Raw genomic sequence first — 72,089 nt, 5'->3', positions numbered from 1 at the left:
TAGCCCATTATTCTGTTTGTTTGTTTGTTTTGTTCTTTTGACACCAGGTCTCTCACTAGTCTTTTATCATTAAGAAGGTTAATTTGGCTGGTCAACAAGCCCCAGAGATCCAATTATCTTTTCCTCTTTAGTACTGAGATTAAAAGTAGTGAGCCTTTGCTACTGGCTTTAAGAAAAAAATGTAGCATGGTCCCGGTGACTGCTCTCAGGTCCTCGTGCTTTGCAAAACAAGCAGTTGACCGACTACACTGTCTCTCCAGTGAGTCATCAGTTTTATATATTTGTAGATGAGTTATTTCACATTTTCAGCATTATTGTGCATAACTTCTTATCACATTGTAACAGCAAACAAAATGATATAGAAGCTCAGTGGAGGTGGCTGTAACATTAGATTCAGGATTGAAATTTGTAACTGTTGCTTCAGAACAATTTTACATAGGATTTACCCAGCACCATGCTTCCAGTCTTGGCTCTCTCTTGTCTTCCTGCTGTGGAAATCACCACCAGGAAGACGTCAAGTCATGGACACTTGTTTTATTCCGTTTACACTTGTTTTATTCCAGTATTCCATTGTTCAGGTGCTTTCAGGGAATTTGTATGAGTCTAGAGTCTCATATGGATTAGCTGTGCTGATGGTTTCAAGCTCCCAAGTTTGCTGTGAGCATTTCAGGGGCTCCTTTCAGCACTTTTTCGGCTCCATGAACTAGCCTATTCATGAAATCAGTTTTATTCTGGAATTGCACACACGCCTCATCGTCTTCTGCACCAAATGCCACAGCAGCTTCCTGCTACCATCAAGAGGATTCTCAAAATTTTATTTTCTGTTTTTCTTTTGTGTTTTTCTTCTGCCTTTTTCTCAGAGAGAAGGCAGTACTTTGCTATAGCTACTGTGTCTTAGCCAGAAGTGGAAATCACATATGTTTTTGAGATTTATGTATATAGATTTGGTTCATTCTTCTTAACAGCTGCATAGAATTTATATATATATATATATATATATATATATATATATATCAGTGTATTTATTTATAGATGGACATTTGGATGTTTCCCAGCTCCTTAGCTGTTAACAACAATGCTGCAATGAATATTCCTGCACATGTTTGCTTGTGCACATCTTTCAGAATTGCTCTAGAGTATACATCTGGAAGTGGAATGACAGACCCATGGAGAATGCTCATTTTAAATTTTGCTACGTGTTGCCAAAATGCTTGGCAGAGTAGATGAACAGCTTTACATTTTTATCAGCACTGTATGGGTGTGTGTTTACCACTAGCTATAACAATGGCTGATTGTAAGACTATTCAATTTTGCTTCTCACATGGAAATGGATGCCTATCTTGGATTTTAATGATGTTGAGGTCCTTAGCTCATTGGATTTTAGGTATTCTCTTCTGGAGACACAGTTTTCATCTCTGACACATTTCTCCATTGGGTTTCTGTCCCTCGTGAATTTAGTCTTCTTTAATTCAAATGCCACTGAATTGCTATCATGCTGTTTGTGAGGCAAATAATGCACAGGTGTTATTAAATGCCTTCCACATACAGTGATGGGGATGTCAGGGTAAGTCAGGCACAGTGACTGCCCATTATCATAAAGCAATTGTACTAGTTTGCCTTTATAATGATGCCACAAAATACCTGACACAAACACCTTCAGGGGGAAGAACTGATTTGGGCTCATATTTCAGAGGTTTCAGTCCATGGTCTGTCTCTGGTGGTTCTGGCCCTGTGACAAAGCAGACTGTCATGATTGGAGTAGTGTACATGCAGCAGATGCCGTTCATGTCTTGGTGAAGAGGAAAAGGAAAGAGGTAGCTGTGATGCAGGGACTAAGGAGCAAGTGGAACCTTCAAAGACATTGTTTTCAGTCATCTATTTCCTTTTGCCTGGTCCTTTTCCACTCCCTCACAACACATCATTACCAAGGAGAGATCTAGCCTTCAACACAGGAAGCTGTGGAGCACACATCACATTTGAACTAAAATGCACGCATTCTACCTGTGTAAACTCAAATTAAGTAAAATGATATCAATTATGAAGATGCACTTTAAACATTATATAGGAAGATGGCTAGAAAGATGGATACAGAAGCAGCTACTTTAGATTAGAGAGGTCACACAAAACCTCAAGCAGAGGATAGAATGAAAAATAAAAGAAAGATGAGAAGATAATACTTCTCTGACGAGATAATAAATAGTACAGAACACAAAGGACAGGCAGTTGATATTTAGAGTTGTCTATTGTTTTTTTGTGGTTGCATGTTTGCCGCAATCCCATTTTTACAGGTTTCTTTGATGAGTGTATCACACTGTACATCCTCCTAGAAAGTTCTTGCTTGCCTGAATTTGAGTTGTGGCAGGTAAAGTGCACAGCCTCACCAGTAAATATAGGGTGGCCAATTTACTCAGGCACCGAAGCAGTGGTAACAGCTGAAGGAAAAGGAAGCCTGTCTTCCATAGCACACAGCTCATGCTATCTGGAAAACATCAAGATGAAAGGCTTGAGTATCCTGGATTCAGATCCCCGCCTTTCATATCTGTCTCCCATTCTATCAGCCATAATATCCCAGAACAAGTTCTTCAAACTCCCTCTGTGCTTCATTTCCGTCTTTTGCAGAATGGAATTAGCCTGGAGTGCATGACCTCTGTAAAGCCACATGGCTACTCTAGGTTCATTTCTTCATCCATGAAGTGTAGAAAGCAATGCCAACTTCCTAGAGATATCATGAAGATTAAATGAGAGGATACATTCGCACCTGTGCTGGGCAAAGTGTTTGAGCCACATGGGATGCAGAATGTTTAACCTTATCTGAACTAATTTAAACAGAACTAAAAACACTAACTCTGTTTAAACCTGGTGTGGTGGAAGATACCTATAATCCTAGCACTCTGGAGGCCGAGGCAGGAGGATGAAGAGTTCATGGCCAGCTTGTATTATGGAGTGGGACACTGTCTAAGAAAAAACAAAGTCAAGGTTGAGAAGATGGCTCAGTGGATAAAGTATTTCCCGTGCAATCATGAGGACCTGAGTTTGAAAACACATAAAGGATGGGTACTGTAAAATGTGCCTGTAACTCCAGAGCTTCTGCAGGGAGATGAAAAGATCAGACAAGAGAAGTTTCAGAAGCTACCAGACCAGATAACCTGGTGGATGCAACAGGCAACAACAAAGAAAACAAACTGACTCTAATAAGGTAGAAGGCCAGTACTGACACCTGAGGCTGCCCTTTAACTTACACACACACACACACACACACACACACACACGTATACACACTGGCATATGTGTACCCACACTCACATACATTCCTACATGTGTGCATTTGCAAATATACAAAATATGAAATAGCTCAAAGGCTAAAACAATGCAAAACGTTAGTTGTTTTTGTCATTAATGTGCCTGTATTTCCTTCCATCCTTGTAATTGACAGAAATACCACATATATTTAGCTGGCTTTGACTCCTGGAAGTCCTCCCTGCTGTTTGGCTTCTCTCATGACCTTTGTTTTCTGCTAAATAATGACTCCTCCTAACTGACAGTGCAGAGCCAGTAAAAGGGAATGTGTTTCACATGGTAGGTATGAATAGGTCTCAGGTACCACCTGAAACCCATGTAACTGGTACAAAAAAGCAAGGGGTCCTATGTGAGGCTTTCTGTTTGGAATCCTTTGTGTCTTCAGGCCCTGGTCTCTGAATGTCTCAGTTGGCTGCTGCTCCACTCTGCCAAATCTGTGAAATATATTTTTCCTCTGTCAGTTTATCCAGAAACTGGATAGGGCCTCCCTGAGATAATTTGCTTTGTACCAATGAGAATCTCATGTATCTGTAGAGCAATTTACAATGCATGGACACTAACACATCTGTGATGTCATACAGTCTCCAAACAATGCTGGAAAATAGTCAAGGGTGACTATATCCCTTTTGGAGATGTCTCAGAGATGCCCAGCCTCATAAAGCTGAGAAGGCACAGAGTTGGGCTTGAATTCAGATCTTCTGCATCTAGAGGTCCAATGTTCAGAGTTTTACACTGTGCCAAGCTTGACTGTGGGATTTTACACATTACCCCATACATATATTTTTTGGTATGCTGTTGAGATAAGCTTAGGGAGATTAAGTAACCTGATCCATGGTTCATCTCTATGGAAAACCAAGCTGAGATTAGAACCTGGGCCATACAGCTCCTGTATCCAATGACACAGTTAGTCCTCACAGAGTGCTGGTGAGAAGTAGACAGCTCTTCCTTTGCCTGAGCTGCCTGTCCACATTCTTCATGTCTTCATCTAATGCATCCCTATAAGTAAAACTCTCCCTCTGCCTGTCTCTCCATCTCTACCAACACTACGGTATGGTACCTAGTTACCAAATTTCCCTCTCTCTAATCACCTCAGCTGTATTTGAGTGATTAATTTCATTCTTCAGTCATGCCCTCTTTTGTCGGAACCCAAGCTCTATGAATGAAGGAAATTGTTTCACTCAGTGATAGATCATTAAATGGTTGGTTAATCCTGTCAACCTGACAGGAACCAACTTCACCCAGGAGACAAGCTCCTGGGCATTCCTGTGAGGGATTATCCAGACTGGGTTAGTTGGGGTGGCAGGATCTACCTTGATCCTACATGGCATCATTCCATGATCTTGGGTCCTGGATCAAACATAAATGAGAGAGCAAATAAGTCATCCCCCTCTGATTCCTGACTGTGGACATAATGTGACCAGCTGCCTTAGTTTATTGCGGTGATGGACTGGATCCTGGAACTATGAGCAAGAATAAAACTTCCTTCCTTAAATTGCTATAGCTAGTTATTTTCACTACAGCTACAGGGAAAACTTTCTAACACAGAGTCCAAAGACCTAGCATAGCACTTAATGTATGAAGCAATCTTTTGCTGCAGAATCTGAGTTCTTAATGGTTGGTTCAACAGACTGGTGCTCCAATGGTAAGTCTGTGAAGTGTGATTTCCTCTCTTGCTTTATCTAAAAAATTGTAAAATTGCACACAGTAGATACACAAGGTAAATTAAGGTGGGTGTTCAGTAAATTATGGTTAAATGGATGAATTTGTGAGTTTATGATGGTTGTAAGTCATTTATTTGTGAAGTCTCACTTTCCTCCTCTAGATAGGGAAAATACATGGAAATGGTAGCTACTACTTTGGGCTCATTTATTACTTCCTCTTGCTCTTAATAATAGAAACCTCCTAAACCCATCCTAAACTCATCACACTTGATTCCGACTGCCATGGGATGGAGTTGCCTTACCACCCACCTGGACAGTCAGGAAATGACACTATATGGAAATGGTAGTGTATAGATAGATGGAGCTGACAGGGCATAGATGGGCATGTACTCCAGGCTTATGGGGTCAGATAAGGTTGCTGTGGATGAGTGACCACTTAGAGGGACATATTGGCAAAATCATGGGTTGTACCTGTCATCTGCCACCACACAAACATAGAAAGACATTTTCTGAGGAAAATAACCCAGTGAGGCAGGAAGAGAAAAATCCTCAAGAAAGGATAGCCTGTGCTCCTTCTTTAAATAGGGCCTGGCCAAGAGAAAGAAAGCAAGCCAGTTCCTGGGGAAAGACTAAGGTGTCAATAAGAAGAAAACTACTGAGGATCTTAAAAAGGAATTCCTTCATCCAGCATGTGCATCTTCCATCTTTATTCTAAAAGTTCACGTCCATCTTTCTGAGTCTTGCTGGAGGAACTCTTTCCTGTTCTGGATCTCCCAGGCTGAGTTAATCATGATTCCTTTCCTCCATGAGTTCTGTGATCTCTAACTATGGCAAATTCTTATAACCATAAATGAGTTATTTGTTGTACTCCTTTGCCATGGTTAGCACATGAAATACTCCAGAGTGATGGCTTAAATGAGAGAGCCTCATGTTCTCACAGTTTTGGAGGCTGGAAGTCATGACCAAGATGGTGGCAAGCTTGTTTCCTCTGAGTCTTTATCCCTTGGTTTGCATACTTACCATTTACTGGGTCCTCACTTGTTGATGTCCTCTATCATACACATCCTTGGTGTCAGGCACTAAAACACACATGAATGGGACCCAGAGACAGGCAACACAGCCATGACTACCAGCATTCTCTCAAGGATGGACTTTAGAGGTGATGGTGTCTTGTGGTCAGGGAGGGTGGTCTTTAGAATATCCACTTAGCTGAAGTTTAGGGCATTTGAACCACTATGAGGAAACAAAGCAGGGAAAATAAATTAAGCCAAATCCAGGAGAATATTTCCTGTTTGAGGGTGACCATCTGTGGCCCAAAACTTGTCACATGGGCAGTAGTTTCATAAAGAAAGGTGATTAACAATGTCAAATCAACTGAATTTGTAATCAACTAAGACGAAAGCCTATTGGCTTTTCTTGATGATGTCACATGACATGGGTAGATCCAACCTTACAGCAGCCACCACATATAAGGGGTCTGAGGGAAATCCTTTGCTTTTTGACTGCTTGTCTTATGGTGGGCTCATTTGTCTTGTTCCCATGTTTCTGGAGAGTTCTACTCAGTTGCTGCTACCTCTGCCTCAGCTGTTCTTCACCAACATCAGAACCCAGCTTCTGCCCCCTCCTAATGTGATCTGAAGACCAGTGACCCTCCAGAAATCCCTGAGTGCCAGACTGCATCTGTTGAGACATTTAGCCTCATAGATTAAGCAGACACTGGACTCTTTTTTTTTTTTTTTTTTTTTTTGGTTTTTCGAGACAGGGTTTCTCTGTGGCTTTGGAGGCTGTCCTGGAACTAGCTCTTGTAGACCAGGCTGGTCTTGAACTCACAGAGATCCACCTGCCTCTGCCTCCCAAGTGCTGGGATTAAAGGCATGCGCCACCACCGCTAGACACTGGACTCTTAACTGGACTCCACTAGAAGGTATCCATGGTTGGACTACCCAGGCCATAGTACATAAACAAACCTAATAAATCCTCCTTTAATATATATCCATATAGCAGGTCCTGTTCCTGTAAAGAATCCTAATACAGGAGTAAAATTGCTTTTCTTTCTCAGCCCATGCCATGCAAGGAGAAGGGAAAGTACTTCCCAAGGAAGGAAGCGCTCCATATGGAGAAAGCCCTAGTGACTGAGGAGAAAAACCGGCGGGAACACCAAGTGGCTAATGTTAATCTGAGAAGCACTGTGAACTCAAGTCAGAGACTTTGGCTTGCCACATAGGTCACCTGTTTTCATGAACCTCCAGATAGCAGAATCAAAAGCAAGGGCTCACATATGGGATGACTTAAATTGGTGCGAGGGAATGTGTGTGTCACACTGATGGGGTGGTACGTGCTGCATTATTAGGCCCAGCCTGAGGCCACAGTGCAGTCATAAATCAAGGAGCGGGTGTTTAAAAAACAGTGGAAGTGTTAAGGAAACATGAAGTGGATGACCTGTGGGGCTGGGCTGTTCCTCCTTATAAGAATTTCAATGACTAATGATGTGGATAAAAAAAGTGCTCAGCTTTCTTACAGCCACACATGCAATTTATTTAATTCTGAAGGTATTATTCAATTCTGGAAGTCTCTTAAGATGATGTGATCACTTGCAAAAGCCTTTCCACTTCTCAGGATGGACCATGACCTCATTTTCCTAAACAGAATCCACCTTCTCATCATGTACAGAGAGATGGGCTCGGGAGTGGCCACCCACCTTTCTAACCAGAAGATGATCTCTCGGCTGTTTCTTTAAAATGAGAATAACCTGGAAGGTTCTGGCTCTTCCATCAGGCTGTATTGGACCACATTCACCGAGATTCATCTCCACAGGGTGAGGGAAAGATCTAAAAGCTCGAGTGATTGGAGAATGATAACTAACAGAGCACACACTTGGGGCTGATCCTCTGCACAAATATTAATTAGCGGCCCCTTATCCCTAAGTACCCCACTACTTCTTACTGTTAATAGAGGATGCTGTGACTGGCAGACAGGAGTGTGTCTGGCCAAAATTAACGTATTATCAAATGAGCTAGATTGGAAGAGGTTGAGGAATGATGATATGGGAATGAGTCAAGGAGACGAGCTGCTCCCCAGTCACAAGACACAAGCACTAGCCAGGAACTTTCATTTCTGGTCTTTGAATGCTCCTCTGGCCAGGGCACTGAAAAGAGAAATACTATAGTCAGGAAGGGTGGAGGATTGGAGGATACTCAGAATCCCAGATCACCCATCATGAAACTAAGTGATGCTGAAAATCCATCTTAGTATCTGAATGTTTCATTGTGCTAACTTTTTAAATTTTTGATATTAACAACATTTCTTCTTTCCTCTTTCTAAAACCTCTTTCAAGTTCATGGCCTCTTGTTTTCTATTAACTGCTACGATATGCATATGTGTATGTGCATATATATTTCTACATGTAACCTGTTCAATTTAAATAATGTAACTTGTATGTATATTTTCCAGCCGACTATTTGTCATCAGATAACCTTGGGTGTGCCCTTACCTGGGGAAGACTCTTTCCCCTGACATCTCCAGCCCTCAGTTTCCTGTCATTTTTGGTGTAGGTTTGAGGGCTCATGAGATTTTTCCTATCTACTTTGGCATGTCTAGTGGTGTTGCTCTTGTTCAGCTCCTGTCTGATCAATCATGTACATCAGATTTTATGAGTGTAGCTTCTGATCTGACCTTACTAAGCAACACAATCTTATAGAAAATTTTCTGGATTTCTCACTACCTTTTGATAATGTACCAGGCCAGCCATGACTAATTTTTAATAATTTTTTTCAGGCCAGCTAGGGCTACAAAATAAGTAAATATATAAATAAAATATAGAATAAGGTCACATATCTTTGAAATAGAAATACCATGACTCCAGACTAGTCTTCACTTTAAATAAATAATACAGAGACACGTCAGATATCCTTGAGAAAGTTGAGTTACACAATATTTCTGTTACACAGAGCCCTCACATTTCCCCTTTTATAACCATGCCCCCTTTTAAGGGACACTTTGATCACTTTGAAAATAAGTATAGGGAGAGTGAGATGATTCACTGGGTAAGATGATTGTTGTCAAGCCTGACAATCTACGTTCAATTCCCAGAACCCCACATACTGGAAGAAGAGAACTGCCTCCTGTAAATTGTCCTCTAACCTCTGTGTGCATATTCCCCCCCCCCCGAAATAAATGAAAATGTAACTACAAATGGCATACTATAAATGCATGTTACAGACAAATTATATAAGTAATACACTACAATTATGTATTAGAAGTAAATATAACACAATAATATTCAACTGTTTTTAGATGCCTTTGGTACTATTTCTATGAAGTTCTTCAGGGGCAACTTTTAGCAGCTTTATGAGCCGCTATTTGAATTGGTTCTCATCGCTGGAAACTCACTAAAATCAAATAAAGTAAAATGAGAAACACAGGGTGGCAGATGCTGTGATATGCTTCCTCTGGTCCTCTTCCTTGGTGCAGCATTTATCCGGTGGTCACCAAATACTCTTTAAAATAGTGCAGATTGCTGTTATTCCCAGATGAGATTGTCACCACCGAATTGCCCATTAGAAAGTATCACTCAGCTCCAGGTGAAATCCCTTTATGAGGCCAACAAGTCTTCCATCACTGGAAGTATTTGAGGCACAGCCAGCCAGCTTTGTGGTGTGCTGCTTCAGAGCATGTGTTAGCAGTTTCACTTTTGGTGAGCTGGGATGGGAAAGTAGGAAGCAAATGTTGTGACAAATGCAATATCTCAGGTGCTCAAGAAGTCCGTGGAAAGTTATTAGAAAGTCTTTAAAATCAGACAGGTTTTGCTGAGTGCTGTGGATATGTTAGAGAGAGAGAGAGAGAGAGAGAGAGAGAGAGAGAGAGAGAGAGAGAGAGTTATTAATCTCTTAATTTTAGGGGAAGCATGAAAACCAGGGATTCTTTAAGAACATATAAATAAACTTGAATATATGGCAACCCAGGCCCAAGGTGATATGGAGTGGGCAGGGCAAATCAACTTGGAACCTAAGTGGGGAAAGGTCTCAGGAGAATGCTCAGGTTTGAGAAGTCTCTAATCCAGGCTCAGGGCCTTGCTCGGATAGGAGAAATTGTGTCTTAAAATAAGGGACAGGGAAATTTTGGTAAAAAACTGCCATCAGTTTTTCCTGAAAACCCTGGCTCCACAGCAAGAAGTCTGTTTGTTAGCTTTGTGTAGAAGGAAAGGTGCCAAGTTAAGACTGTGTGTAACCTGTGAACAGTGACAGACATCTTAGCTCTATGATAAAGGACACGAGGAGAGAAGGTCATACTATGGGGGTAAAACATGGGCAAAAGGGTCCATAGTAACATATGTAAATTATAAAGACTTCTGAATTTCTTGTTATCAATTTTTCTACATCTTTTTGTTCTTTGAAATTTTTATCCATGTATTCAATGTGTTTAAATCTCATCCACTCAGACTGCTCCAACTCTCCCAGACCCTTTCATCATATCTCCTTTCCTATTTATGGCCTTCATTGTAAAAAATTAATCTACTGAGTCCAATTAGTGTTTCCCATGTATACACACACACACACACACAGGTGTGGAACCATTCTTTAGAGATTCTCCAACCTACCAGTGGCCACAAACCCAGTGAAAAATGATTCTGCCTCCCCCAGCAGCTGTTAAGTCCATGCAGCCTTGGGAGCTCCTCCCCATTCATGCTGCTGTAACCCCTCTTGGGCATCTACCCTGGAGGAGGCATGACTAAGCCTTGTGTATGTAGAAGTACAGAGTCAATGTCAACTAATTTGTTCCTGGTCCTTTGGATGTTGAATGCATGGATGGAGCATTCCTGCCTGCAGGTGTGGAGGACAGAACAGGTCTAGTAGCCTATGCTGATTTTTGCTTTGGGTCAAAACCGTTTTTGCTTGGCCAGGTGAAACACTGTTACAGGTTCATTTGCTCACTGTGCTTTGACTTTAGACAGTCTGAGATCACCCATTTCATCTCTAGTCATGCTAGTGTAATTTTTCAATTAAGGCTGTGTGATGAAGCTTCATCCCATGTACAGTTGGATCAGCAGAAAGACAGTCAGTTCTGAGTCATGTATGAGAATATTTATCAATGTCATAGCTTGAGCAGAAGTATATGAAAATCTTAACCTGAATTCAACAGCCTTTCTTTCCACTTTTCAACTTCAAAAATGATATAAATGCCAAAAGAACATAGTAATCATGAAAACGATTTAAGTACTTATGCTTACGTTACTTCAAAATAGTTCTTAGAAATAAGACTACAGGGTGCTAATTCTTAATTTCTCATCTCCTCTTTGTTATAGATTATAGATTTTAAAATATGGAACCTGCAATTTTTAATTAAAAAAAAACAAAAAATAAACGAAAGAAAAAGTGCTTTTACTCCAGAGGTCACATTCCTATAGCTCACAGACTTGCCTGATCCCCACCGCCTCCTTTATCTCTCCTCCTGGCTCACCATGCTGTTTCACCACCCATGTCCCTGTGGAAGATGGTGGATGATCATAAAGCACATGAGACTCTGGGCAAAGGGGGGTCCTCTGGTCCCTCCCCTTGGATCTGATGGACTCTATGTATGATTCTAGCAGTAATGCCTATCAAAAGTGATACTGCAGGTTTCCAGGTCCAGGCCCTAGGAGCTGGCCCATTGCCACAGAAACACTTGCTCTTGAAGCCCAAATGCCAGGCTCTAAGAAGCTCAAGGCAATTGATGCCAATGCTGACATTCAGAGGAACCAGGTCCTGGTTCAGCCAGCTGAGCAGCCAGTGTCAGATATCTAGCTAAGCACTCAAATCATCCTGTAAGCTGGTCCCTCAACCCTGTCATGCTGCCAGTTCAGGAATGGCTACCTAATGTTTGTGAAGCAGTGCAGAGTGAAAACAGACACACATGATCCCAAGCTAGGGAAAACCTTCTTCACTTCCTCCTTCCCTTCTCCCCTCTCCTTCCTCTCTATCCTACAAAGTTTTCTTGGGCATCCAAGGCTAGTCTTGAATGCATTAGGTAGCCTAGGCTGACGACAATGAACTCATTACAAACTGACCACAATCATTCTGCTTGAATTGTTTTTTCCTTGCTCCATAGTCTCTTTTAAATTGACCTGTTGGGCTTTTTGACTTATAACATTGCCTTGTTTAAAGAGGCATACATCTTTTCTGCCGACTGACCCAAGAACGAGGTGAGTGAGCCTCTGCCCTTACCCAAGCCTGTCCAAACCATCATTCACCCTGACCTCCCTGGGCCTGGGCCTGCCTGCTTGGGGTAGACACGCACAGACAAGGAGGAATTCCCTGAATCTAGAAACACCCAACTCTACCATCTCTTTCTGCCAACTGATCCACAACGAGTGAGGAGACTACCAGGAGAGGCAAGACCATCCAGAGTTTCGGACATTGAATTCCTGGCCCTCACACACCACTGAGTCACAAGAGGAGATAGAGAGACCCCACCTGCACCCACTAGAAGAAGATATGGGAAGAAGACAGAATAAGATTTCACTCAACAACAGAAAGACCAATATGACACCACCAGAATCTAGGGACTCCACTCCAGCAAGATCTGAAAAGCCCAACACAGAGCATGAAGATGAGATGGACCTCAAAAATTATCTCAACAAGATGATAGAGACCTTTAAAGAGGAAACAAGAAAATCCCTTAAAGAAATAGAAGAAAAAGCAAGCAAAAAATTACAGGAAATGGAGGAAAAGACAAACCAAAAAATTCAAGAAATAAACAAATCTCTTAAAGAATCTAAAGAAAGCCAAGAAAAAATATCCAAACAAGTGAAGGAAGTTCTTGAAACAGTACAAAGCATGAAAGCTGAATTAGACACAATAAAGAAAACACAGAATGAGGCGATGCTGGAAATGGAAAGGCTGGATAAACAATCAGGAACTAAAGATGTGAGTATAACCAATAGAATTCAAGAGATGGAAGAGAGAATCTCAGCTATTGAAGACTCGCTAGAGGATATACATTCATCAGCCAAAGAAAATCTCAAGTCCAACAAATCCCTAACACAAAATATCCAGGAAATATGGGACATCATGAAAAGACCAAACCTAAGAATAATAGGTATAGAAGAAGGTGAAGAAACAGTGTTCAAAGGTACAGAAAACATATTCAACAAAATCATAGAAGAAAACTTCCCCAACCTACAGAAGGATATGCCTATGAAAGTACAAGAAGCTTACAGGACACCAAACAGACTGGAACACAAAAGGAAGTCCCCCAGAAACATAATAATCAAAACACCAAATCTACAGAATAAAGAGAAAATATTAAGAGCAGCAAAGGAAAAAGTCAAAGTAACATATAAAGGCAAATCAATCAGAATCACACCTGACTTCTCAATGGAAACACTGAAAGCCAGAAGGTCTTGGATAGATACCCTACAAGCACTAAGGGAGCATGGATGTCAACCCAGACTACTGTACCCAGCAAAACTTTCAATCACTATTGATGGAGAAAACAAGATATTCCATGACCAAAACAGATTTAAACAATAAATATCCGCAAATCCAGCACTACAGAAAGTTCTGGAATGAAAACTACAACCCAATGAACATAACTACACTCACAAAAACAGGGGCTATAGATAATCTAATTTTACCAAACACAAAAAGAAACAGGAGGGCGAAATCCACACACAATGACACCACCAACAATAAATCCAAAACAAACAAGAACCAATGAACAATGGACATTAATATCCCTAAATGTCAATGGTTTTAACTTACCCATAAAAAGATATAGGCTAACAGAATGGATACGAAGATAGAATCCATCCTTCTGCTGTCTACAAGAAATACACCTCAACTTCAAAGACAGGCGATACCTCAGAGTAAAAGGATGGGAAAAGATTTTCCAATCAAATGGGCTCAAGAAACATGCTGGTGTAGCAATCTTAATATCTAACAAATTAGACTTTAATCTAAAATCAATCAAAAGAGATGAAAAAGGGCATTTCATACTCATCACAGGAAAAGTCCATGAAGATGAAGTCTCAATCCTGAACATCTATGCTCCAAATACAAAGGCACCCAAATTTGTAAAAGAAACATTACTAAAGCTCAAACCACACATGAAACCACACACACTTATAGTAGGAAACTTCAACACCCCCCTTACACCACTAGACAGGACCACCAGACAGAAACTTAACAAAGAAACAAAGGATCTGAAAGAAGTTATGACCCAACTGGGTTTAACAGATATCTATAGAACATTCCATCCAAACACAAAAGAATATACCTTCTTCTCAGCACCACATAGAACCTTCTCAAAAATTGACCACATAGTTGGCAGCAAAGCAAACCTCCACAGTTACAAAAGAATTGAAATAACCCCCTGTATCTTATCAGATCACCATGCATTAAAACTAGAATTCAACAGCAATGTGAATTGCAGAAAACCTACATACTTGTGGAAAATGAATAACACCCAATTGCACCATTCCTGGGTTGAGGAAGAAATAAAAAAAGAAATTAAGACTTCCTAGAATTTAATGAGAATATAGACACAACATACCCAAACTTATGGGACACTCTGAAAGCAGTGCTAAGAGGGAAGTTCATAGCACTAAGTGCCCACATGAAGAAACTGGAGGAAAGTCACATTAGAGAACTGACAGAACAACTGAAAGCTTTAGAGCAAAAAGAAGCAAACACACCAAGGAGGAGTAGACGTCAGGAAATAATCAACCTGAGAGCCGAAATCAACAAAGTAAAAACTAGGAAAACAGTACGAAGAATCAATGAAACAAAGAGTTGGTTCTTGAGAAGATCAACAAGATAGACAAACCTCTAGCCAAACTAACCAAAAGGCAGAGAGAAAGAGAGCATGCTAATTAACAAAATCAGAAATGAAAAAGGGGATATAACAACAGACACTGAGGTAATCCAGAGAATCTTCAGGTCATACTTTGAAAACCTGTACTCCACAAAATTGGAAAATTTAAAGAAAATGGACAGCTTTCTGGATAAATATCACTTACCAAAATTAAGATCAGATAAACAGTTTAAATAGACCTATAACCCCTAATGAAATAGAAGCAGTCATCAAAAGTCTCCCAACCAAAAAAAGCCCAGGGCCAGACGGCTTCACTGCAGAATTATACCAGAAATTCAAACAAGAGTTAATTCCAGTACTCCTCAAACTGTTCCGCACAATAGAAGCAGATGGGATATTGCCAAACTCTTTCTACGAGGCTACAATCACTTTGATACCCAAGCCACACAAAGATAAAACTAAGAAAGAGAACTACAGACCGATATCCCTCATGAACATTGATGCTAAAATACTCAATGAAATATTGGCTAATCGAATCCAAGAACATATCAGAAAAACCATCCACCACGATCAAGTAGGCTTCATCCCAGGGATGCAAGGATGGTTCAACATACGAAAATCCATCAATGTAATCCACCATATAAACAAACAGAAAAAGAAAAACCACATGATCATCTCACTAGACACTGAAAAAGCCTTTGACAAAATTCAACATCCCTTCCTGATAAAGATCTTGGAGAGAACAGGAATAACAGGAACATATCTAAACATGATAAATGCAATATACACCAAACCAATAGCCAACAACAAACTAAATGGAGAGAAACTCAAAGCGTTTTCTCTAAAATCAGGAACAAGACAAGGCTGTCCACTCTCTCCATATCTCTTCAATATTGTACTTGAAGTTCTAGCTAGAGCAATAAGACAAGAAAAGGGGATCAAAGGGATACAAGTTGGAAAGGAAGAAGTCAAACTTTCACTATTTGCAGATGACATGATAGTCTACATTAGTGACCCGAAAAACTCTACCAGGGAACTCCTACTGCTGATAAACACCTTCAGCAAGATAGCAGGATACAAAATTAACTCAAAAAAATCAGTAGCCCTCCAAATACAGATGATAAATCCAATGAGAAAGAAATCAGGGAAACATCACCTTTCACAATATCCACAAGCAACATAAAATATCTTGGGGTAACACTAACCAAAAAAGTGAAAGACCTGTACAATAAGAACTTTGAGACTTTAAAGAAAGAAATTAAAGAAGATACCAGAAAATGGAAAGATCTCCCATGCTCTTGGATAGGTAGAATTAACATAGTAAAAATGGCAATCCTGCCAAAAGCAATCTACAGATTCAATGCAATCCCCATCAAAATCCCAACACAGTTTTTCACAGACATTGAAAGAACAATACTCAACTTTATATGGAAAAATAAAAAACCCAGGATAGCCAAAACAACTCTTTACAATAAAGGATCTTCTAGAGGCATCACCATCCCTGTCTTCAAGCTCTATTATAGAGCCATAGTTCTGAAAACAGCTTGGTATTGGCACAAAAATAGACAGATAGACCAATGGAATCAAATTGAAAACCCTGATATTAACCCACGCACCTATGAACACCTTATTTTCGACAAAGGTGCTAAATCCATACAATGGAAAGAAGATAGCATCTTCAACAAATGGTGCTGGTACAATTGGATTTGTACATGCAGAAAATTGCAGATAGATCCATACCTGTCACCATGCACAAAATTTAAGTGCAAATGGATCAAAGATCTCACCATAAATGCAGCCACACTGAATCTTCTAGAAGAGAAAGTGGGAATCACCCTTGAACAAATTGCCACAGGAGACTGCTTCCTGAACATTACGTCAGTAGCATAGACATTGAGGTCTGCAATTAATACATGGGACATCCTGAAACTGAGAAGCTTCTGCAAGGCAAAGGAAACAGTCAGTGGGACAAAACGACCACCCACAGAATGGGAAAAGATCTTCACCAGTCCCACATCTGACAGAAGACCGATTTCCAAAATATATAAGGAGCTCAAGAAGCTACCCACCAAACACCAAACAATGAAATTAAAAAGTGGGGTGCAGAACTAAATAGAGAATTCTCAACAGAGGAATCTGAAATGGCTGAAAGACACTTAAGAAAGTGCTCAAAATCCTTGGCCATCAGAGAAATGCAACTCAAAACAACTCTGAGATACCACCTCACACCTGTCAGAATGGCTAAAATAAAAAATACCAATGACAATCTATGCTGGAGAGGATGTAGATAAAAAGGAACACTCCTCCGTTGCTGGTGGGAGTGTGAACTTGTAAGACCACTCTGGAAATCAGTATGGCGGTTGCTCAGAAAAATGGGAATCAGTCTACCTCAAGATCCAGCCATTCCTCTCTTGGGTATATACCCAAATAGTGCATGTTCATACAACAAGGACATATGTTCAACCATGTTCATAGCAGCATTGTTTGTAATAGCCAGAACCTGGAAGCAACCTAGATGCCCCTCAACTGAAGAATGGATTGAGAAAATGTGGTACATTTATACAATGGAGTAATACTCAGCAGAAAAAAAAAGCAATGGAAGCTTGACATTTGCAGGTAAATGGATGGAACTAAAAGAAACCATCCTGAGTGAGGTAACCCAGTCACAAAAAGACAAACATGGTATGTACTCACTCATATATGAATTTTAGACATAGAGCAATGGATTACCAGCCTATAAACCTCTTCACCAAAGAAACTAGGAAACATGAAGGACTCTAAGGGATAAATGGTCCCCAGGAATGGGAAGTGGCATGAAATCCTGAGCTAATTGGGAGCATGAGTGTAGGGGAGAGGGAGCTGCTACAATAAGAGCAAGAGGAGAGGAGTAGAGGAGAGGAAATGGAGGAGCAGAAATATTGAGTTGGGGGAAGAATAGAGGAGAGAGAGCAGGATGATAGATACCATATCAGACGGAGCCACTATAGGTCCGAGAAGAGATCTGGAACTAGGGAGATTTCCAGAGACCTACAAGGATGACACAATCTGACAATCCAGGCAATGGCAGAGTGGATAACCTAAAAGCCCTTCCCCTACAATGAGATTGATGACTTCTCTTTATGCCATCCTAGAGCCCTCATCCAGTGGCTGATGGAAGCAGAGACAGACATCCACAGATATACACTGAGCTGAAATCTGGAATTTACTTGAAGAGAGGGAGGAATGAAGAGCGAAGGGGTTTGTACCAGTTTGGAGAAACCCACAGGAACAGTTGGCCTGAACAAGGGAGAGCACATCGACTCCAGATGCTGTCTGGGAGTCCAGTACAAGACTGATCCAGACCCCTGAACATGGATGTCAATAATGAGGACTCTGGTCTCCCGGGAGCCTCTGGTGGTGGATTAGTGTTTTTCCGTGGTGCAAGAAGGGACTTTGAGAGCCCATCCCAGGTGAAGGGCTACACTATGGCCCTGGACACATGGGGAACGGCCCAGGACCAGCACAGGAAGATTTGGTGGACTTTGCAAAACCCCCGTTGAGGGCCCTACCCTGTCTGGGGAGTGGTGGGTGGGATAGGGTGGGGGTAGGTTGGGGGTGGGAAGAGGGATGGGGTGAGGGGAGGGAGAGGGAGAAGGGACTTACATGTGAAACAAGCTTGTTCCCTAACTAGAACTAATAAATAAATTTTAAATAAAAGAAGCATACATAACTCAGAGGGACCCAGTTCTCCAGAAGAGTAAGAGATTGGTAAAATAGGGGAAGTCACCAGTCATCCCTAAGGTAGCAGTACATATCAGACAGCTAGACTACCTGTGTAGCTGTCTTAGGGTTTCTATTGCTATAAAAAGACACCAGGACCATGGCAACTCTTACAAAGGAAAACATTTGATTAACTTAATTAACTGGGTGGCTTAATGAGAACAAGTGCCCAGATAGATGCAGAGTAGCCCTTAGCTAATGCAAAGAGGAAAAGAGATGTGTAGATATGGACATCCCAGCCCCACATAACAGACTCATGAGTAAAACACTGTTATGGAGTGGTTTGTCTCACTATCAGGGGAAGCAGACAAAAATCTGATAGCTTAAAATGAAATGGTGAGAAGAACAAAGAGGGGACCAGGAGCATGTAGGAGCTGCAAGAGCTTCAAGAATTCATCAAAACAGTTTCAATAAGGATAGCATGTATGAGGTTACAAAGGTAGTGTGTGGTGATGTCTAGCTGAGCCTTCTCTATGAAACTAGGTCAATATCATTCGTCTGTTCAAAGAGAAGCAGTCACTATTTGAATCTCTGCTTACTTTTTTGTTTTTATTTCATGAATACCTGCTTTTCTCTATGTTTTTTTTTATTTTGTTGTTAATATGAAATAGATATCTGGTCTTCATTCATCGCCCATGTCTCTGAGCTTCATATACAAGTTTCTGATAGGACAGCTTTCAATGTTTTCCAAGTCTTTTTCAGTATTTATGAGTTTATTTTAATGAGGATGAAGTCTGGCTGCCAGCGGAACCAGCCTAAGGTTTAAAGGCTGGAATATTGAGCACCACACAACCTGTGGGGAAGGAGGAAGGAATGGAGATGTAAGTCAGTGGCCCACAGCCAATAATTGAATGACTTATTCCCACTACATAATGCAGTACCAATGATATACCATCTGGTTCCTCATTTCTGTCTTTTAGAACATCCTTTATAATAAAACACATAACAGTAGATGAAGATTTCTGAGTGTTGTCAAATGTCACAGTAAGCTGAGGAGGGAGTATTTAAATGTCCAACTGTGATCAATTTTGAGACAGTAAGAGTAATCAGGTAACCCACCACTTGTGATTCAGACCTGCAATTTGGGGCAGTCTTAATTGGAAAGATCTGACTAAAAAATTGAATCAGGATTGAATCACAGGACTCAATCATTGGAAAACTTCTTGGTGTAAGAAAATTAACTTCATGTATTTGGTAGTAGAAGAGTTGTGAATAGTAGATGAACCTTCTATTTGCCTTAAATTGTTTTCATTTCCTATACATGATTTTTGCCATATTTTATTTAACTCCTAGCACAACTTTGTTTTTTATTCTATTTCTAATTTATATATCACAATTATCTTCTTATCATTGTTTTAAAGTATCTTTATGCTTCCATTTTATTTCTCTTTTGACTCATTATTCATTTAGAAATATACTTAACTTTCAAATAAACAAGATTACTAATATTGTATAGCAGTTTCCTCTGAGAGTGAAACATTCCATTTCCCCGGAAATCTCCTTTAAAAAAGAAGGTAAACAACTCAAAATAGCTTTAGGAAGTCCCTGAAACTAACCAGATGCACTAGGTCCCTCACTACCCAAGTAAGCAGTAAAGGCTAATGAGAGTCACTCTCAGATAAGTCTAGCTGCAAAGAAGGCTCTCAGACAAGACAAGCTCAAAGAAGACTCTGGGAGCAGATCAGCTTCCTGGAAGAAGCAGAAAACAGCATGTGGCCTGGAAGAGGTTTAGAACAGTGAGTCACTTGGAAGGGAAACTCTCCAACCTGTTGGAGTTTCCCAGCTTTGATGAGCTGTCGCCCATCTTGAGCTGGGCTTTGTCAATGCAGCTGTAGTCTTTGAGTCATATTTAAGTAACCTCTCACCCATATTTCCAAAAGAAATCCCAATAAAACTCATGCTTCACCAAGTAGGACTTTGGTAGTATTGGTACTTTGGTCTGTTGTGGGTTCTCTATCTGGGGTGAGTAGACATATGTACCACATCTCCACCGGAAAAGCCTGTCACAATAATAATAACAGCAGCTAGTTATGGTTTAGTTCCTAATGTTTTTCTTGGCTGATGTGTGGTTTGGGAGACTTTCCGTATACTCTCAAATCTGTGATGTAAGTTAAACCTTGCTCCACACACAGTACAAAGTCCCATTCTGAACAATTTCAGGAGCTTCGAAGATAATATATCCTTCAGTCAATGAGATCAATGTCCTATATCTGGTCCATACAGTATTTTGTCATAGTTCTCAAGAACTGATAACATACTTAAAATGTTTATTCCAAAAACAAATACAGCAATCACCTTGGTAAATACAATTATTCAGGTGCCTCAGCTTTTTAATGCTTTGAAGCTGTATTATTTAAGACTTATAAATAATTAAGTTCATGAAACAGTTAACAAACTGGTGGACTAAACATTTTATTATCATGATATGGCTTCTGAAGTAATGCTTTTGGACTTGGTTTGAGTATGCCTTAATAAATCTGCACTAGTTTTCATTTGACTAATGATTTCTTGAGACATCTCCCCCTACTCTTTCTTACTTTCAAACTGTTTTCATATTTATCTTTTATCTTTTTACTAATAAAATAGGAGAGTTCAAAGAGTACTGTCCAAACCCCTCTGCTCCTGCTTTTGCAGAGTGGTTCCCATCACTCCCAATTATCTCAACTATGCGTCTTGTCTTGTCTGGAATCCACAAAGCTGGTCCATGCCCTGCACAGTCTACTTTTTCTCTTACTTCTCTTTTTCCGCAGGTTATTTTATCATTTTATTTCCTACTATGTGATGCTGGGGAGGGTTCCTTCTTGTTATTGTTGCAGTGACCACCTGTGTCACAGCAGGGTCCTTAGCAAATTTTTGATGTTGATAGATATTTTTATCTGATTTCAGGATGATGGGAAAAAATCTTAGAACACTCAATATTTCCATTATCTAGAAAATAATTTATATTTAAACATTGTTAGGCACTTTAAACTTGCCATTTTATACATACCACCCACACCCACACCCACACCCCCCCTACACACAAAGGTTTTAAAGGACTCCACAAAACCCAGATAAATGATTAACAGGTATTTATTAGGGGGGCACTCACACAAATGATGGTAAGTAGCTGCCAAAGTCTTCCTGCTCCTGAAGATGCAGCCTCTGCCTATCTGATGCTCCAATGCTCTAACCACAACCCCAGAGAGCGAGCCAAACCCTCCTCTTCTTTATAAAGAGTCATGTCTGCACATCTGAAGCCAGGCCCCTAGGCTAGGTTTTGGCCACCACACAAGTTCACTGGTGAAACAAGAGACCACCACCACCACCACACACACACATACACACACACACACACACACACACACACACACACACACACACACACACACACACACGAATATACTATTCTATGCTTGTATTTTCTAATGTACATCTGAGGTTTAGCTCTACCAATCTCTATTGTTGTCTATTTTGGATACCTCAGCTCTTCTGTCTACAAAAGTCAATCACAGAGGATGCCTCTGAAGGGTTTCAGTAGTGGCCAGTCCTGTTTTGGTACATCAGCTAACATTTAATTTCATACCCACTGTGGACATATTGCTTGATTGGGGTAGACAGTAGGTTGGCAGCTATTTCTTTTCAGTACATTCTGATCTCTGGCTCAAATGATTGCTACTGAGAAGGTAGCTGTCTTTCTTTTAAGGATAATCCATCTATTCTTTTCAGTAGTGTCTCAGATTTTCTCTCTGTCTCATTTTTTTTTTCTGGAAGTTTCTTCTCTGTGTATCTAGATAGCAATGGTTTTTTTTTTTTTTTTTTTTTTTTTTTTTTTTTTTTTTTTTTTTTTTTTTTTGCTGTTAATACAGTTCACTCCCGGTGAGCTCCCAGGGCTTTTGGCAGATGAGTAATAATGAGTATGTACAACTAAGATACTCTAAGACTCTCCTGTGCTCTGTGTATTCATTCTTTCCAATCTGAGCTAACCAGTGACCATTCTGCTACCTCTGTTGTTTGTATGTTGCAGAAAGCAGTAGCCTCAGTGAAATATGTCTCATTGATTAGATGCGCCACACACTTGTTCATCTCGTGTTCCATGTTTGGGGCTATCATGATTAACACTGCTGCAAATAGCCATAAATTCCATGTCTATGTATGTGCTAATATTTTAACATGTAACTTTTCACTGTTCATGTCTCAAATTAGGCTTCTCAAAACTGTGAATTGTTTTAATCGCATCTAGAACGTTCTTACTCTCACTTCAAATATTGCCTCAGTTCTCATTCCCTATTGTTTTATTTCTGTAATCCAGTAAATTCTTCACTTATCCCACCTGTCATATCTCCTGTATATCTCCCAAGGTTTCTGTCCTCTGTCTTTTTCTCTCTCTCACTGAATTTTGGTAATTTCTTCCACGATCATCCCCCACCCCCAGTTCCCACTTTTCCCTTCTACTGTGTTCAGCCAACTCCATCTCTGAGTCTTTCAGTTATGTTTTCATTGATAGAGGGTATATTTCATTATTACTCAGGTCTATCTCTCCACCCCCCCTTTTTGAGACAGTGTTTCTCTGTATAGCTCTGGCTGTCCTGGAACTAGATCTTGTAGAACAAGGTTCATCACTTTTATAGTTTGTTTCTGTTGACATTTTAATTTTGTTAGACATAGTAACTGTTGTTATTTTACCATTTACATCTGCTAGTTCCTTTGTCTGAACTGTGAGCAGAGGGTCCATGTACCTGTGCCTGAATTCTTAATGTTAGCTATTGTAGTTAGAAAACTCCTTACAGCTATTGTTCTTAGCCACTGAGCCATTTCTTCATGGCAGCACTATTTGTAATAGCCAGAACCTGAAAGCAACCTAGATGCCCCTCAACTGAAGAATGGATAGAGAAAATGTGATACATTTACACAATGGAGTACTACGCAGCAGAAAAAACAAAACAAAACAATGGAATCTTGAAATTTGTAGGTAAATTGATGGAACTAGAAGAAACCATTCTGAGTGAGGTAACCCAATCACAAAAAGACAAACGTGTCTTTATCCAGCAGCTGGTGGAAGTAGAAGCAGACACCCACAACTAATTACTGATCTGAACTGGAATCCAGTTGCAGAGAAGAATGAGTGATGGGCAAAGGGCTCCAGACCAGGCTGGTGAAACCCACAGAAACAGCTGACCTGAGCAACGGGGAGCTCTTGGTCCCCAGACTGATAGATGGGATACCAGCATGGGACTGATCCAGACCTCAGAAATGTGGGTTTCAGTGAGGAGACCTCAGATATCTAAGGGATCTCCTGTAGTAGTTCAGTACTTATCCCTAGCATAGGTGTGGACTTTGGGAGCCCAATCCACATACAGGGATACTCCCTGAGCCAAGACACATGGGGGTGGGCCTAGGCCCTATCCCGAAGGATATGATAGACTCTGATGACACCCTATGGAAGGCCTCACCCTCCCTGGAGAACAGAAAGGATATGTGATAGGTAGGTAGGGTTTTAGTGCCCGGGGTGGGTGGGGGTGGGTGGGTGGGTGGGGTTGGAAGTGGGTGGGGGATGGGAGTGGGTGGGGGGTGGGGTAGGGGAGGAGGGGAAGGAGTGGGAACTGGGATTGACATGTAAAACAATCTTATTTCTAATTCAAATTAAAAAAAGAAAAAAAAAAAAAAAAAAAAAACCTCCTTACAGAAGCCACCCAATCCTTTTTGGATGGTACCTTCCAGTGAAAACTTGTTTTCTCCTGTCAATCACTAAGGAAACTACTGGTCCCTAACCAAATCACTGGTTTGAGTTTCTTAGATGCTCCTGCTAAACTCAGTTTGGATTTCCTGGAGGCCAGAGCATAGTTATAGCCTTGAGGGGGTGAACTTTCTTCTTTTCTTCTACATTCCCTCCTCTGGTCTGTGTTAGTAGAACTCCTATCACAAACAAAGTTGGGTGGAGAACATAAGTAACTCATGTATGCATTTAATTTGAGTAGATAGCCATTCAAAATCCAGCTTTGTATGAATTCTGTAGTTGTCTAATTTTCTGTAATTTTTTTTGCTTCTGTTGTTCTTCAAGTGTCAGAAAATAAAAGAACAGAAGTTTGTGTACATTGTTTCTAGATTGACAAGTGCCTCCTTGACATAAGTCATCTTTATGTTTGTGTAAATCTTTTTATTCACATTGACCAGCTTTTGATCTGAAAGCATCTCATCATAGTTCTTTGAAGTTAAAAAACAAATACATGAAATTTCACTCAGAGTTGTCCTTAAACAATGATTAGCTTGCATAATTTAGCCTATCAAGTCCAAATGCCATTGATGCTTCAACTATTTTTTAAGAGCCAAAAACATATTTTCTTTGTCACCTTTCACTTTATTTACACAAATTTACATGAGACAATATAATTATGAGAGGTATGTTACCAGGTTGGGAATAGGAAAACTATTCTAAGTAAGTGCCTGCCTTAATTGCTCGGGTTTTATTAATAGGGTATGTCTAATGTCTTTGACTTCTCAGCAGCTGTGGGAGAGTTAAAAGTGCTTCATTGCAAAAGAAATAAATGTATTTACTATAAAGTCCCATAACACGGTTCTTTTGATCATTGCATTATGATTTAGTTCAGACATCTCCATTGTTTGTTCAATTTCTCCAACGCTATGAAAGATGATATAGTGCCCTCTGGCAGAAAATGAACACTGTGCTGGGCACTGGGTTATTTAACCACTCTGATAAATAATTTACACTTAGGATATTATGCAGAAACCTTTTCAATTAGCTTGTGTTGACAGAGAAACTAAATAGAGTGTACTTAGTGAAAAAATTAACACATTCTTGACTTGCCTGGCAGAAGCAATCTTATTTAAAATAGTACCTATCCTAGGAAATGAATATATTTAAGAGAAAGATTGAAAAATAATAGTTATAAGCATAACAATTAAATATATAATATTGTTTTGAGTTCAGAGGAAATGTTAATTTGTTTTATGTAACTTATTTGATTCCTAAAGAAGCATCTGCCAATATAGTAAAGCAGTAAAATACTCTACCTCCAGAAGGAATTTGGTTAAACCGTTGGTCCATCAAGCCTTAGTAAATTAGTTTTTGTTTTCAGAATTCTAATTTCTTATCCATAATAGAGGAGTAAGAATTCCTTGCACACACTGCTGTTGTATCAGAGGTGATACATATAAAATCTTTCATAGAAATGGTAGCTATACAAGAAAAGCTTTTTCCAGTGTGGTTGATCATATGTTCTTTTTGTGTTATTTATTAAGTGATGAACTTCTGGCCTAGAAGTTCACAAAAATACATGTTATTATTGTAAAAAGAATAAAAAGCCCTCAAGTTTTTGCATCTATTATCTCACATGGAAATTCATTAAGGGATGAAATAAATACACAGTGGTTATTTCAGGAATAATTGTGTTGGCCTTAGCATGCCTTGCTTAAGCAACTGAAGGCAGACTGCTCAACGCAGTCCTTTAGAGCTCTGGAAACTACTAGATTGTGGGAGCCAATTATTTGAATAGCAACCCAGAAGCATCTTCGGAAATTGGTGGCAGGAATCAAAACATTTTTCAGCTTATGTGACTTCTCTGTAGACATTCCAGCTTCCCTCATACTAATTCCCAACTACCATTGATTATAGTTACAGAAAATGATGAAACTTGTTTCCTAGTTCCTATTTCCACTGTTGAATAGGGCTATCCCAGAGAACCTGGCTGTGCCTGACCCAGCCAAAAGAGCTCTCTTCACTTCTCAAACACTGAAAACTGACATATTTCTGAGAGTATAAGACACACTGCTCTGCTGTCAGGGCCACTGCATCAACCCCATCTTATTTGAACATCAGTGAGGTGGTATTCATCTTACCTTTCGAGTTACCAAGTAACTAATTAATGACCCCATATTAAAAAGAATACCTCAATGTTTTGTAATTGATTTGTGGCCACTCTTGCAAGAATAAGGGACTAAAAATGACTCACTCAAATGTTTGACTTCTGTGCAGTCACAAATGTTCCACTCTAGCTCTTTTTTTGTTTTGTTTTTGTTTTTGTTTTTCGAGACAGGGTTTCTCTGTGGCTTTGGAGGCTGTCCTGGAACTAGCTCTTGTAGACCAGGCTGGTCTCAAACTCACAGCGATCCGCCTGCCTCTGCCTCCTGAGTGCTGGGATTAAAGGCATGTGCCACCACCATCCGGCCACTCTAGCTCTTATAAGCCTTTGATTACCTCTTACCCCAACTTCTTTGGTTTTATTTGCAGCAGAGAAGCAGAAATACATATTCCTGAAGATTCCATTGTGAACCTCTTTCTCACCCAGTCTTAATATCCCAAGCACTTATGCAGGGTTATCAATCACCAGTCATGCTGCAATCTCAACCACACTGCTACTAAGGAAGCCCATGGTATACCACATGTTTCTTAGCTGGAACAGAGCTGTTGTAAAGTAATTGACTCAGCAGACAGCTTCTCTCAGGTATGGATATATATATATTCTTCCAAGTGTCAGCCCATTGCACTGTGAATGTCAGTCTCTGTCTCTACCTATTTTTTTTAATGTGACCATCTTTATGTCTCTGTGAGATATACGGAGTGACAAACTGTTAGCTGTGACACATTTAAAGGGAAAAGAATGTCACAGGAAAATTAACGGCCAACATGCATGAGTCCAGGGGCTTATTGAAGAGCCACATCTAGTGCATTGGTCATGGATTCACCACATGCAACTATTACTGCTTATGTCACCAAACATTCAAACAAGAGCTCACTTCCTTTTCTCTGATTCATAGCTGAGAGATTCTTGTTGGCATTTGATTTCCTAAATAAATTTCCTCATTGGGATAAAAATGTATTTTCTCTTTATCGTCAACAAACATCAACAAATTTAAATACCTGAAGCTGCCAGGCTGGGATTTATATACTAACAATTTTAATTTTACCCAAAATTGCTATGGTAGCTGCCTCTTTCACCAGCTCTGTGTCTGTCTCCTTTTCCTTCAGGCTGTAAAACAGTCAAATTCTCCACTTATGCCATCTATCTGTACCAGCCTCATTTAGTAATCGAAAAGGTCAGTAATCCTGGTGGCCTATTTTATTTGCTGGGAATAGACTCCATCTTGGCTATTTTAAGAAGTAAGGGACAAAACCACAGTAAGATAAGCACCAATTAAAGTAATGGAAAAACCTAGAAGAGTGGAATAAGTTACAGAATGACTGAGAATATTACCAGAACTAATTAGTATGGTGAAGTTGCTACTTCTGCCATAATCAGAAAGGCAATAAGGCTTCTGCTGGAACTTCAAGTTAGAACTTGGGGTCATCACAGCTTTGTACCAAGATCAGTACATGGGATCAGGGTACCACCAACTCTGTATTCTTTAGTGTACCCATAATCATCAATGCTGTGTCCCAATTGCTCTTTGTCCTCAAAGCAAACAAACTACATAACAAGTGAAGTGAGCCAAAAGAAGTGACTGTTTTGATGATCTTTTTTTTTTTTGCCAGTAGAAAATATCCCAAGGAAGAAGGCTTTTTTCTCCGTGTTTCTGTCAAAAATTCTAGTTTAGTTTCATGCATTTGGGATGCATTTTTTTTATCTACAAATAGGCAATTCAGTTCTCTCTGGGTTTGGATTTATAAAAACATTTTTGAGAAGGTCTCATCTATCCCAGGCTAGCCTAAATGGTATATAGCTAAAGGGGAAGTAGAATTTCTGATCTTCCTTCCTCTGCCTCCTAAGTGTTGAGACTATTGGCATGCTGCCATGCCCAATTTCTGTGGTGTTGAAGGTAGAACCTAGGACTTCCTGCATGCTAGGCAAGTTTACTCTGCCAACTGAACTACATTCCCTGCCCTTTGTTTTTAAATGTAAGAAATTGTAAAAATTTTAAATCCAGTTTCATTTTGAATAGAAAATTTATTTTTCATATAATATAAATTCTGATTATAGTTGCCTTTCTGGAAACTCCTCCCAGATCCTCTCTATTTCCTCAGCTACCCAGATCCGCAACCTTTTTCTTATTAGACTACAGACAGAGATCTAATAATAAAAATAAGAAAAACTGAAAACAAACCAGAAAAATTAATTTAGAAAGGAATAAAACTGAATACCAATTGATTATACCTGAGTGTTTCAAGTTCTATTTGTCTGATCATTTTTCTATAAACTTTATATATACCATACAAGCTAGCCCATCTTCCACAAAGCCTTTGCGGACAACGTCTTAAATTAATGTATTTATTTGTGTGGGTACACAGAAGATATGGCATACACGTAGAAGTCAGAGGACAAATTAGGGGAATTGGTTCTCCCCACTGTGGAGGTATGAGGGACTGAACCCAAGCCATAGGTGTTGGTGGTATGTGTCCTTACCTTCTCAACTATCTCACTAGTCTGTATGTACTGTCTTAATTCTTGTGTATATTTACATTTGTGAGTGTGCCCTAGAGCTGGATATAAATCATGCTTTGTGTAAGATGCTGCTTGGAATTCTGGGTGTTAATCTGTCCTAAGCTCAGTACTACTATGCCTTAAGCTCCTACAGTGAGTAATTTGGTATGTAATATATGCATTGATGAACAAGCCTATAAAAATAGGCTCATATAAAGAATGAGAATGGACAAATAGCCAGGGAGATCTTCAATGCAAACAGTGCTTTCTTGGCCGTTATCCCCTTCCTTTCTACTCTGCTATGTACTTTTCTTATTTAAGCATAGTCCTGTTTTTGTAATTTTCAATATTTTTTTCTAAAATACCCAAATACAGTCATCTTCTTTCCCAGTTCACTAAGAGAGACATAGAGCAAAACTGTGTATTAAGAGAACAAAGATAATATACATCCTCACCTTTTCCAAAAGGTTGTGATGACTTTCACAACAACCCTGACTCCATTTATCTATAGGACGGCTCTTGATAGCTTTGTGTGAGCTTTTGAAAGTTCAGCCAAGCCAGCTGCATGATCAACACAAAGACAATAGCTCCCACACACGGGGTTACATGGATTAAAAAACCCAATCCATCAGTAAATCTGCCAGATGGCAGTGGAATAAAGCTTGTAACTCTCTCACTTTCATTTCAACAGCAGCAAACAATGTTCAGTGTTTAAAATAAACTCTTCCAGATGAGCTAAAGATAAACTCAGAGGTGGGTGGACCTGATCTTGCTGGGCTATGGCTCTGTAGTGTTTGATTACATTAACGAGAAACCCTTGGGTAGAATCCCCTTCTGTCAACAGATTGCTTAGACCTGGACACTTACTACATGAAGCCGTTTCCTGTGCTTTCATGGGTTGGTGGCAGAAACTAGGTTTGCTTCTCTCTCTCTCTCTCTCTCTCTCTCTCTCTCTCTCTCTCTCTCTCTCTCTCTCTCTGAAGAAGCTAATAATGATAGGGCTCGGCATTTCCCCAAACCATACATGTAGCTTCCAGGTATAGCTAAAGCCCAACATATATGCAGATTTACACAGATTAAAATCTCTGATTTAATCTGTTTACCACAGAATATTTGACTTATGTTAGGAGTTTCATGGTGGTGCAAAGAATGGAATCTAATGATTGGATGTGTGCTGTCACAACAACAACAAAAATGTACAATTGCTTTTTACAAGTTTAGATTTGTAAATGAATGAATATATTTGATGTTTTCAAACAAACTTAAATATCGGCAATGGGACTGTAGCACATATATAACACAGCAACTTTTGAATAACAAGATGACAATGTTAAAACAATAAATCTTGAGTATACAGGAACTTCGTTATTTACCATAATTAGTTGACACTTTTTAATTGAGGGAGAGTGAGGCCAAGCTGATAATGAAATTAAATCTGAAGGAGCAGCTGCAAAAACATGTTGGGACCACATTGATTATATCAGATAATCAATTCAGCACGTTGGTACATTAAAAAAAATAAAGTTATTCCAAATTTTAGAAGTCTTTGGATAATTGTGAGTCACCCCACAGAAAATGTATAGTACAAATTCCATCAGGCTGAAATTCTTCTGAAATAAATGCCAGTGATTACTGTATTTTCCACACACAGTAGAAGCCCTCTTACTTGAGACTGGCTGGTTACGTGAAAAGGCTTAAGAAAGGAGGAAATAATGATGAGCCATCTATACCATGAAGCCATTACCTGAACTTGAAACAGAACATATCCATTCATTAACCTATCATCTCATTTGAGGCTAAGGGCTTAATCAACCTCCTTGCTGTTCTTAGAGCTTAAATCCACTTGGAATTGTATCTTCTTACACTATATTTACTTAGGGAGTGCAGTCTATGATTTCCAATTTTTGTGTCATTTTTTTTAAAAAGCTGACCTAACAGTGCAGGAGAGGGAATGAAAACGGGAACACAGTATATTGCTGTTGTATGCATACAGAAATGCTATAACAAAGCCAAATGTTTTGTCTGCCTACAGATAAAAATAAAAATGAGACAATGGACACAAGCAAAAACTAGCAGAAAAAATGAACTCAAGAGTTTAAAGTCACTTTCAAGACAATGAGTACCCAATTTTTTTGTGTGTTCACATCATTTATTTTTTAGTAAAAGATAGTTGTTTGTAACTTTATTCAAAAGTAAATTCCCAAGGATCTTGCCTCATTTACTTGTTGCAAATCACTCAGGCTATGTTTTATAGAAATTCACTTTTTCTTTGACCTTACATTTCTCCAGTTTGTGTTATGACTATTAAATAGTACTGTTAATTGGCAGCAAACACATCTAACAAGCACACAAGGATACATAGCATTGGCTGGCTGTTTGCTGTGGCCTCCTTTATCTCTAGGATGCAGACACCAGGCCTGTATCTAATGTGTAAAAGACATTCAAATATTTGTTAATTGTCTTAATGATGTCTTGTCTTAATGATGACAGGACAAAAGGGAGCAAAGGGTCAACAGTCATAGTCAACCGGTGGTATGTGGGCCATGTGTAACTCAGGATATCTGTAAATGTGGTCTACCACAAAGTTATAAACTTAAAATATTGAAGGGCATTCTCTCTCTCTCTCTCTCTCTCTCTCTCTCTCTCTCTCTCTCTCCCTTCCTTTTTAACTTTTGTGATGCAGTTTCATAGCTTTCAGCATGAACTTTGACAATGTATTCTTGCAGTGTCCAAAGTTTGGACACAACACAATGCTACAAAGGAGCCTATCACTGCCTTTGCAGGTTGAGACTCAGCCTGTGCGTTTCTCAGAATGGGATTCTGGTCCTATAGTCAGTTATATGGTGGTTGCTGGAGTGAATCTACTCTACTCCAATTAAACATCTGGCTTGGCAAAACCTCTTCCTTGCTGTCTGCAGAAAACTGGGCATGCCTTCCAACTTTCCTCTAGGAATTAACTACCTTCCTCCATGTTGACCTCTAACTAATTTAACTCCCCATTGTCCAGAAAAGCCTTGTGAACATCTGAAGCTGTCTGTGGGGCCCCAGCTCCTGAAGGGTGATTAGTAACATGTTCTCTTTAGTGTTCCTTGGGACATTTGGAATCAATTAAATATTCAAATATAGATTTTTCTTAGATCTCTGGCCAGGCCCAGCAGGTTTGTGCAGGGAAGGAGCTGAAAGCAGATAACTGCTATTCCTCACACCAGAATCTATAGCTGGAGGTAGATTTCAAAATATACTCTCTAGACCTCCTGGGCCTTTGAGCAAATAATCATACAAGATTAAAAATCATATAGAAAAACAGAAGCAGCTCCATACAGAAGGAGTTGTTGTTATTACAACCACTACAGAAAGATGAATTGTATGTGAATGTAGCAGGCTTAGAAGATGGCATTAGTTGTGGAAGTGCAATAGAATGTTCTGGACTTGCTAGGAATGTTGTTTTACATTTTATTATATTGGAGCAAAAAAAAAAAAAAAAGAAGCAGACAGAGTGTAAGAATATGTAACGTGGATTGGCAATTACTCACCAAACCTTAAATATACACAATTAGCTTTTGACAAAAATAGGCTCCTGGTTCATAGTCCTTTCCATCACATGTTCTCAGCTAACCATTACTATCTCTGATTCTTATTACTACTACTGTCACGATTAGGCATGCTTTTGAAATAGAAGTGGATGTGTGTCTATGTTATTTTACTAAACACTTGGCTCTCTCTGTTACATTCATTCATTGACCAGTCCTTTAGAGTATGTAGTTGTCAGCCAGCAAAAATTGTTCAGTGCTTGCTACAGATGCCTCCTGACCAGAGCTTGATCTCCAGAACCAACAAGGGCAAGATGAAAGGAGAGAGCAGAGAACTCCACAAACTTGTTCTATGACCTTCATATAAAATCTGTGGCACAGGCACATATTCACTTTCTCTAATACACAACAATAAACTTTAAAGTGGACATGATGACTAACACTAGAGCTAGGAAAACAACCTTTTAGAATGGTTAAGTAATTTCTCTTGATCATTGGGAGAGTTAAGTTGAGGAAGCCATTAACTAAACCCACTGTAGTGGTATGGTAGGAAATGAAATCCCTTTTGCAACTAAATGGTAATTAGGAACCCCACTAGATTAAGTAATATCGGTGATATTCAAACAGCAGGTCAATGATTGCATTGCTTCTAGGACCAAACTGCTTGAATGAAGTCAATTTAAAAACAAACACAAGGTCAAGAATCAGGAAGGAAAAATGGGTTTCACCTCATTTATTCCATTACCTAACCTAGGCTTGTTCTACCAGTATTTTGCTGAGGTAAAAGTATCAAAGTAATAGAACTGTTTCTCTTATTCTTTGCTCTGTGGAATGATCAGAAGTGAGTTATGGGAGAAAGAAAGATCTGGAGTAATCTTCCAACTGTAACTAGTCGGGCTGGTGCCACACTAGTGGGAAAGACATCTTCCAAATGGCAGCTCATTTTACCATAATAGTTGGTGTTTGAAGATAAGTTTTCCCCCATCACTATAAATTAATATATCCTATTTTATTGTGGTGTCACTAACGAGAAGTCTGAAAGGCTCAGAAGGTTCAAATCCCCCGAAAAGCATCAGGTATCAAAATCCAGCCAGAAGAGATGGTATTAAATGAAAAAAAGGAACTCCTTTTTAATGAAGCCGAGGTGTAGGACAGATTTATTAGCTTCTGTTTTTCCAAGTTGCATTCTCGTATACTTCCTGCCCATATTTCCGAGTTTAGCAGGTCTCACTGTAGGATAACATTCTAAAATACATTTCAAAGCACACGATGTAGCTCTGCCCACTACTCCCACAGAGACAACCTGTGATGACAGGGACCATTTGCTGTGCTCACAAGGCAATCTGTAAATGAAAACAGACCTTTTGCATGATCAGCCAAGAGAAGAAACAAAATTTGTAACCAGGTATAACATGTTCTTCAAAGTAACAAGCAGTAGCTCTGCCCGTACAGTCATAAACTAAAGGGAGTTGCCTCTCACTTGGTGTTTTCATTAATACTCTGAGGTGACAAGGACAAAAAAAAGTGAAGTTATTAAGTTGATAACTTCTGAAGCCTAAAATATGGGCCCAGTTATTTTTATCAAACATATTTATATACTTCATAGAATTCATATATATGGTATATAAAATATGTAATTTTATAAAACCTATAAATATATTTCATTCTTTGTTGATCTTTTTTACTCAGACGGAGGTCTGGGCCCCTTCTTGTGCAGTTTTGAAAAAAGCCCAGGACACCAAATTGAAAAGTGGTCTGGCCAGCAATGGGATGTGTATGTGCCTCCCAAGGTTTGTCCTCACCATACCAGGATGCAACACATTGACAGTCACATTTGTTCCTTCTAAGCAACGGGCTAGTTCTCTTGTGAAAAGGATGTTAGCCAGTTTGCTTCAACTCTTGAGGGAGAAAAACTTTCTATGGATAATTCTTTTAAATTGTCTAACTGGACCTGGAGTGAATAATTAGTACACTTTAAGCAAAGCTACCAAAGCCAAAGGAAACAAAGCAAGAAGACAGAATTGATTTTGCCTACAGGTACTCCTGATGGACACATGACAAGTCAGTTGTGTTCTTGAAACAGGGTACTCTAGACTGAGGGAACATAGGAAGAGATGTTATGAAGACAAGGGCTTGGATGCCTCTTCTATATTCAGAGCTGAATACTATAGACGGACAGTCTAAGAGGGATGTCAGCAGACATTTACCTGTGTAAATAAGATCATGAGTTCATTTCGAAATTGTATTTCATGTACGGTTTCCACATGTCTAGTCCACTGTATTGGGCTGTGGCGGACAGAGTTCTTTCCATTCAGCAGGACTGAGTATAAGGCCTGTGGATAGTTTGGGGTGTGTCACCAGCATGAGTTACAGAGCTTAAAGTTTAAGAAAGATTTATCAACTATAACATTCTATGTCCCTTTGGAGGATTTCAGCCCTACATCACTGCTATATTTATATACTCAACCTTGATGTTTGACTAAAAGACTTCTTTGAATAAAGAGTTGTATAGCTGGAAAACAAAAAACCAAAACAACAAAAAGAGGTTAAGATAACTTACTGCATAGTTAACTGGAAAACAACCACAGGTTTGGAAGTGTGTTAGGACACAAGGCCATGGATTGGAGTTTTATAAACATAAATTTTAAGAGCAGTATGCAAGATATGATAGGAATAACATGGGTACAGCAAGACCAAGAAAAGCCTAAGAGGACAAGCTAATGGACTGCATTCAGATACTTCTCAAAAATGCACACTGAGGAATCTGCATCATAGATTTATTCCAGGTTATAATTATGTCCACACACGAGGCATATTATTTCCACAAACAAGCACTGTAGCAAAAATTCTTAATGTTTTCACTATGGAACCTCTTAAGATTATCTTTTAGATTGCCAATATCGTTAGCATTTGTAGTTTATGATTGCCCGATTGTCATTTTTAATTATAAAACAGAATTGTGCTGCTCATTCTACTTTAACTTTGTATTAGCCCACATAGCTCCAGTGCCCTTCAAATATACATGTGTCCTTCTCAGTCTAGATTACTGTCAATCTGAAGCTGTTTTCAAGTAGCACATGCTCACACATGCTGCTCCCGACCAAAGGTATAATGGGTCACCTTATAAATAGCCCTCTTATCTTTATTTCTATTTTAAAATGCCAACCATCACTTCACTGATATCCCACAGTTTTCTTGCTACTGATTCATCCATAGCTTTGGGCAATAGGTCTTCCTCCTTACAATCTCCAAAGTACCTTCCGGATACTCCTTCAACCTCGGGTGAAGAGGCTAAGTAGATGGAGGTCTGGGCACCTTCTTGTGGAGTTTTGAAAAAAGCCCATGACACCAAATTGAAAAGTGGTCTGGCTAGCAATGGGATGTGTATGTGCCTCCCAAGGTTTGTCCTCACAATACCAGGATGCAACACATTGACAGTCACATTTGTTCCTTCTAAGCGACGGGCTAGTTCTCTGGTGAAAAGAATGTTAGCCAGTTTGCTTCGACTATAAGAGAAGCTTTTGTTATAGCTTTGTTCACTGTTCAAGTCTTCAAAGTTGATGTCTCCATATTTATAAAGTTTGGAAGAAACGACTACAATCCTGCTGGGAGCAGAACTTTTGAGGAGTCCAAGCAGAAGATTGGTGAGTAGGAAGTGGCCCAGATGGTTCACTCCGAACTGCATCTCAAACCCATCTTCCGTCTTCATATATGGGCACTGGAAGATCCCTGCATTATTGATCAGGACGTCTAGCCTGGGCTCCTCCTTGAAAACCAGGAAGAGAATGCAGAATTATGAACACATATTTTCCATAGCTCTTTTCACTTGTGTCTGTTTTACTAACAATGAAAAGAATTTGAGACTAAAACTACTCTTCAGTTTCAGCCTATGTATCCAGTAACTATTTGAAGCACTGTCAATCTTAGTAAGCTTTTTACAACTTAGTGATTATGACTATGTATACTCTTCTCACATTTCACTCAGATGTTGGTTATATAATTATCAAGGCCTTTCTTAGAACAGAAATAAGCAAATTTGGGATTTTTTTTTTTTTTTGTCTAGGATTCTATGTCTACTCTTAATTTCAGTTGAACTAGAAAAATATCAATTTTGGTGTTATATCAAATTTATAGTTCAGTGATAACCTAAAAAAAATCCTTGCAAAATATAAAATATATCCTTTTAAGGCAATGTTGCATGATTAGTAGGGGCCTGCTTTGTCCTTTTCTCACTTTATCTATTCCCAATGTTCTAAGTTCAAGGCAGACCCAGGTGACTTGCTCAAAGTCACCAAGTTCCTAAGAGCAAGTCAGAATCAGCCTGAAGATGAAATCCATAGTCTCCAAAGCCCAATATCACAATTAGTAACCTAGCCTGGCCTTCTAAGTGACCTGTTTAAAACACCTTAGTCAAGGTGAGCAAGGCAGACAACATCCAGCAAAGGGCTGGTTTTGTGACTCCCACCTTACCGGTATCACCATCAAGGGTAAATTAAGTGTGAAATGTCACCACAGGGACAGAACAACTTGAAGGCACTTCCCCAAAATTGGAACAAAGAAAGGTCAGAGATGTAAACTTTGGACCACAGCGAATACTGTTAATAAATCAAGAAAGGTTAATAAAACCATTGCGTGGTTAACAATATCAGTAACAACACAGTGACTATTACAGGAGTCTTTCAATAGTACAAGAGACAAAAGACAAAAGAGATAAAGGTCAACAGATACTATTAACTTTCACTGGGATTCCAGAACTTGGGAGTTTTCTTCCCTGTATGAAATATCTTCCAAGCATCATATACCTCCATGTCTTCCCAAATTAAAGTCCTAAATTGTACTGTTCTCACAGGGAGCCTTTTCATTCCTTCCATCATTTAAGTTGGTTTTCCTTGGCTCTTTCCTAGCTCCTCTGTCTCTTTTGATGATAGAAGGAAAGAAATGTGCAATATGTTCCAGGTGCAAAGACACAGTGATGACCTATGATTAAATTAATTTCAGGTCAAATTTCAACTCTCATTGCTTTTTTTTTTCTTTTGCCAAGTGTAAGTAAAAGAAAAATGTGTTAAATTTCACAACTGTTATCAAAGGCTACCTGTAGGGTTAACTGTTTCTCATTCTGAAAACTTTCTGTTTTCCACCAGGCAACTTCAAAAGGAGAGCCGAGAGTTCACAGATATGGGGAAGGAAGGAGTGTGCATCTTCGCTAATCTTCTGGGAAGCTTTCCAGAATTCATCATTTCAGAACTATCATTCTTTGCTGGGGTTGTGTTAAGACTTTATCATTTACTAGTTTTTAAATTCTAGGAGATAAATGGCATAAATTCCAAGAATACCAAACAGTAGACTGTCAAAAATTTCTATTTCTTTTTCCTTCTAATTATAATCACTGAATTTCAGAGCCAACCCAAGAATGTAAATACTTTGGATAAGACAATTTAGTTACCTCTTCGTGTTCTGACTGAAGCAGCAACGGTATCAGTAAAGAGCATGTACAACCCTATTTACCTACCAGTGAGCAGGATGACCTGCTTTCTATACTTCCATAATCTCACAGAGACTAGTATTGTTACTTGATCTGCTACATTCAAATGACATTCTAACAACAAAACAATTCCTTTTATCTGCATCAGCTCTTAATATGCAACACGACACCCCAGAACACAAAAGGAGCTCACTGTGCAATGGTTTAACTTTGGGAGAAACAGTGGTGCTCTCATTATCTACTACTCCAAGTGGTTCTGTATGGGCTTTCCTCTGATGAGATGGTTTCTTTGTACAGCTGTGAGTTATGAACAGCTATGGTCTTAAAAGTAAATGCAAAGCTAAGAAAAAAAATTCTATGTAAAACATAGAGGTGGCTGTATCTAATCTGACTTGGAGATTGGGAGAGTCACTACAGTGACCAACAGGCACACTTCCATTAATAATTATGGCTACATATGAGTTAAATAAGACACTTCTCTTTGAATGATGTCTATTATTGGATAGGGCACACAGGCTTAGGCTGCTGACAAATGAACTTCTAGATATTTCTTTTGATCTCAGTATATCATGAAAAAAAAATAACTTAGAACTTCAGCTTTAGAGTCAGCAGATTCCAACTGAGACAAGCAGTCTCCCTGTGCCTAGCTGGCTTCAGATCTACCTCTGGCAAGTCACCTTGGCCACAGTCTTACTACTTCGGTAGAACATTTACCATCCACCCTAAGAAATCTTAACCCTCAGCCATCAGTCAGCAGGAGTACAGGAGATTAAAGCAGACTCTAAAGACATACGTGTTTGTTACTTAACCTACCAATGCTTTGGCTCCCTATTAGGAAATGGAGATATTAATGCTTGCTTACTTTACAAGAGTTACAGTCAAGATATGGCAATAGCCAATGATATTTTTTCTGTCATTGAAAAATGTGCTTGGCACATCTCCTGGCATACATCAAACCTTCCACAAACCTAGGCATATTATTTTTATTCCTGTTCCTCATTGGGCAATTAATAGGACTCCAAATTTCATTCTCTTTGGAAATGGGGTAGAATCTAGTTAGGGGTGATGCAAAGGTGTCAATCAGCAAGTTACACTCCCTCCTACTTCAGCAGGGCAAAACAAAACAAAACCTGGCAAAGGAAATAAAGAAAAACAGAGAAGAAATTTTTACCATGGGCCTCATCAAAATTCTTGGCTAGCTTTTCTCCTGCATTGCTCTCAGACCTTGTGACACCAAGTAAGTTTTGGCACACATTTCACTTCTGACACAGGAAAAACAATTCAAAGATCAGGTGATGATGCTTGGACTGTCCTCGCCTACCCAAATGAAATGTCCAGACACTGGCTTATTTGTTAATTTCTTCTGGGGACCTCCCAGGAATTCCTTCTGGGACCTGGCCCTCCTCCCAGCAGGGTCCCAGGCAGGCAGGTGTCTTTCTTAGCCCCACCACTCTTCAAGGTCACACAGGCCTAAGGGGCCCCTACCCCGTGGGTGGCTGGGCTCCATTAGACCCACACCTGCAGCAGTTCTTGGCAGAAGGCTCGCACAGAACGTAGAGAGGCAAGGTCCAGCTCCTTGACGACCAGCTGGCCTTCGGTGGCGTTGGGCTCTTGACCCGCAGCCCGGCCGAGCTCCTGGCGGAGCTGACCCGCCGCCTCCTCCGCTCTGGCGCGGTCCCGACATCCCATGATGACCCGAGCCCCCAGGCGCAGCAGCTCGGAGGCCGTGGCGCGGCCCAGGCCGCTATTTGCCCCAGTGATCAGCACCGTCTTCCCGTGCATGAGGCTCCGGTCACCGCCTCCCTGCATTCGCTGGCCCCTGGCCCCCGAAAACCGCCGTGTTGCTAGCCACAGCGCCCCACCCAGTGCGGCCAGGAGCGCCGCAGCCACAGTCGCCACTGCCATGGCCTTCCGGGTTGGATGCACCGGGCCTAGAGTGCAGGTTCCGGGAGTCCAAGGGGCCACTGTGCGCGAAGGACTCTGGGGTGCCGCCTGCTGTCCTGGGCTATTGCGCGCAGGGCTCGCTGGGATTTGTAGTTCCACCTTGGAAGGCTTGAAGTAGAGTTCATGCTAGAAACTACCCTGTGGAAACCGCCAGTGGATTTATTTGGAAATGGGCAGTGTTAAAACTGGTGTTGTTAAAAGACTCGCCACACGGAGGCGAGTCTTTTAACAAAGAACACAGCCCCAATTTTTAGTAGTGTTCTTTCTACCTTGCAGATACCTGTTGTAGGTAGTGATGGGCAGAAACTCATCAGGCCTGCTAATGTTACAAAATGAGCAATGTTTTCAGAAATTAACTAAGCTTCCTGCGAAACAAGTGTGTAAGTTCTGAATTGATCTAAAGAGTCACTGTTAGGACTTGCACAGGTGCAATAGATTTCAACCTCATTAGCTTGCAGAGAAGTAACTTGACTATAGCCTGACAGTTCAAATGTTTTACAACAACAAAAAAGAAAGAAAAGGAGAGAGAGGAAGAAAGAGAGAAAAATAGAATGTGAGAAAAGGAAAGGAAGGAAGGAAGGAAGGAAGGAAGGAAGGAAGGAAGGAAGGAAGGAAGAGAAAAACACCAAAGGGACTATATTCTGAGGTCCAATCCTCGGAAATACTTAATTACTCTAGACATCCAAGACAAGTGCCACTTGTAGTACCAGACCGTTGCTGTTTATTCCTCCTCCCCATCCCTAGTTGCGTTTTTGAGCAATGCCATAAGGTACATGAGCTGTGATGGTGCCGAATTTCTGTGCTGATTCGATGTGGAACATTTGGTCATCAAAGAAGATGTGGGGCCGAATCTTGACTAAGATGGGACCTTTGGGTGCGCCAGCCAAGAAAAGAGCTTCATCTATCTCTAGACCCCAGCGGCGAAGGGTCTTCAGCACACGGGCGCCTGAACTTGCTGCACTCCTGGCTGTAACCAAGTAGGTCCTGATGGGACAAAGTAACCGTTCGTCTTTGGCATAGAATTTCTTCTGAAGTTTGCCTAAATCTTCCAGGAAGCCTTTAAGCGGACCCTGGAAAAGAGAACATATGTCTCAGCTGTGAACGGGTGAGCAAAAAGAAGTGATTACTGACAAAGCAGGGTCTTCTATGACCTTATTGTTATGATTAATGGGCGTGGGGGACCTTGGTGGATTCCATGGCAGGCGAGGGTGACCGAGGTGGGGAGGGAGTTTGGGGGAGGGAGTTTGGGGTGGGGGTGGGGGGTGGGGGGGACCATTACAGGCAGACAAAGCTTAGTGAGAACTTTTATTAGAAAGGGAAAGGTGGGGGAGGGAGGAGAAAAGGTAACTAGATTAGACACAGAGACAGAGAGAGGACAGAAGAGAAGAGGGAGACAGGAAAAGCTCGGTCTGCTCCAGGGGAACATCAGGAAAGAGAGAGGGAAAGAGAGCAGGAAAGAGGAGAGTTGGAAAGAGAGCTTACAGGGGCGGGGTCTTTCTTTTAAAGAGGTCCCTTGCACTGGCATGCAAGTAGTCATGGAACCCTGGGCTGACCCGGGTACTGCCTGAGTATACACTTGTAAAACACACAAAGCTAACTGTCATACAGTGATTTGGGGCTGGCAGCATGGTGCCAAACTCTCTGCATTTGTGTGAAAATATTTCCTGATAAACAACCATCCCTTTGCATGCCTGGAATAAATCTTGGATAGCCACATCATTTATCATCCAAACGAAGATATTTTAAGTGTGAAAGAATGTTCTATAAATAACAATAAGCCAGAACAATAGTCATAACTATTCGTGGTAACTTTGTGAGATGTCAGTTGATCACCAAAACTATATTTACCCCCATTTTTTGTTAGCTGCATCTTTTAACTTTGAAATCACTGTCCCTTTTTTTAGCTACATACTTGTTTGTCCTGAGGCCAGCCCTGTCTTAAAGCTATATATGTTTGTTTGTTTTTCGAGACAGGGTTTCTCTTTGTAGGTTTGGAGCCTGTCCTGGAATTACAAATATACAAAATTACAAATTACAAAAATAGCTCTTGTAGACCAGGCAGGTCTTGAACTCACAGAGATCTACCGGTTTCTGCCTCCCAAGTGCTGGGATTAAAACACATATCTTTATAGTTTCTACATTATGGCATATTATTTGCTTCTTTTCTATGATACTCTAGTCTTTGCCATTGTTTCATGTTTAAATCCATGAGTAAATGTATTTTATACTCCTTTATGTCTTAGTGCATGTAGCCATTGATATGCTGGACACTTGCCCCACCATACTAGTTTACTTAAGAAAATGTTTGTGGAAATAATCTTTGAGAATTTAGTTTATCATCAACCATACTGCCTGGTATCTCCTCTTTCCTAAGTTAGGTTTTGCCTGGATATTGTCCATGATTTATATTTTCTGTGCATAAGATGGAACTTGGGTCATTGGGCTTGGTGGCAATCACCCTTATCTTCTAATGCACCTCATTGGCCCATTTATAATTGTGTGTATGTGTGTGTGTGTGTGTACAAATGTATAATTCACAAATGGAAGAGGACTACTTGCCATATTTGGTTCTTTCTTTTGACGATGTGGGTCTGGTGCATTGTATACAGGTCATCAGACTTGGAAACAGACACCTTTTACCAGATGAGCCATCTTGCTAGTTATTTTTATGAATTAAAACATTTGGAATCTGTCTGAGATTTAGAAAGTGATATAAACTATCTCTCCTTTCCTAAAAACAATAAATACCTGGATAGTTGGAATAATTTAACTTTTCTTCCACGTATCATAAAGGTAAATCAAAGGGTAGTCAACTAGACTAGAGTCTAAGGAGAAATGGGCATCTATCGGGGAAAGATGGTGGGCAAGACCCATTCATCTCCAGAGCAATGAAGAGGGAAATCCCAGACACTGTACAAGCACGTATGAAAATTTCAGAACATTTAAAACAACAGTAAAGGACAACCCTATGCTCTACTGACCAAGAAGTGCACTCTTGGATTTTTCTCTGTGGACTTCACTAGGTATTCATGAGAGACACTGAAGGCAAGGAAGGAGGCAGAAAAGACATCATAGTTGGAACAGGAGATGGGGAGGAAGCCTTGCATTTGGGAAAGGAGTCACCCTTTAGACATTGAGGGAAGAAGGCTTATGCTGCTAGAAGGGCTTTAAGCATCCACTCCTCAGGCATATACAAAGATCCACTCTCACTGGAGAAGTGAAAAGCTGTCTTCTCTTAGAACTGACATGAGAAGCTGTCAGAGCCCAGGCTACCTGGATTCAGGAAATGTAGCACAAACTTCAAATTACAAGGCACAAAGCAAGCAGAGAGGGAAAGAATACTGCAGGGTGAGTTTGGAGATTTTTCTGTATAGACTTACAGAGAAGGCCTGGAGGTTTGGGTTGAGAAAGACCCATGGACTGAAAGAACCAATGAGAAGAATTTGAAGTCTGTGACAGTATGAAGAAAGCCACAGCAACAACAATGACTAATTAAACTCTTGATACATTGATTTAGTATATCACAATCATTAGTAGATATTGCAAATGATCTTTATATATATATATATATAAAATCTCATATATATATATATATATATGAGAGTACAATAAAACAGAAATTTATTTTCAAGAGGAATTTGAAGAGCTTAGACTTAATGATGACACAAATATTAAACATATAATAGAAAAATAAAAAACAGTTATTATTCCCCTCAAAAGTCCAATGTGTACTTTAACAGAAGAAAACAAATGCAAGTACAATAGTAACTTTGACAAAGAGCAGTTGAACACAATGCTAGAATTAAAAATTACTGTACAGAAATGATGTCTTCAGCTGATGGCCATCAGACTCTATATGACTAAGAAAGGAAGGGATTAGCTTGAAGATAAATAAAAATAGACTTACAATATAAAGGTGAAAAGGAATACATTGAGATGCTAGGGGACACACCAACACACATAGGGGGCTGGGAGGAAGAGGAAGAGAGGTGCAAATGCATGCAAAGACAAAGAGGTCATGTAAGTAATTACACAGAGACAGAGAAAGAGAGATGGAGGCATATGGCACACAGACATACACACACATACATGCACGTACATGCATACACACCTGTAAGCACATGTGTGCACTCTTCCCCCCACATACATGGTGGGAGTGAGTGGAAGAACACATACTTATGCTCCAAAAGCAAGAAATACAGAAAACCTTGATGAGTTAGTGAAAATACACATAGTATATACAGAGGATCATTGTAAATAAAACGTTCAAAATATTTGAGGTCAGAACTTTTGCAATGCAAGTTTGTCAGAAAACCATGGATGGGCATCCTAAAGTTACTAAAGAAAAATAAAAGGAACTCACTGTTCTATAACCATTGAAAATAAAATTTTCATTTTATTTTGTTGAGACAGTTTCTCTTTCTGTAGTCTTTGCTGTCTTGGAACTCCTTATGTAGACCAAGCTGCCCTTAGAACTCACAGAGATCCATTTGTCTCTGCCTCTCAATTGATGGGATTAAGGATGCTTGATACCATGCTTGACTATAATGTAATTGTAAATTTAGGAAAAAACACAATTTCCAGGAAAAGCAAACTGTATTTATTGCCAGCATGCATGTCCCACTGAATGTTAAAAGAGGACCTGCAATTTTAAAAAGGAACCCAAATATAAACGACCATTTTTGTCTCATGCTTATTCACTTTCAGTCATTGCCAAAGAGAAAAAGAGCATCAAGTTATCGTGAGTTAATAGTATAGAACATAAAGTCAGGATATGTCAACACAGAACAAGGTTGGGGGAGTTTGGGAGTGATCTGTGGCAGGGTTCATATATTGCAGACACGGTAAATAGGATTGCATTACCATATATCAAGGTTACTTGAAGTTGTGTATTATAAGACCTGTCATAATCACAGGGGAAAACATTCAGCTAATTATTATTAGTATGTGTAAAGATTAATCTGAAGCAAATGACTAAACTAGACACATAAATTAAAAGATGGGGCACATAGAGGACTGTATGAAGATATTAGATTTTACTACAATTGTTGTTGATCCCATTTACTTAAATGATTTCAACTACACAGGGCACATTCAAGCCACAGCCTTTTCAGCAGAAAATACCACAACAAACAAAGTACAATACAAAATATGTTTTGTGGTCACAGTAGAGTAAGACTTGTACATAGTAACAAATGTGTTGAAAAACCTCTTCAGATATTGGCAACTAAGTAACCTAATTGTAAACAACCCACCACACAGAGTGGAAGACACAAAGAAATTAAAATAATAATTAAAAAACAGTGATTTTCAATTGTATAAAACGTAACTCCAACTGTTTTACACACACACACACACACACATGTATATATAATACATGTCAAATGTAAAATAAAAATAAATATAAAGATATGGACTGGTTGAAGGTAAAAGTACCAAAAACAAAACAATACATACAGAATTATTCTAAAAATCAGGAATATATGAACACCCAATTTAGGCATTGCATGAGAAAGAGGAGTTGATGAAGATGATAAAGAATATATACAATAATCCTAAATATGTGGGATTTAAAATATATTATACAGAACTGATTGAAACTGCCAGTTGTGGTGGAACACAACTGTAATCCCAGCACCTGAGAACCCGAGACAGGAGGGCAGTGAGCTTAAGGAAAGCCTTGGTTACACAGTTAGATTCTGTCTCAATCAATCAATAAATCCCAAGTTATACTAGGATACTTCAATACTGTATTCTTGAGAATACAGCTAGCAAATGAAAAGAAATGGCCATCTAAAATCATGAGCAGGTACTAGACTGGTGCTTCAGGTAGTAAAATGCTTGCCAGCAAGCGTACTCAAGTTTGGATCTCTAGCTCCCACATAAAAAGCCAGGTGTAGCAGTGTAGCACTGTTATCCCAGGTCTAGGGAGACAAGAGACAGAGACAGGAGGATGCCCAGAGCTTGCTGTCCAGCTAGTGCTGTTGTAAATTCAAAACACAAAAAGGAGAATGATAGGGGAAGACAACTGATACCGATCTGTTCTGTAAGCACACACCCACACACACCCACCCACACCCACACACACACCTCCCCCCCCCACACACACTCACACCCCTTCAGGATAACAGCAAGACTTTAATTAAATTGCTTAATCTAATTAACATTTGTGGAATATTCATTCCAACAGCAGCAGTGTATTATTTTCAAAGTACACAGGACACACTTGGTAGGTTATAACATTCTCAGTACAAAATATAGCACAACAAAGTAAAATACAAAATCTTTTTTTTTGTTTTTGTTTTTGGTCACAATGGAGTAAGACTTGCACATAGTAACAGAGACCCCTGGGGACGGGGAATAACCTCACCAAATATTTGGCAGTTAATTTACTTTAACTGTAAACAATCTACCCAACAGTGGGGAAGTCATAAAGAAATTCAAATATATTTTGTATTGAAATAAAATGATACCACTTTAAAAAGTCAGGGAGATAAAACTATAGCCTACAAAGAAGACAAAATTCAAAAAGTCTATTTTAGAATAAAACAAAAACAAAACAACAATATATACAGCCAAAAAGATTGTGATCAGTGAAATAGGCATCGCATTAAAAATGTTAGGAAAGATATCTCATAGAAAAAGATAAATAAAACTAGTAAATCATTGCTCATACTGACAAAAAAAAAACAGTAAAATAAAATGACGACAATTACTAATATCAGACATGAAAATGCAGACACATTCCCTAACTAGTCTACAAACATTAAAAACATAGTAAAACATTTACAAGTTTATGGTTGTAAAAATGACAAATGAAATAGATAATTCTTGAGAAACAAAAACTATTAAACTAGAGAAAGAAATGAATTGAAGAACAAAAATTAAATGAATAAGGTTAAAAGCTTTTCAAGAGCTGGCAAGATCATTCAGGAGAAAAAGCACTTCCTTTGTAAGCCAGACCTGAGTTAAGATTCCTTGAGCTCACATAAAGGCGGACTGAGAACTTACTCCACAAAGTTGATCTCTGACCTCCATATGCATATCATATGCCTCAACCTAACCCCCCCACACACACATTTTAATGCATATTTAAAAGCCTTTAAAAATGTTGTTCAGACCTAGCTAGATTGTCTAGAAAGGCTCACCAAACATTTGGTTAGTTTTCATGCATTTTATGAAATCATTACTACTCAAATGAGATATCATAAGTAAACTATAGATTACTTGGCCTGAAGTCAGACAACATCTCAACTCTACAGACTGGATCCAGGACTATATAAAAAGGGATCACACTATATGACCATTTCAAGTGTACCAGCAGTGCAGAACTGCAACAAGTTAAAATCATTGAGTGAATTTACATGTCAATGACTTCAAAAGCCATTTGATTTTCTCATTGAATGATACAACGGCATTAATCAAAACCCAGCATCCATTCTACCAACCCTCAAAAGTACATAGTAGTAGTCTCAAATCGACAAAGGATATCTGCAAAGATCCTGTAGACACATTACTTAAGACTGGAAGACTGAAAGTCCTGTGAAGGACAGGGGTCGAGGCCAGGCAGTCCACACTGATGGCTATTACTGAACATTAAATGGAGCAGATTCAGCATAAAACTAGGTCATTCATCTGTTCAGATTCAGTTTGGGTACCATTTTCATGCTTCCAATTTCCTTCTCTTCAGATGTCTTTCAAGTCTTGAAAAACCCAAACCAAAAACAAAACCCCAAATACTTGCTTTGGGCTTGTAAGGGATATTGGAGGCTAATTATTTATTTGGATCCTAGCTTTCCATGTTGAAGCTCTTCTTAGTTAAACAGAATCTTCTTGAATTTGGGGCCACAGACTGACAGCCCTGAGCAGTGTATTAGAGATGACCTTACTGTTTTGAGGGCTGAAGATTTTGGAATGGCTTCTTGGTGAGCTGTGCTATGTGTTATCAAGAACTTTAAGAGGGTTAACTCATCAGTAACAGATTACAGAAGTGTTTCCAAAAGGATAAATAAAAGAATGTTCAATTTGAAAACCAGTATTGCCAGCAGTACATGTTCCAAAGTAAGAAATTTACAAAGAAAAGGGAGAAGAGTGCAAAGAGGCTGGAGGGAGCCATGTAAAATTAATTAAAATTATATCACAAGGGCCAATATCTATATTGACATGTTGGAAGATACACAAATGAAAATTGAGCTTGGTAAACTTACCTGAGCAAGAGGCTTATTCTCAAATAGTGCCTCGTGTTGGAAGAATTTGTCCAGTCCATGCTCCTTGGCAATATGTTCAGACTCATCAGAGAAGAGGACAGCATCCCCATCAAAGGCCACACGGAGCTGTGTGTCGCAGTAAGCCATGTCTTTGGCTCCAGCAAACATGGTTGCAGAGGCAATGCCTGATATCATACAGAGACATTAGTACTCTTCTTAAGCCTATGGATTTTAGTTTCTGCCAGTAAACCCCTTCCCCACCCCCAATGATAATTCTTTTGTAGCTATTGCCACGCAATTCTGTTCCAGTCCACAATTACAAATCTCAGAAGAGATATCTATGCACTGATTCTGTTTATACAGGACTGGGAGGCAAAAATGAGTTGTGGAATAATCACTGAAAATATTCCCTTTCCAGGAAGGTTAATTCCCTAGAGAACAAACCATAACAGGAGCCACATGTGTAAAAGCATTAGCAAAAGACCCAAGATGGTAAGCCACTAAAACTGTGTGAAACCCAAGGAAACTGAGCATCGCAGAGACCTTATGAGCTAGAAGAATAAACTCAGGCCATTACCTTCTTTGATTGCTTCTTGTACTTTTTCTGAATCTGCAGACAGATACAAGTTGGTAAGATATGCCTTCAAATAGCCAATGGGGCTTTTTCCACCCGTCAAACAGAATCGGTCAATTAGTAGACCTATTGTCAGGTAAGAAAGGCTGTGTTACAGTTCAGACTAAAGATACACCAATGACATTTATTATAGGGATAAAAGGTTATATTAGCAAATCAGTGTGAGCTCATTTGCAAGTCTAATTGAATATTAACATCTGAAAAATTATTGAAAATTGAAAATGACTTTCACAGTACCAGTATTAGAAAACCTCTCAGATACTTCCTACTCTATGTTTGGTATACTATAGTTTATGGAACATATTCACATAAACCATGTCAATTTACTCAAGACTGCATGGTGGGTATTATTCTCCTTATAGGAAAAGGATGCTGAACAGACTTTTCCAATCCACTGGAGAAGACATAGGGCAGACTTCAACCCACATGTATAACTCATATCTGCACTAGGATAATTCTCTTTCCTTAAACTACAGCCTCTTCCTTGCTTACTGGAAGGGCAGTTTAAAGCTATAGTGCCATTTTAAATAACATTTCTACTTTTTTTTAAATGCCATACTAGTAATAAGGCACTCTGGTATTTAAACTAGTTTCTAAAGATAATCTGAAATTTCCATTACTTCTTGACTAGAATATTTGATTACAGCTATTATTATCAGACTTGACATTAATACTCTCTGGATTCTATTTCCTTTTTCAGTAATGTGGCTTATACCCAGAGCATCATATATGTTAGGCAAAAGTTCGACCAATGAGCTACCACATCCATTTCATTTCTTTAAATTATCAAGTAGGATATAGCTAAGTTGCCCAAATTTGTTTTCAACTTGCTATGTTGCTGTGTAGCTCAGGTAAGTCTTGAACCAAAGGTAATCTTTTAGCCTCTTTCAAAAATTTGGCATTATAAGCCTATGCCCTCAAACTCTAATTAATATACTTCTAATTAATTTCCAACAATTAAAAGAAAAATTTTACTGTTGAGAAGATTTTTGTAAAGCCAGCACCACATATGCAATTAATCAAAGGATAGATTGATGTAAGTTGTCTGGAAAGAGATTCCTTTTTTGAACTAGTAATCAAGAAGGACTCTAAGAGAAAAATGCATGGACCCCGGAGACTGGGAAGGGGCAGAATATCCTGAACTAATTGGGAGCATGAGGATAGGGGAGAGAGAACTTGCAGAATGAGAGGAGGAGAAGAGGAAATGGAGAAGCAGAAAGGTTGAGTTGAGGGAAGAATAGAGGAGAGCAGGATGAGAGATACCATAACAGAGGGAGCCATTATAGGTCCGAGGAGAGATCTGGCACTAGGGAGATTTCCAGAGATCTACAAGGATGGCACCAACTGACAATCTAGGCAATGGTGGAGAGGCTACCCTAAATGCCCTTCCCTATAATGAGACTGATGATTGCCTTATATGCCATCCTAGAGCCCTCATCCAGTGGCTGATGGCAGCAGAGGCAAACATCCTCAGCTATACACTGAATTGAACTCTGGAACCCAGTTGCAGAGAGGGAGGAATGAAGATCAAAGGGGTCAGTACCAGGCTCGTGGAACCCCAGAAACAGCTAACCTGAATAAGGGGGAGAACATTGACCCCAGACTGCTGTCTGGGAGGCCATCACAGGACTGATCTAGACCCCTGAAAGTGGATGTCAATGAGGAGGCCTCAGCACTATATGGTGCCCCTGGTAGTAGATCAGTATTTTTCCCTGGTGTAAGAAGGGACTTTGAGAGCCCATCCTACATGAAGGGATGTTCTCTCAGCCTGGACACATGGGAGAGGGCCCAGGCCCGGACCAAGATGATGTGGTAGACTATGGGGAGCCCCCATGGAGGGCCCTATCCTCCCTGGGAGGGGAGGGAGAGGGAGAGGGAGAGGAAGAAGGGATTGACATGTGAAGCAAGCTTGTTCCTAATTTGAACTAATAAGAAGTAAATATAAAAATTTAAAAGAGGGATTCCTTTTTTTTGAGGGTATTATTTCGCATCAATAATTTAGTAAAGATTTATGTAGAAATGTCTGAATTTAGGATTATATTTAAAAGAAAATGAATTCATCAATATGAGTCTACCATGCACATATAAAATTCTATGTGCTTATTCAAAGTTGGCTTTAAATTTATGATAAACTGGGTAACTATCCTATCTAGGTAAAGCAAAACCTGGGGGCTAGTTAGCTGTTTGAAGGACTAAGGACATAGGTCAGTATCATGGGTAGAAGTATCTGCTTTGGCATCAAAAAAATATTACCGCTGGGCGTTGGTGGCTCATGCCTTTAAACCCAATACCTGGGAGGCAGAGGCTGGCCTGGTCTACAGAGTGAGTGCCAGGAAAGGCTACACAGAGAAACCCTGTCTTGAACCCCCCCCCCCAAATTACCAAATTTTCATTTGATCCAATGTTGAGCATAAGTGAGTCAAAAGTGGATCTTACAAACCCTTAAGTGACATCAACATAATGTTCTGGAAATCATGTATTGGCAATGGGACTCCAAAACTGAATGAAAGCATTGGCTTTTTTTTTTTTCTCCTCAAAGGGATTCCAGTTTACTGTGGAACCTGCAATGTAAATTGTAACTAAGACCACAACAGAGATAGATACAGGTTGTCTTCTGTACACCAAAGAAGGAAATAACTCTTTCAAGGTAAAGGCTGTAATTCCATGGAAAAGGCAAGATGGAAAGGTGTACCAATTTGTCAACAGAATTCATATATAAGAAACTGGAAACCTCAGTGTTTTTAACGTGCTAAAGGCCAGTATCACTTACTTAATAAATAAGACTCAGTATGATGGTGCACACCTATAATCCCAGTACTGGGAAACTGAGATAAGATGATGCAGATCTAGCCTGAGCTAGATCAAGGGCCTATGTGAAAATAAACAAAAGACATTGAAATATTCTTTATTTACTGAGTGAATATTATATGACCCCCGAGCCTTTCACACACATTTTCTCTTTTCAATTCATAACATTATCAAGGTTACATTATTAAAATACATTTAAGATGCCAATTTTATAATTAGGATCATATGAAATGACAAAATAAAACACAATAACTTGTAATTTGCCTTGGTTAATGCTTAATTTAAACCTTTGGTCTCTATGTGCACAAATTAAACCTGATTTTTATGTGACATACCCACCACTATATCCATTACCAGAAAACAAGACAATGATGTCCCAAAGAGAATGTTAGGTAATTTCATAATAGAAAAAAAACCAGGGGAAACTTTACAAGAAAGTGACACATTGATAGAATACTAGTGCCAATAATTTTTTTTCATGTTAAGTACTAAAGATAATTTTTCTTGGAAGAATGTAGATTTGTGTGTGGGAGAGAAAGGGCCGCCAGGAGCACCCAATTTTAAGAGTTGGAAAGGGAGGTGAAAACCTTTAAACCGTTAACATGGATCTGTGGTGAGGAAGAAGTTTGATCCCATAGAAAAAGCCTCTGGGCTGACGGCTCCTTGAAGTCAAGTTCAGCAGTGAAAAACATAAAGCAGAGAAATATATTGAGGACCTGGGATTAAGACTTTGAAATTCACACTTGACAAGTTAAGTCCAGAGCTTTGAGCTCAACTCTGTGCTGAAGTTAAAAATGAGCATGGCCTTTCTTGTAGTGACATAGGCAAATAAACATTCACCATGCAGAAGGGGTTGTCGGTATCAAAGACACTGCAGTGGTTTAAGCCACAGTTAGCAAAATAGCATGGCCTCTTTTTTGCAGAGCTGTGAGCTGGTCTTCCACATGGTATTTATTTTACTTACCATAGTGATTGACGCTGTTTATAAGCCGTACTCCCACTTGGGCATGGTTATTAGTCATCAGTACTATATCGAATAAGTCTTGCTCATCAGGATACAGCTCACGGAGTCTAGAGTTGACATGCTGCAGTGCCTGCAGGTTACAAACACGGGTGTATGAAAGAGGGCAAGCAAGGTGGGTGTTAGGCTGCAGGAGGAAAAACACCCCAGCAGGGTCAGAATCAAGGTTCACAGAATACTGGCTAATAAATCTGTGCTCATTTAAGACATGGTTATGTCACCATTCCTGTGTTTTATGGTTCAGTTAATGCCCATGGCACAGATGGGTAATATTCATGGGACTGAACAACTCCCAAGATCTTCCTGAGTCCTTCTCTTGCCACCCAGAGTCCCTGATGGGAAAGCAAGGCAGTCCACACAGTACCTTGACAAACCGAAATGCTGGCCCTGGGGTCAGGATGACATTCTCGTTGGTGAGCTGATACTCCATGTACTTTTCCAGACCTTCTTCTTCGTAGATTTTCCTGTCATCCACCATATTGAAGAGCGCCCGAGAAGAGACAGCAATGGTGATGGCGTGCTTGGGTTTGGGCTATAGAAAAGGTCAAGGAAAAAAAAAAGTCAGCACATACAAAAGAAAGTGGCAGATGCAGCTGTGAAGAGAAAGAGGCCTGAGGTGGGAAGGGCTTCCTTAGGAAGTAAGTGGGAGGGAGTTAGTTGAGGGAGCCCAGGTCTTGCACCCTCACCGGCCTAGGCCGTGCACAGCTAGGGATCTTCTCATACAGCATGCTCACAGATGACCAGTAGGCCTCGTCCACTTCATCTTCCTCCATTTGCTGCCGCTGCCGCTGCTGGACTTCAGACATACATTCCTGGTCTATGTCCACAGAGGTGCCATACTGCAGGCGGCGCTGGACATAGGATTTCCATTCAGTGGGAGGAGTGCGCGGATACTCTCGAACAGGCTTGGGTATCAGCTCTCGAGAGTCACAGCTGTGTGCATACTCCCGTAACTGAGTGTCTCTAGGATCTCTGGTATCCCTGTGAGTCCAGGGATCATTGGAGGCGTGCATCTTTGAAGTTCGACGGGTGGAAGGCTCTGGCTCCGGGGGTGTGGGAGGTTGTGAGTCCATCTGGGTGACAAGTCTGGTCTGTTGAGTCTGCTGTACCGAGGGCTTTTCTGCTGCTTGAGGTGGAGGTGAGGTCTCGTGTTGGCTGGGGGAGGCAGAGGAAGTTCGAGAGGTCGCAGAGCTGTTGGGGGCCTGGTGAAGAAATTGAGGGTTGAAGTCCAAGCCCATAAGGAGTCACATGCCAAACTCCCACATGGCATCTCCTAGCTCTAGTCTATTCCTAGACCTTGAATGAATCCTAGTTCATTCTGGCTCCTTTAACTAGGCCATAAAGCAGCCAAGCAGACATTGGATATTACTGCTTAAACCACAGACTGTTCTGCTCTCATCCTCCAACTTCCCTACTTGTACCTCACGAATGCACATCACAAGCACTCCTTCTAACACGTGCTATTTGATTTTGAGTAAATAGGTTCAAGTCCTCTTGTCTTTCAGTAGTGTAAATCATAGACCTGGTCTCACTCTGTGAGTCCAGTCAGCTTTACGCACAAACTGAGTAAGACCTTGGTGCTAGAATGTTCTACTTATTCTGATCCTCTCTAGCTCTGTTCACCCCACAGCTAGTATGTAATTGCTGGGAAGACTGGGGAGTCACATGGTATCTGCTTTGGTATGCTATCAGATAAGAGCAGAACTATCTAAGTAAGAAGGGGGAATTCTACAGAAAGAATACCTTTCCTGATAACAACAGCTCTGCAAGTTGTTATCATACCTTCAACTTATACTTATGTTTGTTTCACATGTGTGGAAGAATATTCTTGGTGAGATTACTGAACCAAATCTGTCAGAATATAGGTATAATATATATACTATATATTATATATATATACTAATATATATAATATATATATTTCATATATATATATATGAAAATAAGCTCATAATTTTCCTTATGTGGTCAGGCCTAGTTAAGGGCTTATAGCACACATAATGACATTTAGTTTTTGTTGTTTTTGATTTGATATTTTTTCATCCCTTTCCTTTCTTGAGAGCCATGTGGCCTCAATTGTGTTTGTTGTGTGGATGAAGGACAGAGAGCATACAGCTAGATCTGAAGGCTATGTGTGTTTAATACTGTTCTCTACTGTGTTGTGATGTGAAAACTTGGGCAGATTACCCTGAGCAGGACCAGGTATGTCATTATTTATCATCCACTCGTCTCTTTTATCACTAGCTCTACCTTGACAACAGTATTCCTGCTTCTGGGCTCATCCACCACTGATGGAGCGCCAGTGGATGGGCTCCGTGATGTTCGGGACCACTGATTTCTCACAATGTACCCTCGAGAGTCTGTATTTGGAACAGGTAATTCTTGGGATCCCTGTGTAAGAGAAGAGACCCAAATATTTAATTCTTAACTACCCACTCCTTACATGTACATGCCCACAGAATAACCACGTCAGGCTGAAATCAGCAGCAGCCAATGGAAAGATGCCCCCTCCCATTTCTGTGACCCTCGATTCACTCTAGGTATTTCTAGGTCCTTGTTGTACTGCTCTTGCTTTGGCCCAATCCTAACTTCAGTATGCAGTAACAAAGTGGAGATCCACCTAAAAGAACATGAGTATCCAATATTAAGAAACCCTTGTGGTAGCTCAGAGTTTTCCACCTGTGACTCTTCTGCTATGGCGTGTAACAGAGTTAATCATACCTGCACCCTCATCCTCCCTTAAAGGTCAAGCTACTAATAGGATTTAAAATTACATGTCTGTGATTTTACCATACTGTAAAGTGAGGGCACAGGGCACCCAAGCCACAGCTGCAGCAGGGCTATGCGACAGCTACACACAAGTGCATACACCCTGCCAGCCTTTGTTTCATGGACACCTTGGAGAGGCAAGTGGACTAGTTCCTGTCCCGTATCCTTCCCCTACCCAAGAGGCCTGGGGCTCCCCTCCCCAATTAGTCATGAGATCTCTGCTCACCCTGATCATGGTGATCTGTCGGCCCTGCTCGCACAACAGGCACATGTGAATATAAATACGTATTGTGCGACAGGGGCTAGTTCCCTCAGCTGCACAAAGGCAGCGTCTACAGGAGTGGTGATACCGCATGGGGCAACATCTCAGCGAGTGATTCGGATAGCCTGCACGCCTCATCTGAAAGATTGTGCAGAAAATGGGTCAATGTGATGGCCAGTCTTCCCTTCCCTCCCTGATCTGAAGGGACCAGTCTCCTGTTGGCCGAGTGGAGGAGACTGTGATGTTGCTACACTTTTCCTTCCGCAAGAGCATGGGGGCTGTGGAATGGAGGGAGGGCAAGGGCTAGCTTCTCCTGAATGTGTCCTTAAACTCTCCACTGGACCTTAGTTAGCCCACGGTATGGATCTGAATGGCTCACGTGTGTCTTCCAGAACTTGTCACTTGCTGTTTTCCATTGTTTTCTGCTCTCTCTTTCAGCTGTGCTACAGAGGGTAGCTCACCTGAGTGCTCAGACGAGCTCCACTTTTGTCGGAATCCTTCCTTTTGTCTGCATCTAGACTCTCTTTTGAGTACCTCATCCCAGGCTCATTCTTAACATGGAAACAAAGAATGTTTATTAATTTTGGTCCTCGGAGACGTTAGAAACCTTGGGTTTGAAACTTAAAAAAGGGGGAGGGGGCAAATAAAGCCTAAACGCTGTCTCTGCCAACCTCAAAAATATATGTAATCTCTAGACACAATTTCTTTCCCATTCTGAGAAGTACAAGAAAAGAACGCATTTTATAAATAAAAATTACACAAGCATGCTATTATAAGACTCAGTTATCCCATAGGCTTAGGATATGAGCAGTGTTTATCATTAAACAAACGACAACATGAGAAACGTAAGGAGAGTCTTCCAGGGGTCAACAACTCTTAGATTTAAGTCTCAAGTTGCTTATGCAAAGTAGCTGTTTCTCCCCCTGTTTTTCTTAAAACTGCTAATTACGGAGCTTTTCATTTTCCATATAGAACAGAAACTCATTTAATTGACCCTAAGCAATATTATTTGAGTTTTACAAACAAGGAATTTAATCTTGTATGAATATATTGGCAGAATATCTTTTCTTAATATCAAAGTTTTCTCAGCATCTCGCTGAAAAGGGGGATTTCCTACAAAAATTAATAGGACTAAAATCAAATATAGATAGGATGACCATTCAGGGACACAATCAAATATTGATATTTTCATTTTGAACTGGGAAATACTTCTCAGGATACTATTTGACTGTTTCACCCTAGTTCAGATGCATACTGTGATTAATGTTATAATTAAATGTCTGTTTCTGAAGCTCCATACATGTTAGAGCAAAGTCCTCCCAGAGACTTATGTTCTCATCCATTTATTCCCTGTGCCTGCTCAGGAGTCATCCTCCCATGTTAGCTGAATGCAACTTGAAGATATGGCTTAGCTGCATAATTACTGAACTGACTGAATTCTCTATGCCAGCTCCCATGCCTCCATTCCAGTCTCACTAATATTCTGTCACTTCTAACTCTGAAAGATATTTAAATCCAACTCTTCTTTTAAAGCCTTCCCATTTCCAAATGTGTCTCTGTTATTAAATGTAAGCCTAGTTTGGTTCATTCCTGAGTCAGCTCTGTATTTACTCAGGCACATCAGGAGCCACAGGATGGACCCCCACTACCTCCTACTTCCATGCTCACCATCCTTCCCCTTCCATCCTTCCTCAGGTTGTGGGAAAACTCTGAGCTACCTCCTACTATTTCCTACTACCTACTACCTCCTACTACTAAAGCCCCACTACCTCCTACTTCCATGCTCACCATCCTTCCTCTTCCATCCTTCCTCAGGTTGTGAGAAAACTCTGAGCTACCACAAGGGTTTCTTAATATTGGATACTCATGTTCTTTTAGGTGGATCTCCACTTTTAGGCTAAGTAGCTTTTCCCTTTGTCATTTCTGTGTAAACCATCTTTGTCTTCAATAATCTTTAAAGCTCTGCTCATCCCAATCTGGGTTCAGAACTGAACATTCCTCTGTGTCTTTTTAGAAATTGTGCTGAGCACTGACTGAACTGTAGTGTTTATGTCTTTGTCCTACCAAGTCACTGAACTTAGTTCTTCATATTAACTATGAGCATATGCTCAGCAAATGGTGACTTATTAAGTTGACCTACACTCTTCCACTTCATCCCTTTCTTCTGTTCCTTCCACTCCCCTCTACATGTCACCATGATTTAGCCTTATTTGTGTTTTCAGAACATTCCCAGAGAGAAAAGATGGACTAATGTTTACATTAGCTAGCCAGTAAGAATCTCTGGCACTTCACCCACTCACCTTCTTTTTCTGTTTCAAGGATGTTTGACTCATGTCTTCAAGTGTTGGAAATCTTTTGTTGTTAAGAAGGTCTTCATCTCCCCAGCTCCATTTCCTACCACTTCCCTGGTTCAGTCTAGCTCTGAATATAGAATGTGAAATTTATGACATCATTACGTTTCTATGGTAACTAACTGATGCTACAAATACATAATTATGCTTTGTGTGTGTGTGTGTGTGTGTGTGTGTGTGTGTGTGTGTGTGTGAGTGTGTGTGTGTGTGTGTGTGTGTGTGTGTGTGTGTGTGTGTATAGAAAAAAAATGTTCTTCTTTCTTCTTTCAACATATCTAAGTATAGCCATTTATTCCCCTGAAGCCCTAGGAGTTGATGTGTAAAATGCTCAAATGCAGCAATATCAATTTTACAACTTCATTTTTTATAAGTCTTTTAAAACCTTACTCTCACTCAACATACTAATTCTTCTTGGTTCTGTATATTTTGTGATACTGTTGAAATGAATAGCAAATATATTTGTGGGGTCAAAATTTTGTCTTTTTCTACAGATTTTGAGACTTTTTGATAGCTGAGATTGATTTTAGTTATGAAGTTTGGTTCTGAGCTTTGCTTTAGTGTGTGACATTGCTTTCATAGTGGCAAAGACTCTTGAGGAAGTTACTGTCAAAGCCCTTCCCTATGGCTGCCGGAGTAGGATGTTGCCTATACTATCTGTGTCTATCTTTCTTTATGTTATGCTAGCCCTTAACCTTTGAAATATATATGTATATATTTTCCTTATTGTGTAAACAGAGAGCACTGTATCACAGATAGTCCTCGACTCTGGTTTACAGAGTCAAGCAATATTATATGTTTTTTTTTTGTTCTGATTTTAATCTTCAGATAAATGTGGCTAAGATACGTGTGTCCTGCCAACCTGAGCTGTTGAAACAATCCGAGACAGAGACAGCTTTCTGACTTTCATAGAAGTCACTGATTGTCAATGTTGAAGAGTAGAAATTTTCCAAATAGTCTTTCAGTGGGTAAAGTATTCAGGTCTCAGATCTGAATTCTTTTACACCACCACTCTCTACTTCCATATCTTTCTGGGGTCTCCAATAGTTTGGTTACTTTTATAATCTTAACTTTCTTAATTACAAAATGGAAAAGATAAATGAATAAACATTGCAAAGTTATTGTTAGGGCTGGCAAGATGAGTGGATAAACTGCTTGTCAGGTAAGCATGAAGACCTGACTTTGGATCCTCAGCATTACTGTAAGAAGTGACATGTGCAGGGAGCATCTTTAACCATAGCACTAAGCAGGGCAAGGACAGGTGGTTCCTAGGGGCTCATTAGTGTCTCTAGATGCAATGCCTACCTTCAGGTTCATTGAGAGACCCCGTTTTGAAACATAAGGTGGGGAAGCCTTTGAGAAAGACATCCCAATGATGACCTTTGACCTCCACTTTCAACCTTATCAGTGAACACACAGACATACCCATACACATTTGTTGTAATGTTGAAATATTGTAGAGCATGCAAAACATTTATAAATGAGTAATAAACCCTTATTAATTTTGTTAATAGTTTTGGCTGTAGTTCTATTACTGTGTCTACATAGAAAAAATTAAATAATTTAGAAACTACTGAAGAGTTGTAAGAACAAAATTTAAAGAATACTTGTTATTTTTCTAGATTTATGAATAGTTAAATGTCAATCTTGTGGTCCCTCTCATCCCCTCCGTGGTAGCCTTAGTGTCATAAGCACAGTGAAGTAGCCGGTTGAGATAGGACAGGTTGTGGGAAAACTCTAATCTGCTTTCTACAGAATAAAGAGTGTGGTAGGGGAATAGTTCAGAGGTAGAGCATTTGACTGTGTAATAAAGATGCTACAGAGATGAGAGCTTAACCAGTCTTTTTCTTATTGGTCTTTCTAAACCATACTTATCAGCTTTGGCTGGTATTTTCTAACACCGCTATTGCATATTTCCAATATTACACAGCATATGAGAGGATAGGATTCTTTTTTTCCCCCAAGACAGAATTTCTCTGTGTAGCCCTGGCCATCCTGGAACTTGCGCTATAAATCCGGCTGGCCTTGAACTCAGAGATCTACCTGCCTCTGCCTCCCAAATGCTGTGATTAAAGGTATGCACTACTACTGCCTGGCTGAGAATACGATTCTCATAAGTACTTAAAAATCATTTTATGGATTGATATCAAAATGTATAGCTACATTGTTTTGTTTCAAGCTCTGAAGGTGACATTAAACAGCCCTTTCCTGCTTATATCCAGATTTCTTTATTTAGTTTCCTTTATTTTTCTCTACTTCCTAACTTTGTTATTAAGCATGGAAAATCACATATATGGATAGAAGGTAAGACATTTATTTGGCTCGGATTCTTCTCTCCAGGTGTTTGACCTTGCTCATAAAGGCAAATTGAAACATCATTATGACGATATTTTTGTGTGGCCTTTGAAGACCACCTCTGATTGGTTTTAATGACTTAATTATCATTGCCAGTTCCAGTTGTATATAAATTTTAAAAGAAATCCATAAAGGGATTTGAAAGGAATGTTAGAAAACCACAAAACATGGAGAGTTGTAAATCTGCATTCTTTATTTCTTGGAGCAAATAATTTTCAGTTTTTGTCATGGTTACAAGGTCTACCCATTGTGTTGACCATGCTCTTCTTAGCAGGATGTTTCAGAAAGATTTTTGGAATATAGTTTCCACCTGGCCATGCTTCCTATAGTTGTTATTTTCAGGGACAATTGTGACATCACTTGAAATTTTGGGAGATGTTAGTAGACTATTGGTTGAGTCAAACAGGAATTGCTATCCAGGAAAAATACCAAAGTCTCATTTTACTCACCATTATTTATGGTAATATATTATTTATGATTTATTAAAGCTTGCAGGAGAATTCGGAAAGCAAAGGCATCCACAGGCCATAGAAGCCAGGCACACACCTTTAATCCCCAGCAATCAGAAGCTAGGAGGTGATGGTACACACCTTTAATCCTAGGACTCAGGATTAAGAGGTAGACAGATCTCTCTGAGTCCAAGGCCACCCAGATCTACATGAGATTGAATCAGTTTAAAAGACTAACAGATCACATGCCTTTAATCCCAGCACTAGACGGGTATAAAAGATAGAAGCAGGGTTTTTTAGTATTCAAGCGAATAGGAAGATATTGAAGTCTCAGTTTTCTCTAACCAAGGAGAAGCAGCAGTTTTAGGCTCGGTGAAGAGTTTGTTTGTGGATCAGCCCTTTCAGTCTAAGCTTGGGGTGAAAGATAGTGGCTGAATGCTTTGCTTCCCTGATCTTTTGGTTGAATCCCAGTATCTGTCTCTGGGTCTTTTATTTTTTTGTGTTACAATTACTGCCCTGTTTATTCAGATAGTTAGAAATAAATATTTTGAGATGTAACTCTGCTGCCTTAATAGTGTTTTTATGTTTTTATGTCATTTTACTGAGTCTAAAGATATAGCTACATATAAAAAATGTCAACAACCTTCATGACTGTTTTAAAGTTCTTTCAGGTATTTGAAAACACAGGCTTAGAGGTGATGGGACTTTAAAAGTTAGATTTAGAAGCACAGGTGGGAGATAGGAGTAGACAGTAATCAGAATGCATTAAAACATGCATAAAATTGTCATAAAATAATTTTTCAAAAACAAAAGAAGCAAGGGAAGTGAGTAAATATTACAAGATAACAAAATAATTAGAACTATAAAATCTTTGAACTTCCTATACTACTATAATTATTAGAATCTATTTATCTGGTTTAACTTGTTTTCTGTCAAATATTGCAAGAGTTATACAGCACACACAATTCAGTATTTTGATTTTTTTCTTTCATAATATTAAGTATAGCTTCCATATTGTCACTTGCTTTGGGGAATCATAGCTTTAATGACTACCTAACATTACAGACTGAATACACACCAGGAAAGGTGTCTCAGTAGGTCACTGGAATCTTACATTCATCCTTTCCTACTTTGAAACAACAACAACACAAGCAATGACTTAAAGCTGTGACTTGGATCATACTCGAAACTGTTTATCCAAACACACATAAGAAACGGCAATGTTCTCCCCATGATAGCTCTGATCTCATCTCATCTCATCTCATCCATCAGCAGTCTCTTTATCTTACTCTCTCTAGGACTGTGAGCTAAGAGTAGTCTTATGTCAAGACAGTTAAACTTAATGCTTTGTTTGCTAATGTTTCTCATATATCTACATGGCTCAACTGCTCACTTCATCTGGCTTTCTGCACCCATGGCATCTTACAGGGGTCTTTGCCATCAAAATCAGCACCCTCCTTCCATTAGTTCTATAACCCTTACCCTGTTTTCTTTTTATTCACAACAACTATTTTGGCATGATGTATTTCACAATATTTTATTTTTTCCAACTTTTTTATTTGAATTAGAAACAGGATTGTTTTACATGGCAATCTCAGTTCCCTTCTCCTACCCTCCTCCTCTACCCACCCCCCAACTAAAACCTTATCTGTCACATATCTTTTCTGCTCCCCCTGAATGGTGAGGCCTTCCATAAGGTGTCATCAGAGTCTTTCATGTCCTTTGGGACAGGGCCTAACCCCTCCAACCCCCGTGTGTCTTGGCTCAGGGAGTATTCCTCTATATGGAATGGGGTCCCAAAGTCCACACCTACGCTAGGGATAAATACTGGACTTCAACAGGATGTCCCATAGATTTCTGAAGTTTCCTCACAGAAACCCATGTTCCTGGGGTCTGGATCAGTCCCATGCTGATATTCCAGCTATCAGACAGGGGAGCAAGAGTTCCCGGATGTTCAGGTCAGCTGTTTCTGTGTGTTTCATCAGCCTGGTCTAGACCTCTGTGTTCTTTACTGGTCCTTCTTGCATCTGGGTTCCAGTTCAGATCGGTGATTAGTTATAGGTGTCTGCTTCTACTTCCATCAGCTGCTGGATGAAGGCATATAAGTCAGTCATCAATCTCATAATCAGGGGAGGGCATTTAAGGTAGCCTCTCCTCCATTGCTGAGATAGTTAGCTGGTGTCATCTTTGTAGATCTCCAGACAATTCCCTAGTGCTGATTTCGCTGTAAACCAAAAATGTCTCCCTCTATTATGATATCTCCATTCTTGTTATTGTGTATTCTTCCCCTGACTCATACTTTCGGCATCCCTCTTCTTCTCCCCTTTTCATTCTCCTAGCTCCCTCCCCCCTCTTCCCGTGCTCCCAATTTGCTCAGCAGATCTTGAACCTCTCCCCTTCTCCAGGAGACCATGTATGTCTCTCTTAGGGACCTCCTTGTTTATTAGCTGCTTTGGCAGTGTGGATTGTAGGCTGGTAATCCTTACTGTATGTCTAAAATCCACATATGAGTGAGTACATATCATGTTTGTCTTTTTGCGATTGGGTTACCTCACTCAGAATGTTTTTTTCTAGATCCATCCATTTTCCTGCAAATTTCAAGATTCCATTGTTCTTTTTCCACTGAGTAGTACTCCATTATGTAAATGTACCACATTTTCTCTATCCATTCTTCGGCTGAGGGGCATCTAGGCTGCTTCCAGTTTCTGGCTATTACAAATTGTGCTGCTATGAACATCGTTGAACATATGTCCTTGTTGTATGAATGTGCTTCTTTTGGGTATATGCCTAAGAGTGGAATTGCTGGATCTTGTGGTAGACTGATTCCCATTTTTTTAAGGAGTCGCCATACTGATTTCCAAGTTGGCTGTACAAGTTGGCACTCCCAGCAGCAGTGGAGAAGTGTTCCCCGTTCTCCACACCCTCTCCAACATGAACTGTCTTTGGTGTTTTTGATTTTGGCCATTCTGACAGGAGTAAGATGGTATCTCAGAGTTGTTTTGATTTGCATTTCCCTGATGGCTAAGGATGTTGAACACTTTCTTATGTGTCTTTCAGCCATTTTAGATTCCTCTATTGAGAATTGTCTATTTAGTTCTGTACCCCACTTTTTAATTGGATTGTTTGGTGTTTTGGAAACTAGCTTCTTGAGTTCTTTGTATATTTTGGAGATCAGACCTCTGTCAGATGTGGGGTTGGTGAATATCTTTTCCCAGTCTGTCAGCTGCCATTTTGTCTTGCTGAATGTCTCCTTTGCTTTCAGAAGCTTCTCAGTTTCAGGAGGTCCCCATTTATCAATTGTTGACCTCAGTGTCTGTGCTACTGGTGTAATATTCAGGAAGTGGTCTCCTGTACCAATTAATTCAAGGGTATTTCCCACTTTGTCTTCTAATAGGTTCAGTGTAGCTGGATTTATGTTTAGATCTTTGATCCATTTTGACTTAAGTTTTGTGCAAGGCGATAGGCTTGGGTTTAGCTGTAGTCTTCTACATATCTACAACCAGTTATGCCAGCACCATTTGTTGAAGATGTTCTCTTTGTTCCATTTTATAAATTTGGATTGTTTGTCAAAAATCAGGTGTTCATAGGTGTGTGGGTTAAAATCAGGGTTTTCAATTCTAGTCCATTGATCTACCAGTCTGTTTTTGTGCCAATACCAAGCTGTTTTCAGGACTATAGCTCTGTAATAGAGTTTGAAGTCAGGGATGGTGATGCCTCCAGAAGTTCCTTCATTGTATAGGGATGTTTTGGCTATCCTGGGTCTTTTGTTTCTCCATATAAAGTTGAGAATTGTTCTTTCAAGGTCTGTGAAGAATTGTGTTGGGATTTTGATGGGGATTGCATTGAATCTGTAGATTGCTTTTGGCAAGATTGCCATTTTTACTATGTTGATCCTACCTATCCAAGAGCATGGGAGATCTTTCCATTTTCTGGTATCTTCTTTAATTTCTTTCTTTAGAGACTCAAAATTCTTATGGTACAGGTCTTTCACTTTTTTGGTTAGTGTTACCCCAAGGTATTTTATGTTGTTTGTGGCAATTGTAAAGGGTGATGTTTCTCTGATTTCTTTCTCCACCAATGTGTCATCAGTATATAGTAGGGCTAAGGATTTTTTTGAGTTAATCTTGTATCCTGCCACTTTGCTGAAGGTGTTTATCAGCTGTAGGAGTTCCCTGGTAGAGTTTTTCAGGTCACTAATGTAGACTATCATATTTATTGATTAAATTTCCTGGCCCTATTAGAGTGAATATAGCTTTTGAGAATAGACCTGTATATCTTTCTCATGGTTGTTATTTTTATATTCCACAACAAATAATTAGCAGGTGTTTACTAAATGTTTGCTGATTGGATATGTTAATCTACTAGGGAAGTAATTTATTTAGCAATGATGAGAAAGGCACAGAGGCTTATGTTAACAGTAGTGGTTCAGGTGAAAAGGAGAAATCATTTTCTTATGCTTTAGAAAAGTGATACGTGTTTGTGTGTGTGCACGCACGCACGCGCGCGCGCGCGCGCACACACACACACACACACACACACACACACACACACACACACACACACAAATGACCAAGGAGGTCAGAGGTGTCAGGTATCACATCTACCTGTATCTTTAGTTATAGGTGGATGTGAGCTGTCTGTTATGCACACTGAGAATCAAACTCTCATCCTCTGGAAGAAAAGCCTCAGTTTTTCCATTTTCCTCTCTTCTCCTCCCAGATACAGGATAATAGGTGCATACCACCATGCCAAATTTACCTATGCTATCATTATTTATCTTAAATCTAATGGTTTTGAGCTAAAAAAACCTGCTACACCTATATGGTTAATCTAGGAGTCTTGATTTTTTGTCTATGAAACTGGTGTTATTATACCTAGTTGGGTTAGGATTTTAGGAAGTGAAGTAGCAGGATTCCTCCATGACCTTAGGGGATCATGACAAGTGTTTGAGTGCTCTAACCTCTGTGGAGTGTTGTTACCCTGAATTTGGGTTCATATATTCATGGCTGAGAAAGCATAGACCATGAGAGCAAGAAGCTTTAAGCACATAAAGACATGTTGTATAGTTTACACTGTTATCCATTAAAAAAAAAAAAACAAAAACTACCATATATACTGATACAACTTGCCTGAAGTTACAAAGTGACAATTGGTGGAATCAGGATTCTATTTCTGTCCTACAGGCCTCTAATATTTATAATAGGCAGTGTTTTAAATCATCCTTCCTCATGTCTAGTGGCTTTGTCTTCTACATCCACCATTACAATAAGTCATCTGAAATCCAGTGCAGTTAGTTAGAGAGACTTAAGAACTGGATCAGAGACATTTGCAATGGCCAAATAGGAACTTTACCCAAAGATGCTGTGTCTCTCCAAATCTCAGGGTAGGATAAAGGAGCAGGCTATCATTTGGGTCCTGCTTAAGCATATTTGTAGAATATTCTTGCCAAATCTGCTTAGTGGAAATTCCTTGACTGAAGGCCAGTGTCTGTACCAAGCTCTTCTTAGATCTTGGTGACATCAGCATTATGCGTGTGTAGGCCAAGGCTGTGAAATACAAGTCCCAAGAGTCCAATGCAGAGAGATGAGTGCTCTTCAGAAATCCCTGATGAAGAATACATGGTCTTTTAAGTTTACAGTTCTTGATCCAGTCCATATTGATCATCCATACATTCAGAGATTAACATGGAGTCAGAAGATCAAATCACTATGTCTAGGAAAACTGAAATGAAATGCTTTTGATGAACTAGAAAGAATTTTTTAAATTCAGAAACCTGTAATTTAGAAAAGAATTTAAAGAGTCTACCAAAGGGAATATCAAATGTAAAGATGTTCCATAAAACATAAAGCTTTCAAAAGAAAGGTATACATAACCTTCTAAAATAGGAATCAAACTCTCTCTCTCCCTCTCCCTCCCTCCCTACTTTCCTCCCTCCCTGCCTCTCTCTCTTTCACACACAACACACACACACACACACAAACACACACACACCAATACCACAATAGTTTTTTTGTAAAGTCTGAATGTAATCATGGAAGGGAAAGCATATAGGAAGTCTGCAACACAACACTTTTCTTTTTTTCTTTTTTCTTTTTTCTTTTTTATGCAGTGGCAGAATCTGTCCCAGAGTTGAACACCAAACAAACATTCTATCCATGACCTCCATCCCCAGCCCAGACATTCTTAATAACACATACCTCTAGAAAAGGTCAATTGGAAGACAGCCAAATGGCTTGAAAATCTGCTTGGTTAAATCGAAGTCCACATCTTCATAAAGGCAAGATAGCTTGCTCTCAATTTCAAATTGGTATCTTTTTCTTTTTACAAAAATCATGATTTGCTTTTTCCACTTTTCATGCAGTTTGACCCAAATGGTCCATATTCACCTTTTTTTCCTACCATCCTGCCTTCAACACCTACTTTTAAGTAAAATTAACAAATGATCGCATTTTTCCCATTGGTAACAGCCATTAGCAGGAATGTTCAACATCCACCAGCCTTAACCAAAACCTAATTAGCCAGTGCTGCCTGCCACTTCCCACTTACAAAGCACACCTTTCTTTCCTTGTGCCAGCTATAGTGCTCTTCAATAAAGCATGTGAGGAACTCTCCTCCTCAGCCAGCTCTGCCTAACATCATTAATCAACTTGCTGTATGCCTCATCCAGGGAGGGGGTGATTTCCTGCTCACACTGGCCAGTTGAACAGCACTAAGTGCGACTTATGTATAGCAGCAGCTACACCTGGAAATGCAGTATATATAGACATAAAGATATGTGTCCCAGAAGCTACTCTGTATGCAGACCCATTCTCTGTGACACCCTGATGCTTCTGCTGTCAATAACAAGCTTTCAGTGGAGCAGCGTAGGGAGGACTGTTAAACAATTTACTGACTCAAGAGGGAGACTGATGATCTAAGAAGGAATGCTGGAAAAATAATTTGTTTTCTCTAGGAGATAGCTTCCAAAGAGAGAAGCAAAGAATTTGAATTATCCCTGCCTGTATAAGGTACATCTTGCTGTACTTTCACTGTCACTAGTTATTTTCTGTGAGATGGTGTTCTTCACTTATAGGAAACGTGACATCCCAGTTGACACACTCGCCTCCCTGAGTGATGTGTTGCTAAGGAACGAAGCAGCATTATAACTTGGGCTCTTAGATTAATGCTGCTCCTTGCTCTGAGTCTCTGTATGTTGCTTGCTCTAACCTCCCATTTCCTTTTTTTGCAAAATAGAAATGATAATGATACTTCTTCAGAGGGGGAAGGAGACAAGGGATGAGGGAATCAAGTGGGATACTTAGAACAAGCATCAATAACTGGCCTCTTCCCAGGACCCATGCCTTCTCACTCACCAGTATGAATATATTTCAGGGACTGTGAATGGGTCTTCCACTGCATCCCAAGGCCACCTACAGAGGGCCCTGCCCTGAACTCCAGTGCCCTATGGACAAAGGACAGGGAATATTGTCTCTTTGTTTTTCTTTGGCTTGTTTTTTATTTGGGGTCTGTGTGATTTCCTGGCAACAGCCCTCTCTGTTGTGAGAAAATATGTGTGTTTGCTATTTGAGGAGCATGCAATTTATTCTTGAGGTCACCTTACTACCCACTGGTATCACTACAGAGTATGAGTCAGTGACGAATTCTCCTGATGGAACACATCTCAGGCCAGAGTCCCCAATCTGCTCCTACTCAGATTCTGTGCTTTGGTGTTGCAAATGGGCAAAGTAGCTTTAGTGACATGGTTTAGTTTTTAAAGATTTGGCTTTGATATAGACAGCTTCCTGCTCTTTTCTATTTAGTGCCTCTGGGTACCTACTACTTCCTCTCCTGTAAAGTACAAGGTACCACTGCTTCCCTTGTGCTTTTTTTTTTTTTTTCTGTAGATGTTACAGTCCCACAATGAATTCTAGACTCCTGAATCTTTCTCCTTGACATTTAATAACATCCAATGGTTGGGTTTTTGTATTATCCCTTGAAACTAGTCATGTACTTCGATCAAATTCCCAGTGTTATATGTGGTCCCTTTCATGGCATCCTGGGCATTGTCTATACTAAGCACCAAGTTTACCAGATTAGAATAATTTGTTCTGATTTTTCCCTCACTAATTTTCAAATTTGGAGATCAGTGCCTTCTTGTTATCCATCTCTGCATCCCAAAGTGCTCATGGTACATTGTATCAAATAATTATTTCCCAACATAATAGGTGAGGTACAGGGCCATCTCTCCTGAGTGTTGTAGTTGGTGGGGGTCAGGGATGGTTCTTCCACTCTTATGACCAATGGGCCAGCTCTCTCACCTGCCTCAGATGTTGATGGGCAAGGTGGGGGGCATCCCTTAATTCATCTTTTTGAGGAGATTGATATCATTTTGTCTCCATATTACTAGTTTGGTAACTTTGTTGAACTTTTCTTTCCTTATAAGGTGACCACCAGTTGTTCCTCTCTGAGCAACTTGGAAAACTGATAGTCATTTCAATCAATCTTTTATCTCTGCTTATAGTTTCCATTGGTGATTCCTCAGCTTCATTATGCCTTCTGTGTTAACTATCACTTTCATAAAGTGCTTTTCCCTTCTACATTAAGAGTATGAACTCAGATATTTCTTTTATTCAATGGGTGCAATTTATTGTTGTCACTGTTTTAATTCTCAAGTTTACCTCCTATTTAGCTAATAGAAAGAAAGCTCTTTTGTGTCTCTTGGTGTGCTTTGAAACTATCCCTTATTTGGTTTAGAATTTTGGTGCTTTATAGAATAATAAAATTCTCTAGAATTATCTTGCATTCTCTCCTTAATGCCAGAAATCAGTTCTTTCTCCTGAAGTATATGTAGGTGTTATGTGTGTTTATTGGTTCCATAGGCATTGTGTCTAAGCCCTTTCATTGGATGGATCTCTCTCTCTCTCTTTCTCTCTCTCTCTCTCTCTCTCTCTCTCTCTCTCTCTCTCTCTCACACACACACACACACACACACACACAGGTAGAGCATCTTGTAAATTCTACATCTCACTCTATACTTACCAGTCTGCAGCATTAAAAGCCATGGGTTTATTTGGATATCTCCAGTTTCAATCCTCCTATACAGGATTCACTAAAATATTCCCTGTTTCCATGTTTCTAATTCTCTTCATTTGGCTTTGCTCAACAAATTCTTAAACTCCATAGCACATATAAGATAGGAACATCTGTAGCATGAGATTTTACAGAGTAAGCTAAGAATCCTCTTCTCTCCCAGCCTCTAATGTGTCTTTCCCAGTGTCTTACCTCCACATACACACCAGTGGGAATCCACGAGAGCCCGAATAAGAGGATATTAAGATTTATTAGAAAGCACTCAAAAATAACAATGTAGAGAAGCAGCAATCTGATCTCTAACCAGCACAAAAGAGAGAAGTCTCCTGCCCTCCTCTTTCTTTTTAAAGGAGTTGTCAGCAGATAGAAGCTCTGCCTCTATCAGGCCTCATAGCCTGAGGTCATGGGTGGGATGAATACCCACTACATATCAGAGCAACCTTGTTAAGCTTACCATTGCAGCTCACCTGTTTAATAAGACCCCATGTCTTTTATTTCCCAGAGTTCCTTAGCTAACTTGACTTAAGTATTCTGCTGTCTCTTTTTCTTACTTAGATTTTGAAGATATCAGACTCACCACCATTTCTGAACAATCTATACCGAGTACCTATGACTTTTGCATTTTTCTCCTTTCAACCGAATTATTCTCCTTGATACCACTTTTAAATTTGCAGGAAACTTTGACCTACCTATATTTGATATAATCTAATTATCCCTCCAACTGTAGCTCCATTATTACCTTCCCTTTTAACCTTTATCAGTGCCTTCCAGGAAGATTACATATTGCCCCCTTCTGGCTTTCCTGACTCTCTGCAACTTCTGCTTGGATTATTTTTCTTAGTGCAATCTAATGATCTAGGACAGAGAATAAAAGTTCAGGAGTGGCAGAGGTAATATCCTACACTCTTACCCAACACCATTAATTCTTATTATTGATGTATGCCATCATTTCCTTATTATTGATGTATGTTGTCATATCCTTATTATTGGATATGACTTTTTAATTGTCATGTTTCAGACAGTATTGATACAGTTCTTCCTCTTCCTTCCTTCCTTCCTTCCTTCCTTCCTTCCTTCCTTCCTTCCTTCCTTCTTTCCTTCCTTCCTTTTCCTTCCTTTTTTTTCTTGAGACAGGGTTTTTATTTTTGCCTTGGGTGTCTAAGAAATTACTTTGTAGACCAGGGCTGGCCTCCAGTTCACAGAGATCTGTCTGTCTCTCACTCCTGAGTGCTGGGATTAAAGGCATGCATCAGCACTGCCCAGCATTTGATACATTTCTTGAATTGCACAGAATACAGTGGAAGATCCAGCCAAATGTGTATCTGTGTATTGTGAGCAGTTAGAATCAGTTCCCTAAGGTAACATTCATGTCCAAATGCCTCATGTCTACCAGAGTTCTAGTGGAAATCATGGTGATTTTCAGAAATGAGAAAAAAATTCCTCAAAATGTTAATTTGAAAACAGCAATGGAAAGGTTAAGTGCCCTTGATACTTTTGAGTTCAGTTCCCAGCACCTAGAGTGCAGCTTAAAACCAACTATATCTCCCTCTTCTGGTCTCTAGGGTACCAGGTATGCACATGATGTATATACATTCATGTAGGAACTCATATATATATATATCATATATATATCAGGGAGAAGTCATCATAGAAGACCTAACCATGAGCTACATGTTTCACAGAGATAATAACTGTTCTCCAAATGTAGCTGTATTACTAATATCTACAAGAGTTTTCTCTTTTCAAATAAAACTATAGATTTCCAAGAATCTTCATGTCTTTGAATTTCCCACAGTGCTTAGCACATTGTAGATCCCAATGTCTACTTTAGAGTACAAAATTTCAAAGTTTAAAACTGTAAGCCCTTCATCCTTACTAAAGCAAACCAAGATTGTAGCACAGTGCTTGTCTCTTTTTCTCCCTGGACAATGGGTGGCCTTGTCTCAGAGTACAAGCAAAGGTCAGGAAAGCCTGCCTACCAGGGTATACGGCCCTCCCTGTTTTGTTGCCTTGTATACCAGGCATGTGTTCTGAGACTCCATGTCATTCTGTAGTGCCCGCTGACAAATAGCACACAGCGAATGCATGAGAATAATTACGAAGAGGGAGAAAATATCCAGATGTCGGTAACGCATAATGTTTTAATTTAGAGTAGTGTTTTCACCCAACACCATCACCAAAGGTTTGTCTTTGGTTTATTTGTGTTATCACAACAGTGAGGATGGAGTTAAAGGCAGCCTTTGAAGGAGGATTTTTGCTTGTTTCATTTACATTCTACTGTTCTTTCATGAAACATTTCTAAATATCCACAGGGCCCAATTCTAACAAAAATAAATCAGATAAACCTAGG

The 72,089-nt window shown here is 39.8% G+C and overlaps 2 protein-coding genes across 10 annotated transcripts; both read right to left on the bottom strand.

Moving 5' to 3' along the window:
* Positions 1-35,151: 35,151 nt before the first annotated feature.
* On the bottom strand, positions 35,152-39,849 carry Rdh14 (retinol dehydrogenase 14). Its single transcript, XM_027424636.2, has 2 exons — positions 39,392-39,849; positions 35,152-36,157 (listed from the first exon to the last, which is right to left on the bottom strand). Exons 1-2 carry the CDS (start codon positions 39,776-39,778, stop codon positions 35,540-35,542), a joined length of 1,005 nt encoding a protein of 334 aa, XP_027280437.1. The 5' UTR covers positions 39,779-39,849; the 3' UTR covers positions 35,152-35,539.
* A 686-nt stretch (positions 39,850-40,535) lies between these two features.
* Positions 40,536-57,851, bottom strand: Nt5c1b (5'-nucleotidase, cytosolic IB). Of its 9 annotated transcripts, none has more exons than XM_027424632.2 (10): positions 57,819-57,851; positions 55,979-56,069; positions 55,483-55,604; positions 54,738-54,878; positions 53,174-53,689; positions 52,852-53,019; positions 52,431-52,560; positions 48,602-48,724; positions 48,025-48,209; positions 40,536-40,887 (listed from the first exon to the last, which is right to left on the bottom strand). In XM_027424632.2, the coding sequence occupies exons 1-10, from the start codon at positions 57,849-57,851 to the stop codon at positions 40,558-40,560; spliced, it is 1,839 nt and encodes a 612-aa protein (XP_027280433.1). In that variant the 3' UTR covers positions 40,536-40,557. The 9 variants fall into 9 exon arrangements, with proteins under 9 accessions (XP_027280433.1, XP_027280430.1, XP_027280431.1 ...); XM_027424629.2 differs by having other exon boundaries at positions 55,432-55,656; positions 55,980-56,069; XM_027424630.2 differs by having other exon boundaries at positions 54,729-54,878; positions 55,483-55,656; positions 55,980-56,069.
* Between the last annotated feature and the right edge of the window lie 14,238 nt (positions 57,852-72,089).

The sequence above is a fragment of the Cricetulus griseus genome, chromosome 7, assembly GCF_003668045.3.
Source record: "Cricetulus griseus strain 17A/GY chromosome 7, alternate assembly CriGri-PICRH-1.0, whole genome shotgun sequence".
In the NCBI taxonomy this organism is placed as follows: domain Eukaryota; kingdom Metazoa; phylum Chordata; class Mammalia; order Rodentia; family Cricetidae; genus Cricetulus; species Cricetulus griseus.
Note: the sequence above shows the minus strand (reverse complement) of the source record. Positions and strands in the feature narration are given on the sequence as shown.

Coding starts and splice junctions, on each gene's coding strand:
- Rdh14 (XM_027424636.2), bottom strand. CDS start 39,778: ATGGCAGTGGCGACTGTGGCTGCGGCGCTCCTGGCCGCACTGGGTGGG. Junction 36,158..39,391: donor TCTGCCAAGAACTGCTGCAG/GTGTGGGTCTAA, acceptor CTGGTTTTCAAG/GAGGAGCCCAGGCTAGACGT.
- Nt5c1b (XM_027424629.2), bottom strand. CDS start 57,851: ATGAGTCAAACATCCTTGAAACAGAAAAAGAAG. Junction 53,690..54,737: donor GCAGGAATACTGTTGTCAAG/GTAGAGCTAGTG, acceptor TTTCTTCACCAG/GCCCCCAACAGCTCTGCGAC. Junction 48,210..48,601: donor ACAAGAAGCAATCAAAGAAG/GTAATGGCCTGA, acceptor GTATGATATCAG/GCATTGCCTCTGCAACCATG.